The sequence below is a fragment of the Diadema setosum genome, chromosome 6, assembly GCF_964275005.1.
Source record: "Diadema setosum chromosome 6, eeDiaSeto1, whole genome shotgun sequence".
Lineage (NCBI taxonomy): Eukaryota > Metazoa > Echinodermata > Echinoidea > Diadematoida > Diadematidae > Diadema > Diadema setosum.
Genome location: NC_092690.1, coordinates 20750641 through 20822729, shown reverse-complemented (window position 1 = coordinate 20822729; position 72089 = coordinate 20750641). Strand labels below are relative to the sequence as shown.

The following is a 72089-nucleotide window of genomic DNA, read 5'->3' as shown; positions in this document are numbered from 1 at the left end:
AAACCTTCCAACTGAAGAGGATGAAAGGTAGACCCTTTTAAGGATCCAATGTGTATAGCTTCAGATTTTGATAGATTTATTTTACATCCAGAGAATATTGCAAATTTGTGTAACAACTCAAACAGATTTTGAAAAGACTCTGCATCACCATTCAAAAATACTGTTGTATCATCTGCATACATACTCAACTTTTTTCTCATAATTCCCAATGGGTATACCTTTAATATGATCACTGCTACGAATAGCAATACCCAGAACTTCTATGGCTAAAATGAAAAGTAGTGGGGATATTGGACAACCTTGGAAAATACCTCTAGACAAAGAAATTTGATCAGTGAAAAAACCATTATTCGTCACAAAACTACTTCTCTCATTATAAAAAGTTTTGATCCACTGAGTGAAGTTGTTTCCAAGGTTAAATTTCTTAATAATTTCAAATAAAGGATTATGTTCAACCCTATCAAATGCTTTTTCAAAATCTAGAAGCAAAATCGTTCCTGGTATCTTCAATATGTCCGTATATTCAATCATGTCCACAATGGTCCGAATATTAGCACTTATATTTCTCCCTGGCATAAAGCCTTGTTGATCTTCCTTAATTATGGTATGTAAACTCAATCTTAATCTATTTGCAAAAAGCTTTGCTATTATTTTATAATCTACATTCAGTAATGATATGGGTCTGTAATTTTTTACTAAATAAGGATCCTTATCTTTCTTTGGTAGCAACGTTATGACACCATGTCTCAGAGACTGCGGTAACAAAGAGTTTACAAATGAGAAGTTATACAATTACAGGCTTTCAAGCAGGATAATGTAAAAAAGTAGGAATAAAGTAGGAACAAAATCTCTAAAAAAAGTAGGAAAAAGTAGGACATAAGAGGAAAAAAGTAGGGCATTAAAGAAGAAAAGTAGGAATAAATCAGGACATGTGCAGGCTTTTTGGAGTAGTTTTCGTCAATACTCACAAGAACTCTTGATGTTACATGTAAATCTTAATTTGTACTCACAACCCTGCTGCCTCAGCCTCACTTTCGCTCCTGGGAGAGCCTGAAAAATACAACAAAGGCAGACGTTTGTTAGAACAATGTCAGGTAACAAGCACAAATGCATGTTCAACCGTACAGTCAATATGAATCTTGATCACTTATTACAATACTTACATAGAAAAGACATAATTTTGTGATTGACATGAACACCTACCATATATGTGATCCTGCATCGCAACACAAACAAAAAGTTGCCAAACATGGATTTTTGATTAAGAGCAGATTCTGAAAGAGCAAACTTAAAGATGAAAAATGATGTATAACTCGATTCAAATTGACTCTCCTAACCTATCCTAAAATTGGAATGAAAGCACACACTCCGGAAAATGTGAACTGAGAAAAGGGGCTCCTGAAGTATAGCGTTTATTCAAGCGCTCAATCTTTATCAAGCCGTACTAGCTGTGCAATGAATGGAACAAATAACAGAATGTTAACCACTGGAGATACAACAATGAAGAGATTATCAGATTAAGCTGCACATGCTTTATTAACACATTCTGTAGGTGATCAATGCCAACTTTCAAAGCAGAAGCATCGTCCTTTCTAAAGTTATTGGAGTTGAAAGTTAAAAGTATGGACAGGGTTTTTAAGAAATGAAAAGATGACTATGAGAAACACCTAATCACACTATTCTACCAAAAAGTGCATGTTCCAGAAAAAAAAAAAAACTGCTAAAAAACACAATTTTCTTTTTCATTTTATGATCCCAAACTTTAGTATAATATATCAGAAGACTTGCTCTTTCAGAAAGTATGAAAAACTCAAGATTGGCTGGATTGGCCCATATCATCTATTTTCAGTCCTAATACAAAATCAGTGCATGCAACTTTTTGTTGGTTTTGTGATGGACGGTCACATATCATCCCACAAAATATGACATAAACATTCCATGATGTATAAGTTATACACTTATGCCAAAGGTATGTTATACACTTCCATAATTAAAAGATGGCATCTTTTATCTACATTCATTTGAATGTTTTGAAGTTGTGAAGATATGTGTTTCATTCCAAAATGTAAAAATGATTGGAAATAAGGATATTTGACAAAAGCAATAAAAAAAAAGATGACACTTTTATCTACATTCATTTGAAGTTGTGGAGATATGTTTCATTTAAAAGTGTGAAGAAGACTGGATATAAGGATGTTTGACAAAGCTTTTCAAGTGATGCTCACAACAACTCAGTATGCTTTCAAGTTCCAGCTGAATGACCATGAGATAAGAAATATACTTACTTTCCAAGAGACTTTCAATTTCAAATACATGTAAACACTTAACATGTGTTCAAACATTTCAAAATAACAGGATAATTTAAACTACTTATATATAGCGCTCAGTATTAGTCTCTGAGAGCATGTGTTATCATATTACATTTCTAGCAAGATATGCATGAAGAATGGGTTGTCTCATGACAGTGAGGCCTTATGAAGTGAAATTATATCTTTCCAAGAGACTTTCAATTTCAAATACCAAGCACTTAACATGTGTTCAAACATTTCAAAATAACAGGATAATTTAACTACTTATATGTGGCACTCAGTATTAGTTTCTGAGAGCATGTGTTATCATATTACATTTCTAGCAAGACATGCATGAAGAATGGGTTGTCTCATGACAGTGAGGCCTTACGAAGTGAAATTATATCTACCAATGCATTGATATCTTTATTTTGCAAATCCTGGCCCACTACAAATCTACACAATCAGATACTGTGAGTTTATGGCACAGTGTCCACAACTGAATTTCCAGTGATATAGATTATCTTCATAATCATATGATATAGATGGAAACACAAGGCAAGCTCAATTTAAAACACTTAAACCAATAGAACACAAAACATCCTAAGAGAGAGAGAAAAAAAAAGTAAATACTTTACATTTCAGCATCAGGGAAATGTAGTATTCTTGCATGTAGAGTAACATAACACTGTAATATAACCAAATGACTCCACTTAACAAGATGTGAGGAGCATACATGTACATCTGCTTTTTGTTTCTCACTATCTGTAGTCTTACCGACTTTATAGGTAGCAAAAAATGACTCTATTTTTTGATAATTTTCTGTAGATAACAAATAAGTTTTCATTTCTTTGGTGTTCTGTTGATGCTAGATTCCATCAATTCTTGAATCAACTTACATTTGTTAATTTAGAAAGAGGTGTAGAAAATAATCATTCTGTACTTTCCAATGACTTACTACTGTTTGCAATGATTTGCCACATTTACTGGAGATAGTTGATAGTTCTTTACATTCAACTTTTTTTTTCAGCTCATCATGACCCTTTTTGTTGAATACACATACAGCTCTTTGACCTTTTCAAGAAGATTCTCCATTTTGCAATTATTCCAGGCACTTTTAAGTTCATTCAATATTCTTGAAATCAAACTTCTTCATATATTTTGAGAATATTACATCCTTCCGCCTTTGAAATTTTACATGGTTGAGATTCTGCTTTTCATTCTCCAGATATTTTGTTGGCTCAGTATTTCAGCATGTTAATCTTATAAACTACTCTTTGCAAGATCTGGAGAATAAATAAACAGTGACTGTCATTATCATTTTAGTCCTTGCTAGCTTCTCTGATATCTGTGGTTGTTTGAGAGCAAATACACTCTAGAAAATCTGTATATTTACCATGCAGTTCCCATCCCCCCCCCCTTAAATACAGTGTATTTGTGCCCTTTCAAATTTGATACTCTCCACTGTTCTGTTGGTTTTCACCTTCAACTTACAGTTTTGTATGTTGACACAATTGGCATACACATCCATCCATTCACTTTTTCTTCTTTAAGAAGTTTCCCTGTCTCACATTTTACCAAGGCTCTTTCAGATGGTTCAATATTTTGGATATGTCACTTCAAATGACTCATCACACTTTGACCACTTTCATTACGAGATTTCTGTTCTACAATTTTCTCACATCTTGTTCAAACTAGCTGGGTAATAAAAAGATGTTCAGCCTTAACTAAAATTTGCAAGATCTGTGGAATAAAAAGAAATCATGGCTTCTAATTTTTCTGCAAGTTGTTTCCTCCAAACTTAACAAACTGTTCTTGGCGGTTCAACTCAAAACATCCACACACTTGCTCTTATTTGTGGAATATGCATTCATTATCTTTCCTGAATGTTAGGTTTTTTTTCTCAGGTATGCTTTAGATGGCTTTTCTCTCTACATATTCCTGATAGTTTGTATGTGTCGTCCGGAAGTGAACTTCAACGTCTCATGGTTTAAACTTCAATCAATCTTTAAACGTTACTGAATTATTATTTTTGTGTTTGTTTTCTGTGAAGTTCCTCCATTTCCTACTTTCTTTTAAGTTCTTCGAGGTAATGTATGTCTTACCTATGATGCAATTCAACCTCTTAAACAATACTTGTAAGATGTATACAAGCCATCAACTTTTAAGATTGTCCATAAAGAGGTTTCTACTCTATTAGTCTTTATCTTTCACGATGGCTAAGTAATTAATGTTGTTCTCACTCCTTGTTAACAATTTGTGGGATCTGTTAATTAAACATTTCTTTTTTGTTCGTCTGATTTTTCAGCAACTAACTTTCCTCAGCTGTTTACCTTCAGATGAATTAAGGTTTCTAGTAGTCATATCTACCATCTTCCCATGATTCAAATAGATATCACAAGTCATATGTCTCATGTTAAAGGTCCAGTTTACCTTTGGGAGCAGTGCTTTTGATTTAGCCTCAGTAATATGCAATTTTCATGCAAATGGGTCCCTACCAATCCATGCTTTCTTGGGAATAACTCATCCTCACATCAACCAGACCTAGTTTCTGTGGTGAAACACTTACTTTTATAATAAGTTTTTCATACTGCAATCACTGTTAATTATTATCAAAACATATATTATTGAAGGATTTTAGGCAAAGGGGATCTGAAGGTGTCATTTCATGTTTTGACATGACCTTTACGATTTAGGTAGTAAACCATATTTTAGCAAAGGAAATTTCTGGTTTCTGAGGATTTGCATTCCAGCACATGCATTAGACATGATATGCTTGAACTCTACATCCATTGAAACTGGCTGTAGGCAGCATTTTTTCCTCAGTTGTATTCTTTGGAAGTCACATGTCAAATTCTACTTTTAAGTATATGGCAAGCTTACCTGGTAATTTTGAGTGATGATGAGAGCTGGTTGAGCACTGCTCCAAGTCCTAGTCTGCAATATCAGTGGGATCAATCACATCTGCACAGGAGCAAAAGCTGAGGCTGGCAGCAGTCTTGTGGTTGATTGGTCTGTGTTATCCCTCTTTCATGCTGAAGAGGCTCTCCCCACCAGTAAGAATCTGCAACTAGAGTCTACTCATCATTTCTGAATATAAACTATTCAAGTACCGGGTAGCCTTGCACATTTTTTTTTTTTTTTTTGGCGGGATTTTTCACCAAAAAAGTAGGAAAAAGTAGGAAAAAGTAGGATTTTGAGCAAAAAAGTAGGAAAAGTAGGGACAGCAGTAAAAAAGTAGGAAAAAGTAGGAAAAGTAGGGCCACTTGAAAGCCTATCTAACAATAAATCAATGATATCGTTAAAGAAGACAATATAAAATTCGACCGGAAGCCCATCCAGTCCTGGAGTTTTATTGGAACTCATTGCTTTCACTATAGCCCAAATTTCTGATTTTGTCACTGGGGCATTTAATTTTGTTTTTTCTGTCTCTGCTATCTGGGGAATATCTATATTGTTCAAAAATTCTGACATCTTTTCAAACGAGTTCTGATCATTTTCAGAAGTGTAGAGGTGAGAATAAAAATTTTGTAATTCTAACAGTACCTCATCTTTTTCCCCTATTATTTCATCATTCTGCAACCTTAGTTGACGAATAACTTTCTTTTCACCAACCCTTTTCTCCAAATTACAAAAGTATTTTGTGCTACGTTCTCCTTCCTCTACCCACTTCACTCTTGATCTCACTATCAGACCTGCTGTTTCTTTATCTTCCATTTCCTTGATAACACTTTCATAATTCACCAATTCTTTGGTTAATTCTACTAACTGATCTTGAGCTCCATCCCCATAAGTGATAATAGTATCTGAAATTCTCTTTTTCACATATTCAATTTTATCTTTTACTTCCTTCTTAATTTTATATTTTTCTCGTTTTTTCTCGCACTGTATTCTATACAATATCCTCTTATTGTACATTTAAAGGCATCCCAGATAATATTTGGATTACAATCCGAATCTTTATGATTTTCTTTAAATTCTTTTATTTTTTCCTTTATAAACAAACCACAATCTGAGTCATGTTTAAGAAGCATAGTAATACATTTCCAATATCCCTTACCACGAATAGACTCATTACACAGTAATTGCACGGAAACCACTGAATGGTCTGACCCTACACCAGAAACAATATCACTATTCTTAGCATTGTTAATCAAATCTGTAGAAATTAGTATATAATCCAAACGTGAGGAAGCAACAGGGTTTGACTGGTATCGGGTAAAAATCCTCTCGTTTGGGTGATCTTTCCGCCATATATCTACCAAATTAAAGTCTTCCATGAAGAGTCTACATGCTCTGTGAGACTGAGTATTAGAGTGGTGTGGTTTAGAACCATAATAAGCAAATGGGCCTAATACCAGATTCAGGTCTCCTGCTACTACCAGGTGGGAAGATCCTATCTCTTCTAGCTTACCATGTAAGTCCCCCCAAAATTCAGGACAGTCCTTATTTGGCCCATAGATATTAACTAAAACTAAAATAAAACTATCTATCACAACCTCTAAAACAAGAAATCTCCCCTCTGGGTCCTCACAAGAAGATTTATATGTACTTTTTTAGAGGGTTTAACTAATATTCCTACTCCCCTACTATTGGAGGCGTAACTCGCAAACCATGCATTACCTCCCCATTGTGTAGACCAAATATTTTCATCTCTTTTATGAGAATGAGTCTCTTGTAGAAATATAATATCATCACCTCTCTTATGAAAATGATTAAATAAACTTTTCCTTTTAAAAAAATCGTGGATTCCTCTACAATTAAAAGAACTGATTTTCAATGACGACATGAGACAATCCATAATAATTCAAAGGTATGCGATAGTCTGGCTTCTTCTCTTGACACATACCAACCAAAGTACCAAAATTTGAAATGAAGAAAAATTAATGGCTGGATGCAAGATTGAACAATAAATAACGAAAACATGACAAAAAAAAAAATACTACAATCAGTCATAAACAGCGACTGATGTTCAAGTAAACACCTGGGGTATCTCTGCAAAAATATTAAGTACAAATATGTAAGCCCAAATTTCCAAAAAAAGAAAAAAAAAAGGAAATTCAGTGAAAAAGAAAATCAATATCAAGATGAACATTCTGCGGTAAATATGAAATAAGTTCTAACAACAATCATGTATTAATTACAAACACAGCATCGTACAAAGCATAAGCCCTCATACACACACATACAACATATACACATCATGGCAGGACACAGGCACGTTCCAAACAAAAAAGTGGAAGATCTACATGTATCTCAACTGTAATATGATCAACTGAATTACATATTTGGCGTTGCTTTGAAGCATGCAGGAAAAAAAGGTAAAGTCTGAAATATGCACAAAATTTTTTTATAAAACAAAAACTACATGGGACACAGCCATACCCCTCCCCTCAAGAGAACATTCCTGCCACACAGTAATGCATATCCAGTATGGGTAGATTGGAGAGGAGGTGACCAAAAAGAGGTCTACTCCCACTCACCAACAATCATAAAAGTACAGCAGTCAAATGTCCTTAGTAACTCCAGTAATCTTATCGCGGATACGGATGGTGGCTGGATAGATCATAAAAGCAATCTTTCCTTCTTTCTTGAGATTGATCAATTGAGGTAGCTTCTCCTTTCTCATTGCCTTTACTCTGCGACTGAAGTCGTCGGAGACGAACATTCTTGTCTGGTGATCACTCTGTCTCTAATACTCTTGAAGAACTCGATCAGGGACTTGCGCGCTTTTTCCTTGGCCAGGTAAGTGCTGAATCCAACGTGAATGGGGCGCGGGCGGGGATTTTGCTCTCTGGACAACTTGCCACTTCTGTGTGCTCTTTGTACTGCATCTCTGACATCCGGACAGCCAGCCTCGTTAAGCATTTCTACATTCACTCCTTTCTTTGAAAAACTGATCAGTGAATTTAATATAAAACAAAATTGTGGGAGATTATAACATTGATTCGACTTAAAAAAAAAATATAAGTCCATCAATACTGGAGTTTGTAAATGTAACTGTTTCTTCGGATTTCACCCCTTGATAGATAGACCAACTCGCGTCAGTGCTACGTCAGCCATATTTCATATATCATTACATCCAGATGAGAAACATAACAGTGAGAAGCCAAAAATATTTAGGAAAATTACTAAAGAAAACCTCGCTACCCTTTGCGCTGACCTAGCAAACACCGATTGGTCAAGAGTGTATGAACAAAATGACCCCAAGGGGGCGTATGATGTGTTTTGCGAAATATTCATTATTCTGTATGATACGCACTTACCTAAGAGAGAAATCAAGAATAAGAAAAACCAAGAAATCAGAAAACCGTGGGTTACAAGTGAACTTTTAAAACTTATCAAAAAGAAAAATAAGTATTATAGGAAATATAAATTATTAACTCTCCCCTTGAATCAAATTATGAAAGGTATAAGAAAATACGTAATAAAGTTACTTTTTGCTTACGCAGAGCAAAGAAGGGCTTTTATTTGAAAAAGTTTTATTTAATCAAAAAATAATTCAAAAGAGACATGGAAATTCATTAGTACAATTTTACGGAAAGAACAGATTATCACCGATAAAAAAACAAAACAAAGTACAAACTTTTACGCACAACTGAACTGATATTCATGATACCGCTGATATTGCCGAACACCTAAATGAATATTTCGTTAATATTGAATCAAACATATCAGCTGATAATATGACTGATACGCATAATAAAGATTTTTACATTTATATGAATAAACCTGTTTCTAATACTTTGTTTTTTAAAGCAGCCACAGTAGATGAAATTTTAGATATTGGAAAGGCATTAAAGTCTGGAAGAAGCAGTGGTTTTGACGATATTGATGCAACTGTGGTTAAATGTGTTTTACCTTATATTGTAGAACCTTTTTTTTTTGCATGTATGTGTTTTTTCGTTAAGTACTGGTATCGTACCATCTAAAATGACAGTATCAAAAGTTATTATAGTTTTTAAAAAAGATGATCCTAGAATAATCAGAAATTACCGTCCGATATCTATTTTGCCTTGTTTTTCAAAAATATTAGAAAAAATAGTTTTTACTCGTTTTTATGATTTCCTGCTTCAATATGACTTATTGATCATACGATAGTCATGAGTATGGATTCCGGCAAAATCTGTCTACAGATATGGCAATTATAATACAAGGCAGAATAATTCAAAAAATTAATGATGGTAAAGAAGTTTTGGCAATATTCATGGATTTTTCTAAAGCATTTGATTGTCTTTCTCATGAAATTTTATACTTCAAAAATTGCAATATTATGGTGTTCGTGGTGTGTGTTTTAAATGGTTTAGATCTTATTAATATGTGGACGGAAACAATTTACTATTTATGACTCTTTTCATTCGTCTTTTAGAAATATTAATACGGGTGTGCCTCAGGGATCTATTCTTGGACCTTTATTGTTTTTGATTTTGATTATAAACGACATTGTCAATTCTTGCCATGAATCTCATTTTATTCTATATGCCGATGACACCTCACTTCTTGCCTCTCATAATGATATCAATGTTTTGATTGAACTTTTAAACAAATATCTTCTTTTAAGTACATAATTGGTTTAAGTTCAATATGCTCACTTTGAATATAAGTAAAACGCAATGTGTATTTTTTAAACGCGGAGGTGTGCTGTATAATACTGATGATATGATTTTGAAAATTGGTGATACACATTTGAAATTTTATGAATCTGTAATTTTTTTAGGTGTTGTATTAAATATTAAGTTGAGTTGGAATGATCATATTGATTTTGTTTGTACAAAAATTTCTCGTTTTATTGGAATTTTGAATCGACTGAAATATGATTTGCCAAGTTACATTTTGTTCGCTCTTTAATGCTTATATTTTATCTGTTTTCTCTTACTGCAATTCTATTTGGGAAACACGTACATTCTTGCCAAACTCCAAGACTTTTTATACTACAAAAGAAAGCAATTCGAATTTGTACAAAATCAGATTATAGAGCATCAACATCTAAATATTTTAAATCATTACACACTTTTAAATTGCAAGATTTGAATAAAATGCAAATATGTTCTTTTATGCAACGTTTTCAAGCTAAAACTTTCTCACCTTATTTACAAAATATGTTTTGCAGGCAGGCTCTTCTGTATATATATATATATATATATATATATATATATATATATATATATGTATATATGTATTATGTATACATATATATGTATATATATATCCCTAGTTGGCACCTTAGGGAGACATATTGGGGGGAAGTGTCTTCATTAGGGAGACAACTGGTCATTAAGGAGACAATTTTCGTGTCTCCATTGCGTAAACTGCCATTGAACATGTAATAATAAATTTGCATATAAAACAAATGGAAATGTCTCCCAAATGACCCATCTAGGAGTATATATATATATATATATATATATATATATATATAATGTATGCATGTGTACATCATCATAACATGGGTGCATGAATATTATAATATGTATAAGAAATGATGACTATAGATAGAGAGAGGTAGAGTTGTACACCAGAGACACAACATATATAATACTGTGCGACATAGTTTCGTTATATCACGTGGGAATAGCATGAAGATTTTGTCAGCAATAATTTTCGCACATATTTTATTTCTGTGATGTGTACAGGGATAAGTGGCAAAACACCATCCCCTCCTTATCTGTACCCGGGTTTTATGTAAAATGAGACTAAAATGAGACTGTATTCACGGAAAAGATGGAATGTTTGTAAAGGATTGAATTTTTGATGTTGTATTGGTTAACTGATAGGTATTGTTATATACTCAGTTATTATATGATGTGGATAGAAGGAATTATATAATTATATATGTATGTGCATGTGTGTATATGATATTTATGTGTATGTATGCATGCATATGTATATGGATGTATATGTGTATATATATATATGTATGTATATGTAACGATCTCAATATGAATATATATAAATATGAATTATGAATAGATTAATAGACAGATTGATAGAGGTGTACACAGAAAAATTATACTGTGCGACATAATTTTGTTATAATTTTCATGTGGCAAGAGCATGAAGATTGTTTCAGTATGGTATATAAAATAATGTATACAAATTGTATATTTCTGTGTTAAATACCTAGGAACAGTGGCAACACACTATCCACACTCTCTATCCACTCCTTATCTGTACCCGGGTTCCATGCCTGCTATTTTGATTGTTGGTAACTCAGCTATAGGGGTTAATGACCACGAGAATGTTCATTGTATCGTAATTGTTAACAATCCTTTGTCTGCACTGACACGACTGACACACTTGTAACACTGAACCTAATTCTTTATACTACTCCACTCCTGCCTGACATGCACCACCGCACACAAACCTTCCCCCACATCACATGATCACTCACATCCCGCCACAAGACATCCATGCAACTGAAACGTCTGCTTAGCAGGTAATTATTTTATTTAGTTTATTTATGATATATGTTTGATAATTTTTATTGTATGATATGTTTGTATGCCACATATACTCACTATATACTTATTTACAGTTACACATTGTTGAATGTGTTGCAAAGTGCCAAAAAATATTGCCAAGTATGCCATGTAACTATCAACTCATGCTCAACTTATATTTGATATAATTGTGTTTATGACTCCAGATTTGTTATTCTCAAAAACATATAATTCGTTTCACAAACAGATATTAAAGCTGAGGAAGACCACGGTCGAAAGCTTCACAACTCTGCCGGTTTCATGCGACATCTTCTGTTATCTACATTGTCTCAACTATAATTTCATTTAAGATGACAGAGGCGTACGGTAGGAATATCAGCATCATCACACTATATATATATGTATATATATATATATATATATATATATATATATATATATAATGATTTTTACTGATAACAAACCTCTGGAAATGTCATGTTATGAATCTCCAAAATTGTGTCTCGGAATGTTGGTGATATTCCCTCTGAGGAATATTTCATTTCAGTGTTGTCATGGGAACTATAGGTTTTCCCGGCCAATTTCGTACTTTTTTCAGTCCAATTCCTAATTGGTGTATTCAATTTAGCACAATTTAGCCTAGACGGCATGTTCGGTATTTCAATTTTATAATCTTTTCATTCAAATTCATTTTGGAGCATTCAAATTACCTATTACATCATTCGAATCAGCACTTTTTCAGTTCAAATTCGTAAGACAAGCACCATTTCGCAAATCGTTCATTCAATTTAGCACGATATAGTCACGTGATCACGTATACGCTGCGCTCGTTCATTCGAATTCATTCTTGGGCATCCAATTTCGCATTTACTGCAGTCAATTTAGCAGACACATTTATGCTTTTATTCTGATATCACCTTTGCAACAGTACTTTCAAAATATGTGTATGTGTTAATAATGTTCGATAGCATTATTTCATTCACAGATACATTGATCTTAAGTTTGTTTTGTCAATAATTGGGAGAAAGAGGTTTCAATTTACATCGTGATTATTTCTTTCATCTGCATGTTTCATTATTTTCACTTGGTGGGTGCTAGATTACGTTAATTATCATTAGGAATAAATAAAAGTTCTTGGATTAGCTCTAGCCATCGATTTGTCAAGGTTATTACCCTCATATGCTTTTATGATTCTTTCCCTGTCTTCTTAAGAGATACGCCAGTACTAACTCGTGCTGCGATGACTGGACATAAGAGTGAAGTGAATCTATGGTATAACTGGTGCAAGCATGGCATGTATAGTTCTAATATCATGTATGAAAGAACAACAAACAGAACAACAAACTTGAGTTATTTAGGGTCAAAGAAACCTTAACTACATACTTAGCAGTGTGTGGATGAAACAAAAATTCACATTTAAATACATATAAATCACGGTTCTCGCCTTTTCAAAATAGAAATAACATTACGCCAATTTGAATGAACATATTTGGAATTTGACTGCCCATACGCGAAATTGAATGACTTAAATACCATTTTCGCCAGTGCTGGCGAATTTGAATGACTGAAGAGCACGTGCCAATTTGAATGCCCGTTTTACGAATTCGAAAGGCACGTGTGCGAATTTCATTGACCGAAATGCTAAATTGAACGAACAAGTTGCAATTTTGAATGACAGAATGTGCAGTGACTAGGATTTTTGCTAAATTGAATGAACCTTTTATCAAATGGACTGACAAAAGTACGAAATTGGCCGGGAAAACTTATATTATCATGTTTTCGTTGTTGTTGTTTTTTGTGCTTGTGTTTGTGATGTAATGTATTTTTGTAAGGCAGCTCACCACAAGCTTTGCTTTTTTGAGGTTCTGCCTTCCTGTACAATAATTTCATGCATGTGATTTCCTACATGAAAAAAAGATGGAAAATAAATGTTATACAAACTTGAACTTGATTAGCTGAGTAAAGTTTCACCTCCAATTACTCCACTACTAATGTCGTATTCCTATCTGATTTTACCCCATTTACATTACGGTTTGTCGGCATATGGCAAAGCTCATCAAAATCTGTTAGATAGGTTAGATGTTAGATGTGTTATTTTTTAGTCTTGTATAACATCTCACACAGATCCTTCGTCTTTTTGAAAACTACCTCTGTGTTATTTTTTAGTCTTGTATAACATTTCACACAGATCCTTTGTCTTTTTGAAATTAAACTAATTGCTAAAAATGAAAGATTCATATTACGGTATATTTTAAATTCGGTAAGTTCATGTTTGATTTACCTGCTTTATATGACAATATGTTTCATAAGAATTTGTCCATTCATAAATAACCAACGAAACGATCTCAAGAATATCATTCACTTTTGTTGATGTCCATATCAACACAAAATACGTTCATAAAAACGGGCCAAGATTCCAGAATGCAAATACTGATCATATCAAAAATGCCCCATCATTAGCTGTATTTAGAAGGAAATTGAAGTGGATATTTTTGCAATTATATATATAAATCAAATGAAGGGGTGTAATTGTATGGATTAGTGTAATCAGTATTTATTGTCACTGAGCAATGGCTTACTGATGTGCCTTCATGACAATGATGTTCAGTGCATTCAAATGTCTCTATACCATTGTCTTTTCTCTCTCCCTCTCTTCTTAATTTCTCCTTTCCGTCTCGATTTTGTTGCATTAGTTGTGTTCTTGTTCGAACTTCCGTGTGTCTAAGTTCCTGTACTTGTCTTGCATCTTGCTTGTTTGTGCTGTAAGTCCCATCTCTGCTTTTTTGTTTCATTTAGTGTATCAGGCGTATCGATAAATACAAAATCATTTATGTGTTAGTGTTAAAGTATAATGTACTTTTTTTGATTACTTATGCTGAAATTTTCTACTTTCATGTATACTGTGTGTATATATATGTTGTTGATTACATGTATGTTGGGATGGAGAAAATAAAAGATAGAGAAACTGAACTGAACCACATTTTACTTTCACTTTTCGTTCCCTTATTGTATTACAGAGTAAATTGTACAGACAGTATGAACAAAATTAATGCAACATTCGATTGAAGAATGCAAATAAGAATTCACCAGCATAATTTATAAAACTTAATATTGTACTTTCCCCAACCAGTACATGATACAGCAGACGTATCAAGGAAAATGTATAATGTGGCCAATGTGGTGGAACTCAGACATTAATTTGTGTGAGTGTGTTTGTGTGTGTGTGTGTGTGTGTGTGTGTGGCGGGGGGGGGGGGAGGGTGTGTCGTTTTCTTTTCTTATTTGTTTTTCGAGGGTGGAAGGGTTGTGGTCATTTTTTGGACTTTCATTTTGGAACGATTTCATTCTTGAACAAGATTCTTGCCTTGACAATATCTTGACTTTACATAACTGTAACCACAGGAAAGGGTAAATATGTGACCGTAAACAGACAGGTGGCCATTAAGAACTGCGTTTACTATTATGCGTTCCTTCACTGAGTAGATTCCGCTGCCAGCAGTTCCCTACATGTGCCACTTTCTTAGTCACTTTACAAGCTATAATTATTGTCCTGCTGTGGCTAATCGTCCGTATAGCATGTATGGGCTTAAAGCCCTGGTCACAACTCGCTGTGCGTGCTTTCAGTCCGTACGTTTTTGGCGGAGGCCACGGCATTCACGTTTGTTTGTTTTTTTTCTGAAAACTTGGGGAGGGAGTCGAAGTGTGACTAGAGCAGGGAGGAAGTGCGCCAACGCACGACAGTCGCACGGTTGCGCGGGGTTTAGGTACGTAGCCCGCACGCTACGTCTGGTCGTGAGGGGTTACGTGCATCGTACGTTGTGCACGTGGTAAGTGAGTTGTACGTGCTTACAACGTACAATCTCCGTGCGATTGCCACGTTATCTTGCGGCGGCTGTAATTACACAATAATGCTGCTCACGTACGGCATCCCTACTCTCTAGCATGTTATAAGTGCGTGCAGGTGCGATTATTTTTTTTTTTTATTTCGTCAGATGTTGGAGGTAGGCCTATAGGACCACCTTCCGAGGTTCTTCTGATGTATAATCATACGTCTCCTCCATACGTGTACATGTCAGATTAAGCTTCTGTGTGCCATATTTATTTCATATCCATACGGTTGTATATGTGCAATGTGTGTATATTTGACTCACTGACAGAGAAAGGGTTAATCAGGTATAAACATATTTACATAGTGTATACAATGACATTGTATAACATACTTTTGGTTGAAATAGAATAACACATTGGCACTGGATATGAGCTGAGAATAGACGTTTGTTTTTTCAGATGCATAAATGATTTGCTGTTTATGAAGTCTGCCATATTTACACGCAGTTTCAGAGGTGACCAGTGATTTATTTCAGCCATCCAGGCATATTTTGAGCTAGATTAACAGCATATTGCTGGAACGATGAATGTAGACCTATGGTTTTGCAGTTTTCTCTGAGTCTGATGGTGTCACGTTTGCATCTATATAAGGTAATACTCTCATCATAGTAACACATTTCTTCCTTGCTTAATTTGAAAATATACACATTCTCAATTTCAGCTTAACTGAGAATTGTACTGACTTTATCACTGTTCTACAAAAAGAATGATAACAAAGCATTTTAACCAAGCTTGTGCAACTCTTGAATGTAAACATTTTTCAGAACTCAAAAAACCTGGTCACTTCATGCACTGACCACTCAGAGCTCAAGATTTCGAAATACTTTGCTTGTACAGGCAGTCTTTTACTGTCTCTTATGTTCTGCAAAAATATAATGTATATATATATATATATATATATATTTTTTTTTTTTTTAATAACCATGATCATTACTCATCGTCTGCCAGGTAGAAAGGTCATATAGCATGGCATTTTGGTATGTGACACAATTCGATAGAGTTTTGAAAGCTCTTTTATATGATATAACAATCATTTTTCTGTGTATGCGATTTTTTCGAGTCCACTACCCGGTAGGTGAAGTAGAACTGATAAATACCTAATTGCCAACATCTTGGAGATGAAATGATGACACTCGTTCGTCGGTTCGGTTTGTGTACATTGGCAGAAAGTGCGCACAACTTGCGTTTAAAGTGCGGAGCAAGTGCTTATTCGGTACGATCTGCGTGCTCTATTGAAGAGTTGACTCATGAAGTGCCGAATAAGTACGGACTACGCACATATCACGTGCTCAACACGCACGTGCTACGTACGCCGTCCGTCCAGCAAGTGACGGTGAGAAAATTTTAAAAGACGCACTTATGCCCCAGTCACACAGTGCTTTACGATGGGTTACGTCGGCCGCGGATTGATACGGATGAGTGGACGCAGGGGGACGCAGCGTGGACGCAGGCATCCGCAGGGTGGTATGTAGACGTAACTGTCCGTAACTAATCCGTAAAGAAACGGAAAATGACGGCGCCAAGCCTGCGAAATTTTGAAATGTTCAAAATTTCGCAGAGGGACTCCACGGATGCAGACTTACGCAAGTAACCGTAACTATCCGTAGCTTGGACGCAGACTATCCGCAAAAAAAAATACCTCCCGTCCATTTGCGTTCATTTGCGTCCGCCGTATACGTATCCGAAAATAGCCGCAAGTTAACGTATTACAACACTTACGACCTTTACGACATTTACGGACAGTTACGGGTGCTGCGGACAATTGCGTCCCTTGGCGTTTTCCATTTTCCTCTCCCATGGGAATGGAGACTCATGGTAACCTACTAGTACACCACCCGTGTTGCAAAGCTGCAGCGCGTTGTATCTGGAGGAATACTGCAACTCATTCGAGCGGTGGAGTGGCAGAACAGTTGCATGGTCAAGTTATGAAATTTCTTCCATAAATGGTCATTTTAGGTGGCACCCATATACAGATGACACTGTTGACCCTTGGTGCTGAACTTATTTTTCTTGCACTCTCTGAATGTATGTTATTCGAAAAAGATCAATATTTTGGGTAGGGAATGGGGTTACAGCATATTATTTACTTTTCGGGCTGGGGAGGATGTGGGGCAGCGATAAACTAAATTTAGAACGACTGTATTTCTATAAAGTCTTAAAGGGGATGGCTAGTAACTGCATTTGCATGCCTGTATAGTGTCGGAGCGATAGTTAACGATCGCCCAGTCACTGTACATGCATGCTAACCTGGAAACATTGAACTGCACACTACTTGAATATGAGGCCATTCTGAAGCAAATAATTTTCACACAACAAGAGATATATAATGTACTCTTAAATGAATCCCACAAGGATCGGAACACTCATCCCCCAGCATTCCCACTGATTCCCACTGATCAGGTACTAGCCATCCCCTTTAACCACTTTACACTCCAGGGAATGTGTATTACATTTTTTATTTTATATTTTTGAAATGGAGGGGTGTTCTAAAGTCCAGATGTTTATTTTTTTTTTTTATATCTGGAAACTTATCAAGCATTACGGTAACTTAATGATATCAGTCTCCTTAACACAACGCAGTTAGTCATGACTATCGATGCAAATTACAGCTAAAGCAAAGTTTGTCTATTCCATGACTGTGATTTATTTGTTCTTACCGCTTTATTGTTTAACTTATCGATCTATATTATATTTCATTTGTGGTATAATTATGCTATGTGTCCTGGATATTTCGTATTCATATTTGAGTTGCACAAAATCAATTCAAACTTCGAGTTCAAAATTTCATTTTCCTCTATTGCTGTAAAACAAATTAAAGGAATGCGAAAAGTCTTCACAAATATTGTACGTGACATAACTTCAGCTTTCCCTAGTGTACAATATAAGACAGTCCAATATGTGGTAACCTTGTTTTCATAATACAGTATCTGAGCAGGGATCGTCAGAGAAAACCACATTGTCCATAATTATTCATAACAATCTGTAACTATGCGTAACTCTCCGCAAGTGTTCAGAAGTATTCGGAAGTTCACACAAGTCGAAAAAAAAAACAAATAAGGTGTCAATTCGTAAGATTATCCGCAAGTGGACGCAGGAGACCGCATTGGATCGTATCTGTCCGTATCGCCTGCATTTTCCGTATTTTTTTTATACAAAAATCTTGTGACGGTAAGGGTTCCGCGAGAGTCCGCAGGAAAAATGACTTTTTTGGACGTAACTCCGGACGCATTATGTGACTGGGGCCTTGGTCAGTGCGTTGTACGCACGTATACTGTAGAGGGCACGTACGCTGCCCGTACTTAGGGTGAATCCGTAGCCCGAACGCAGCGAAAGTTCCTCGTGTCCTAAAAGTGCTACGGCGTGTCTGCGTGCTCCAAAATCTGTAAGGCCGTGTCACACCTTTCCGGGCAAGCTACACGGGCTTGTTGCGAGGAGGGTTTTCCAGCACGGAGGAGAATTTTCCGCGTGCGTACAAGAATGTTTGCGAGTTTCGCACTTGTGTCTTACCTGCTAGACTCGTGCTACTTACATTCTACTTGCGTGTATTCCGTGTGACCTGCGTGAGAGCCTTGAAACCGATCCGTTTTCTGTTACGAGCGACGTACGGGTACTGAGTACCTACGTTGAAGTTGCCTGTGAGGTGCTGCCGGTAAGCGTCTCCTACTGGTGTTATGCGTGTACCTCTGCGAGCGAATCCCCACGACTTACTCGGAACAAGTTTTGACCATGCTCAAGGCATTGTCATACTGTATTTGGGGAAGTTTCGCGGCTTGACTTGCGGGGAAACAACTTTGCTACCCGGAGCTCTCCGCAATTGGTCCGCACCTGACAGTACTTTGCGCATATCTCGCCCGTAGTTGCCCGGAGGTGTCCACGCAAGTCCCATTTAACAGCAGCCAAGTTTTGAGCATGACCAAAACTTTTTTCCGAGTGAGTCGCGGGAATGCCCGGAGAGGTCCACGCACAACACCAGTAGGAGGTCCGTAGCGGCAGCACCTCGCAGGCAACTCCCACACAGGTACCTCGCAGTCCCCGTATGCAGCCAAGATAATGACATTCTGTGGGATTTCTGCCATTCCTTCAGAGGAATTCCTTCACTGAGTTGTCAGCACCCACGCGACTGGTACACAGGTCACACAGTATACCCGCAAGTAGAATTTAAGTAGAACGCGTCCAGCAAGTAAAGCCGTGATCACAACTCGCCGTACTTGCAAGTGCGTGCTGTCTACTTGCAAAAACGTGGGCAAAATGTGGGGATCCGTACGTAGTAAGTACCGCCTCAGTGCGGATTTTGGAGCACGCAGACACGCCGTAGCACTTTTAGGACACGAGGAACTTTCGCTGCGTTCGGGCTACGGATTCACCCTAAAGTGCGGGCAACGTACGTGCCCTCTACAGCGAACGTGCGTACAACGCACTGACTCCGTGCATCTTTTAAAATTTTCCCACCGTCACGTGCTCGACAGACGGCGCACGTAGCACGTACGTGATGAGCACGTAATAAGTGCGCAGCCCGTGCTTATTCGACACTTCCCTGCGTTCAACTGTTCAATAGAGCACGTTGACCGTACCGAACTTGCCGAATAAGCAACTGCTCCGCACGTAAAACGCAATTTGTGAGCAGTGATTTCTGCAATGTACACGAGCCGATCCGACGGACGAGTATCATCATTTCGTCTCCATGATGTCCTGATGTTGGCAATTATATATTCATAGTGTTCTATTTCACCTACCGGGCAGAAATGCCCTGTAAGGATTATGGGATTGAAAAAAATCGCATACACAGAAAAATGATTGTTATATCACTAGAAAGGGCTTTCAAATCTCTTTCGAATTGTGTCACAAACCAAAATGTCATGCTATGGGACCCTTCTGCCTGGTAGGCGATGAGTAATGACCATGGTTATTAAATATATATATATATATATATATATATATATATATACTTGAAGAAGCAAAGCATATAGAAATCTTGATGTCTGAGTGGTCAGTACATGAAGTGACCAGGTTTTTGGAGTTTTGAAAAATTGTTACATTTAAGAGCTGCACAAGCGTGGTTAAAAGGCATTGACCATCATTGTGTATGCAGAACAGTGATAAAGTCAGTACCATTGTCTGAATTTGAGAATGTGGATATTTTGAAATTAAGCAAGGAAGACATTTCTATGACAGCATTACCTTATATAGGGCCTTAATTGCAAACGTGACACCTTCAGACTCAGATAAAACTGCAAAACCATAGGCCTACATTCATTGTTCTAGTAATATGCTGATAAATCTAGCTAAAAAATGCCTCCATGGCTGAAATGCCACCACCTCTGAAACTGGGTAGAAAGATGGCAGACTTCATAACAGCAAATCATATGCATCTCACCTCCAGTGCCAATGTGTTAGGATGTTTCAACCAAAATAATGTTATACGATGTTATTGTATACCTGATATTGACAGTAGCCTATTAGCCTACATCAGGTATATAATGCCGTTTTATACGTGATGTAACCTATGTCCTATACCTGATATAGCCTATTATTACCTATACGAGGTAGTTTTGCGAGGCAATTAAAGTTGATATTTTGCAGGGAGTTCAGCAGGCGACATTAGAGCGTATCACGAGCATCCGGGGTTTTACATACAGTGGACTCCTGTTATAACGAAATCCTCGGGACCGGCAGTTGTTGTTTTTTTTCTGTTACATCGGAATTTTGTTATAACTGAACAAATAAACAATAGAAATACATAGAGTTGATGACATTGCAGCCCAAATTTTTACTTCGTTATAACCAGAATTTTGTTATACCCGTGTTCGTTATAATTATAGGAGTGCACTGTAAAACAGGGAGGTGGGAAGAGAAGGTGTGGAATCTCTCTTCCCACCTCCCTGCTTTACATGTAAACATTCCGATCGACCACGAAGAGAAAACATTCAAGGAGGTCGATTACACGCACCGCAGAAGAACGCCGATAAATCAACTCATACAAGGTCGACAACTTCCAAGAGCACTACGCGTCATTCAATGATTAGTCCATTTGTGCTCAATAACTGCACAGTAACCATCAGTTTATTACAACTCTCCAAATTGAAACAAAAGCAAAAATAAAGTGTAAAAGCGTTCAGATGTTTGAAGTTCGCCTGTTACAACTAATGCATATTTGAAGTTGGAGTTGAATGATATACATTGATGAACAATTTTTCAATTATTCGACATGTTGGCGATGATCTACATGTAGTCAAATGTGGCTTAATCTATAATTTATCATAGTGCATAGCCGTATTCACATATTTTCCTAATTTACCTAGGGGATAGGTAATAATTATGATATTGACTGGCCTTGAGGGAGATACCAGATAAATATTGCCCTCGTCTTCGACTTGGGCAATATTCTTTCAGTTTGGGCAATATTTTCTGGTATCTCTCTAGAGGCCAGTCAATATTATATAATTAACCCTTTCTCTGTCAGGGAGTCAAATATGCACACATTTCACATATTTCATTTAGTTCATTTATTTCAATCTCATTTTCTTTCAACAAAATATAAAAACCTATAGACATGAAATGAATATGACACACAGAAGGTTAAACTGCCATTTACACGTATGGAGAAGATGTATGATTATACATCTGAAGAACCTCGGAAGGTGGTCCTATAATTAGGCCTACCCCTAGCATCTGACGGGGGAAAAATCATCGCACTTGCACGCACTTACAGCATGCGACAGAGTACCGCATGTGAGTAGCACGTGTAATTACAGCCTCCGCAAGAGAACCTGGCAATCGCACGCAGATTGTAAGTTGTAAGCCCGTACAACTCACTTACCACGTGCACAACGTACAATGCACGTAACCCTTCATGGCCAGGCGTGGCGTGCGGGCCACGTACTTACACCCTGCGCAACCGTGCGAGTGTCGTGCGTTGGCGTACTTCCTCCCTGCGCTAGTCACTTCCTCCCCACGTTTTTAGAAAAAACGTGAATGCCGTGGCCTCCGCCAAGAACGTACGGACTAAAAGCACGCACGGCGAGTTGTGACCAGGGCTTTAGCCACATGCACTGACTCGCCCAAATCCTTGTGCGTCCTCAGAAATTTCCGGTATCCTCGAAAATCCCCACACACAACAAGCCCGCGTAGCATGCCCGGAAAGGTGTGACAGGGCCTAAACATGGTTTGCGGGTAAAAAGATTTGCGTGCGCACCTCCGGGCGGCCACGGGTGAGATACGTGCTAGGTACTCACATGTGCGGCTCATCTACGGGGACCTTCGGGTAGTCAAAATTGTTCTAGCAAGTCGCACGCAAGGCTTTCCCGGAAAGGTGTGACAAGGCCTGTACTGAGGCGGTACTTACTACGTACGGATCCCGAAATTTTGCCCACGTTTTTGCAGGTAGACAGCTCGCACTTGCAAGTACGGCGAGTTGTGACCACGGCTTTAACCGTTGACATATAATTGATCTAGGGTGTTTCTTTTTTTTTTTTTTTTTTTTTTTTTTTTTGGTCTAATCACTCTCCGCCATACTTTCTGCTTCCTTTTTTCCAACTTCTTTTTTCTTTCTTTTTTGTTTCCTCTGTTTTTATTTTCCCGCACTCTTTGTTGTCGTAAGCTCCTAACCCCCTCTTTCCCCTGCCATCCCCTTTGAGGTACCTATATAGTACAATCATAATCTTTTTGGTGGGTACCTCCATCTTTTGTTTTTTTAGAATGTAGAAAGATGCTTGTATCATTACCTCTTCTTGTACTGGCTACAGACATTTAATGTTGTTATTCTTTAATGCCATATTCCTTTGTACAGTCTGTTGAAAATAGAATTGAAAGTGAAGTTTGAATTGAATTCAATATACATACATTGTGATCGCTTCTCTTGACCTCAAATAACACCCCCACCCCCCGTCAGAGGATTTGTCTACGCCACTGACTAACATGATAAATTATTATTTCGTTTCCTTGAACTTCCTTGTCCAATCCACTCCTTTCATGAGAGATGTTCATGTGCATATTTGCACGTAGTCCTACAGCAATCGGAAATATATCCCATGAAGGGAAAGCTGTGTCAAAGTCCAAGGTGCTCATGGTATTCAAAGGGTAATATCGAAACTGTCAATACCTTCAATACATAGATCTGACAGACGTATGATGATAATGGGACTCTTTAACTTTCCGTGCCGTTATTGTCTTACACATTGAAATATACATCCAGCAGCCTTAACAAACTGTCATCCGATTCAAGAAAACAAATTAAAACTGCATTTATTGCATACTGCCCCAGCATATAATACTATACAGGTTATACATTGTGTAACAAATATACCAAGGAAGCTTGTTATATCATAGATATATAACCAATGTAGTGGAAATATATATATATATATATATATATATATATATATATATAAACATAACAGAGGAATGCAGGGAATGCATTGATAGCCAATCTTGATTTAATGAATAATCCGAATTTTCGAGGATCCTTCCTCTTCTTCAGGAATGACAGTGCGAATATTCGCAATGATTATTATTATTATTATTATTATTATCATTATTATTACTATTATTAAAGAATATTATGAATTTAAAGAATGCTATGAACATTAATTTTGATGATACTGTCTTGAAATGAACATTCAATTTAAAGAATGCTATGAACATTAATTTTGATGATACTGTCTTGAAATGAACTGTCTTGAAATGAACATTTATTTTGATGATACTGTCTTAGAAAGTGTTTCATATACAAAATTTCTTGGAATCACAATAGATAATAAACTTTCTTGGAAATTTCATATAGATTATGTTTGTAAAATTATTTAACGTAATATAGGCGTAATTAACAGGTTCAAATTGTTTCTTCCCCAACATTCTTTATTTATACTGTATTCGTCTTTGATATTACCTTATTTAAATTACGGAATTTTGGCATGGGGAAACACGCATCAAACATTATTAGATAGGGTTTTATTGTTACAAAAGAAGGCACTTCGAATCATTTGTAATGCCGCTCCTTGCTCTCATACAGCTTCTTTGTTTTCTGAAAATAAGATTCTGAAAATTAAAGATTTGTTTTTATTTCATTTAGGACAATTTATGTTTAGTTATAATAACAACTGTCTTCCGTTTATATTTGATTCTATGTTTCTTCGTAACCTGACATACCATAGTTACCCAACAAGACAGTCTAATGAATTTCACTTGCCCCTGCTTAGAACTGCGTTAGCTCAGCAGACATTCATTTATACAGGCCCAAGATTCTGGAACTCCCTTAGTCCAGACATAAAAAATGCTCCTTCTTTGTTTTCATTCAAAAAAAGATTGAAATCAGTCCTCCTTAAGTCTTATAATGTAACAGAAAGAAATTAATTTTGTTTGTTTATCTTTTTCAGTAAGTAGGTTTTGTAAGCACCAGGATGCTATTGATTTTTCATAGGCTTGTTATAGGTCGCGTCTTTCGCGGAATTCCACATCGCATCCCCTGTTTTTTCTTACTCCAAACTTGTACATTATTACACGTGCCTTCACAGAGCAGATGATATGTTCTGCTATCAGCAATTCCATACAATTGTATATATCATTTTCTCGTCGCTTTCAACGCTCTACACTTTTAATATGGCTAATAGTCTCTGTTGGTTTGATCTTGAATGTATCGATTGATCTAGGCTTTTTGTTTTTAGTTGTCTCGTCTCTTTATTTGTATTTCTGCTTCTTCCCTTTCCCCTTTTCCACTTTTTTTTTTTTTCATCCCGCACATATGTAGTTAAGTTTTTACTTTTTTTTTTCCCCTCCTGTGAGGTGCCCACGTTGTACAAGCATAGTCTTTTGAGTGGGTACCTCCACTTTTTTTCGCAGAATGTATGTCTGTATGAAAGATACCTAACTTTGTAATGATTATTGACAAATGTTATTCTTTGCTATGTATCATTCCTTATCAAACGCATATCGAATCTAAATTTTTTGTACATTCTGTTGAAAGAAGTGAAAATAAAACCTTTGAATTTGAATTAAAGAATGCTATGAATACACCTAACAATTCATCTAATATTTTTGAAGTTCGGTGGGGCAATGCCTCCAGCAACACTCCCGCTGGCATGGCTGAAATTTTTAATGACTTCTTTTCTTCAATTGGAAAAAATCTTTCTCAAAATATTCCTCTTTCTAGTAAATCTTTTAGTGATTTTTTAGATACACCTAACTCAAAAACTATATTTTTTGACCCAACATATAAAGAAGAAATATTAAAGATTGTTGCCAATTTGAAAGAAGGTAAAAGTCCTGGCCACGACGGAATTGACAACTATTTGATAAAAAACATATTCCTCAAATAGTGGATTCCTTAGTACATATTATCAACTCATCGCTTGCAACTGGCCATGTGCCAAATAGCATGAAAATTAAGAAAGTAATTCCTATTTATAAGAAAGGGGAGAAGGATGATGTCAATAATTATAGACCCATATCTTTATTATCTTCTATTTCTAAGATTCTTGAAAGAATAGTCTACATCAGGACAGTACGTTTTCTTAAAACCTGCGACATATTCTCAAACTTTCAATTCGGATTCAGGGAAAATCACAGCACAACACACGCACTACTTGCCCTCATCGACAAAGTCACACACGCACTCGACACACTTTTACACACAATAGGTATCTTCTTGGACTTCTCCAAGGCCTTTGACACGATTAACCACGGAATACTTCTCGCCAAACTGTCTCGTTATGGAATACGTGGAAAGGCCTTGGAGTGGTTCACGAGTTACCTATCAGAAAGATCCCAATTTGTACATGTCAACGGCTTTGACTCTCAAAGTAAAACAATTGCATGTGGTGTTCCACAAGGGAGTTTATTAGGCCCATTGTTATTCATTATTTATATTAATGATTTTCATAGATCCTCGGAGAAACTATCATTCATATTATTCGCGGATGACTCTAATCTTTTTTTTCCCACCCTGACCCAAATATTTTAATAAGAACAGTCAATGAAGAATTGATAAAGGTCATACAATGGATATACGCAAACAAATTGTCATTAAATATTCAAAAAACAAAAGTTATGCTTTTTAGTAATTCTAGATAGCCTCCCAGGCAATATAACATTTGATACTACTCCCTTAGAAGAAGTTTCTTCTTTTAAATTTCTTGGTGTCTGCGTTGATAACAAGCTTTCATGGAGGAATCATATTGATAACATATGTAAAATTATTTCACGTAACATTGGCGTAATGAATAGATTAAAATATTATCTTCCTTCATCTGCATTATTAACTCTTTATTCTAGTTTGATACTCCCTTATTTAAACTACGGGATTCTTGCTTGGGGTAATACATATCAGATGTTACTTGATAAACTTATTTTATTGCAAAAGAAAGCGCTTAGAATTGTTTTTAATTTACATACCCGAGAACATACAGATGCTTTGTTTTCTGACCATAGAATATTAAAAGTAAATGATTTGTATGTGTTTCAACTTGGTCAGTTTATGTTTAATTACAACAGTAACTTTTTACCTAAAATATTCCACGATTTATTTCATCGAAACAGTCATGTTCATAACTATCCCACGCGACGATCCGACGAATTCCATCTTCCGTTAATGAGAACCGCACATGCCCAAAATACTGTTACGAATGTAAACTGCTGTGCTCTCTTCGCTTTCAGAACTGCTGCCTTAGCGAAATTGCTGCGCTCTCCTCTCTCTTGCAACTCGTCCTTGCCTTGCTTATGTTACGTAACTTTCCTCCTGCCCTTGCTTCTGTCCTCGCTTCATCCTTCACCGACTTACGGCCTTGCTCCGTCCTCGCTCTATTTGCTTCGACCTTGCGTCTCTGTCCTTTCTTCCGGTGGCCTTGCTTTCGACCTTGCGTCTCTATCCTTTCTTCCGCCCTCGCTCCGCCCTTGCATATCTCCTTACATTGCAACGTCTGCACTTCTGTCTGTCCTTCCTGTCCTAGCGAGCTCGGAAATGAAACACGTGTTTCGCGGCCTTGAAGTGTTTATTGTGGCTTCACTCTCAGCCTTCTGGCATGGTCTGGCAGCGTGCGACTCAGGGTCGTTGCTGTAATGTGCGACCCTGAGTTACGTAAGACCAGGGACGAGTGGATTTAGCCGCCGACCTTATCAAGGTCAACCCACCGTTATAAATACCGCTGGTATCACTAAATCGGGATGATTAGAAGAGAGCAGAGCAGACAGACTATGTGTCCGCGAGTCTAGAGTATAAACTGCGATTTGGGATTCACTTCTGTTTTGAATTGTAACATTGCGAGATGAGATTCTGGTTTGTGACACTGCGAGATTGGACTTCGACAATAAACTTGCTGTCATGTCATGCCCGGAAGATATCGTGTCCGTTTTACTTCATACTGCCTGTTTAGCTTTCAACTGAATGTCTACTAAACTGAATGCTGTGTATGTGTGTGCCAAACTTTGCAGTACATGTAGACATTTAACTAATAACGAACGTTCAGGGTTAATTATCTGCATTCACGCCGGCCAGATGCAGAGGAATTATCCCCCGACTTTCGTTACACTGGTGGCAGCGGTGGGATGCTGACTTTAACACGTGCCTGGACCAACAAGGGATTTATTGTTTCTCTGAAAATTAATGGAAGCGCAAACCACATGGAAAAACAAAGGCTTATGACTTTTGTATCTGACAAGTTCTCGGAGGATTAAATCGAAATCAATTTCTGCGCATGATAATTCACCACTCAAGGACAATGAAGATCATAACTTTTCTCGCAGTAGTAGCCCTAGTCTACTTACTAGTGCCAACTGATGCCAAAAGAAGTATGGAATTACCGGCGAAAGGACTAATGGTCAACGAAAGTGTTTTCTTGAACATTGTGAGCGGAGACAAGGAAATGGGCAGAATTGAATCCGCATCATCGGGATACAAAGGTAACAAGGCCCGACGCATCTTCAAGGATTTCATGATACGGTGCGGAAACCTCTATCGTGGAGATGACACGGGAGGCAAGACTGCGACAAATTTGATGACGACAACTTCTTAGCTGAGCCATTACGGGTCTGGCTTGCCGAGTACGACCAGCGCTGGCAGGGACGTAAATGGATCACAGTTTTTCATCGCGATCCTGTTGAGACATCTTGGCTGAACGGGAATTACACCGTTGAATAGACAGACCCGACACATATCACCATAACAACCGAGAGACATCAACCATATTCCACCACGTGAGCGAAAAAACAAGAACAACACCGGAATCAAACACCATGAAAAACTGAGAATCGCAAAAAAAAAAAAAAAAAGTGTTGCATATTGGATTTGCAATTTCGTGCGAGTTCAACCGACTTATATAAAGTTTTTTTTTTCTCTCCTTTTACAATCAGTCATTTGCCGTTATTTTTTTTTTTTGATTATTGCACTCTCAATTTTGTGTTGTAGTGTTACAATTTGGAAATACATGCATCTCCAATAATTGCTGGAGGCATGTGGGAAATTTCACTGCTGGTTATACAACTGCCTGCATTGCGTTATGTTTCGATGTTCTGTAGAAATTTCGTGGAAATTGATGCGCATGAGGTTCAGAAAAAAAAAATAGAAATATATAGTCTATGTAGTATAGTGTGATGAAATGTTGTGAAGTTGGCACGATGAAGACATATTGAAAACCCTGGCCAGGTTTGTCAATTAGATGATGATGATGATAAAAGGTGCCTTAATATGAAGAATTAAAGGAATAATTCGATTATGCGCATTGTTGTTCTGATATGGCTGTTGTCATTGGTGATTTGCCCTGCGACTCCGAAAAAGTTGCCTTAGCTGATATTTTTTCAGGCCGCAATGATCCAACTTGAAACAGCATAGAATGAATGACGCAACAGTTTATCGAAATATAACGAGAGCAATGTACGCAATTTAGTTAACTGAAGTATAATTGTTTCATACAAAATTTGGAAGACGTACGCCGCAGTTTTAGTTGAAAATGTTTTTCGTTCTCTAACGAACGTTGTGGGTATAGAGAGGCTATATTGCCCTGCGCCTCAGATAAAAGGCGCCTTTGCTGGACATGAATTCCAGGCCGCAATTGGTCCCCGGTCCTATGACATTTGTTGGATGACAGCTAGAATAATTTCGTTATGGCAAGAAAAAAAAAGTTTTATATTTTTGAATTTGTGACAAAATTTTGACGGTATTACATGACTGGTGTGTGACGAAAAATACATGTTATGAAGATATTAACATGTCAAAACCGAAGGTTCCATTAGTGGTTTACGGTCATCCCTATATAGTAATCCATGTAGTTCCGGAGTGCTCTTGCTCATTTAGATGAGAGGGTAGATGCTGGCAATGATGATAATCGCGTCTGCCCCCAGCATCTCCAGAACAATCTACGGGACGGAATCAACACTCTCGCCACCGTGCTTGGTTCCCAGCGCGCGAAGGTTCAGCGGGCAACCTCCATACTGCAGGAGCTGCTGACGACGCCGTCATCCTCCAGCTCATCATCCTAAACCGACACAATTACGTGAAGGATCTGTGCTTTTTACCGATGGATGTAACTTGGATATAACTACTTATTGCTGTGCCTTTCTCTCCAATGGGAAATATTCTACATGTTTGTTTGTTTTTTTGTTTTTTTTTTTGTTTTTTTTTTTTCGTGTGTGTTCTTTTGTTACACCGGAATTTGTTGCCGGAAACTTATGTGCGGATCATCTCTCTTCGCAATCCGGAATTTCCTTGGAATGTTTATAGTAGTGCTATAAGATTGCCCTATAGCCCATTTTTTTTTTGGCATTTTTTTTTTCAGGCTCTTTTGTTTTGTACGGCCGCACCTTTCGATCCATGAAATTCCAGGATTTTCTGCATGGATATACAGCATTGCGTTATATCATTCGAACGATATGAGGACACTTTACATTGCAACCAAAAATGCCAACGATACATTCTCCTTTTGGACAATGAACTTTTGTGTGACCAGAAGGGACATTGACAATTTCTCATGTGATTTAATGTGGATATGCTATCTTGTCTCATTCTCTTCATTTTTTTTTTTTTTTGTGGATATGTTTGTGTCCCCAAACTCATATGTTTTGCGTGTATTCAATATCTGTCATATGCTTTCATGAAGTATGTGGTATTGCCTCTTGATGCGGATCGTTGGCATTCATTGTGTTGCTTCGTCGAATTGACAGCGGCTCTCGACTGTATCTTGAACTGAAGTGGTAGCATGATAGCTCTTCCAGTGGCTTTCGAATACTACTTGTGCGTGTTTTAACTAATAATATCAAGTGGGTTTTTTTTTCTCTCTCTCTCTTTCAAGAGGGAAAGGGCGCAAACATCCGGACAAAATTTCTCAGGTTTCTCATTGGTAGGACTTAAGTCAGTCCCATATGTTTTCGTTTAATTATGTTGTTGTTGACTATTTACTGTTAATGGAATGTGTTTCTTTTTGCTTGTGTCCGTACTACTACTTTACGCTAGGAGGTTAACCTCCATCTCGAAATCTCAGGGTGTAGGCTAGTATACTATATAATAGTCAGATAATATTTTTTTTTTGTCTTGTACATACATATTATATGATGAAAATTTAGTCCCTTATTCAGTTGTAACTAGATAGAAGAAAAAAAAGGGGGGAAGCAATGGTTTTTCAATACTAAGGTAGAGTCATGTCAAATTTCTGTGTGATGTGAGACAGGAGAGTTACAGCGCGGTCTGTAGCTCCATGCTGTAATCGGTAGAAGTTATTTTTTTTTTCTTCGTTGTTGTCAGGAATATATAGGTTGTTCTACATCATCCTCTTTGTTTCCTTCCGTTTTCCGTTTCCTCCTCTAGTATCTTTCTCTACCTGTCTCCACTGTCTCTCTATACCTTTCATATGCTGTGTTATGTACAGTTATAATGAAGTCTCATTTTTTTGTTTTGTTTTGAAATGAATCCTGCAGTGTTTCCTCTGCGAAATTTGTTTTTTTTTTCACTACATATCTTCATTTGTAAAAATTTCTCTCATATCTCTGTTGCTTTTCGTTTTTATTCCGTCGTACGATTCGTTGTACGCGACATTTCGTTTTTATTTTGTGATCTTCTGCTTTGATCTGCCTAAGAACTTTACTTTGTTGTGCATATGTTACTTGGAGTATATGTCAGTCTTGATCATTTTCAATCTTTTGTTTTCTCAGAAGTTCCCTCACCTTCCTCTTCTCTCTTTTAAACTTTTCGCCTTTCGACTTCACCTTTCTACTTCCAGCTTTCAGTTACACTCTGATGAACGTTTCATATTCGAACACGTTATTGTTGTGTTTTTATACTTATGCTTGATAACATGTTGTGATGCTCCATTCTCATCGCTGGGGACAGCGATATTTTTCGAGGAGGGGGAATAGTGTTACGAATGTAAACTGCTGTGCTCTCTTCGCTTTCAGAACTGCTGCCTTAGCGAAATTGCTGCGCTCTCCTCTCTCTTGCAACTCGTCCTTGCCTTGCTTATGTTACGAAACTTTCCTCCTGTCCTTGCTTCTGTCCTCGCTTCATCCTTCACCGACTTACGGCCTTGCTCCGTCCTCGCTCTATTTGCTTCGACCTTGCGTCTCTGTCCTTTCTTCCGGTGGCCTTGCTTTCGACCTTGCGTCTCTATCCTTTCTTCCGCCCTCGCTCCGCCCTTGCATATCTCCTTACATTGCAACGTCTGCACTTCTGTCTGTCCTTCCTGTCCTAGCGAGCTCGGAAATGAAACACGTGTTTCGCGGCCTTGAAGTGTTTATTGTGGCTTCACTCTCAGCCTTCTGGCATGGTCTGGCAGCGTGCGACTCAGGGTCGTTGCTGTAATGTGCGACCCTGAGTTACGTAAGACCAGGGACGAGTGGATTTAGCCGCCGACCTTATCAAGGTCAACCCACCGTTATAAATACCGCTGGTATCACTAAATCGGGATGATTAGAAGAGAGCAGAGCAGACAGACTATGTGTCCGCGAGTCTAGAGTATAAACTGCGATTTGGGATTCACTTCTGTTTTGAATTGTAACATTGCGAGATGAGATTCTGGTTTGTGACACTGCGAGATTGGACTTCGACAATAAACTTGCTGTCATGTCATGCCCGGAAGATATCGTGTCCGTTTTACTTCATACTGCCTGTTTAGCTTTCAACTGAATGTCTACTAAACTGAATGCTGTGTATGTGTGTGCCAAACTTTGCAGTACATGTAGACACTTAACTAATAACGAACGTTCAGGGTTAATTATCTGCATTCACGCCGGCCAGATGCAGAGGAATTATCCCCCAACTTTCGTTACAATACATTTTCTTTATACCGGACCCAGACTTTGGAATAATTTAGATAATAGTTTAAAAGAGTCCCCCAAATTTGTCACATTTAAATATAAACTCAGAAAACATTTACTTTCTACTTATAATCTTAGATAATTTAAATTGCTAGAATTTATGTTTGAGCTTTCACCTGTCCTGATGTCGCAGCACTTGGCGTGTTCTGTGTGCAGACGTCTCTTCTTTCTTCTCTCCTTTTCCTTTCCTGTCTATTGTTCTTCGTAGACTTGTATTGTGTACCGTCTTCTCTCCTCTCGGTACTGTCTCGCGTCCTACAGTGTATATGCGTGTGGGTAATTGAATGTGTGTACGAATGTATTGTCCTTGTCATATTTTCCCGGTACACGTGGTTCAGTGAACAGTGTCCGGGCACTATAGCATTGGTATTCTATATTTTTTTCCCGACCTGTGTATCTCAAAATAACTACATGTATATTGTTATAGAATAGTATATCATTTACTCATTATTTATCTAGCGATCCACGTCCGACAAGCTTTGCTTTTTAGTGGATCACTATTTTCCATAATCGAATTTATTTTCCGCTCGCCCACGTAGTATTTGTACAGTGTTCCTCTTTATTATTGTTCATTATATGTTGTTCTATAATAATTTGTCTCGTATATTACATGAATCTTTTGCAAGCGTTTGAACAATATCATTTAATGACATGTATACATTGTACTATGTTTTTGATTTTCGTTGATTGGAAATAAACTATGATTGATTGATTGATTGATTGATTGATTGATTGATTGATTATTATTATTATTATTATTATTATTATTCATTGTGATATTCGCACACGTCATTCCTGAAGAAGAGGAAGGATCCTCGAAAATTCGGATTATTCATTAAATCAAGATTGGCTATTAATGCATTTCCTGCATTCCTCTGTTGTGACTTTATTATTGCTATATAATATAATTATTTTTTTTTGGGGGGGGGCAGGGGTGTTCAGATGTACTTTTCTTTTGTTCTCGCAGTTGGATTCAATTTTTGGATTTTTCACTTTGAAACGTTTTCATGCAATGAAACTATCTCTTCTTTTTTTCTCTCTTTCTCTTCTTCATCTTCTTCTGTTTTTTTTTTCTTGTGTTTACGTCATCATCCATTTTCATTTCTAACCATTAATGGAAACTCATTGCTCAACAACATTCTTGCTTATATTCACGATATTTAAGTTTATTTTGATTTTACAAAACTGTATACAACAAACCACTTGGGAAAGGGTAAATAAGTGACCATTATAGACAGATATCCGTTAAGAATGACTGTAGTGTGGGAGACACAGCCACTTGATGGAGCTTCTGCTTGCGCATGCGCTCTCGAGCCAAGGCTCGGCACTCGTTCTGTGCAAAAATTGACTTCTGCCTGCAAGCTCACATCTGGTTTTAATGCATATACTTCAGTTGTAAGGTGCTCTGAACTGTTTGCTGTACATGGACATGAGTAAGGCTTTTAAATAAATGTAATGTTTATTTACATTACTGGTGTGGCTGTGTCTCCCTCTGACGTAAGTTTCTCCTAAGGCGATATGAATATACGGCAAATTTGACCTCAAAACTCATGTGGACGTCACATGGATATTTACAACGAATGCTTAAGGTCGTAAGTCGTAAATAATTGACTGAGCTCATAAATGTGCAATTGTAAGATAAACATTTGCCTTGCGAGGAGGTGTTTAGGTCTACACCCCCCGAAGTCATTGGTAGATGGCCTTAAAAGATATAGGGGCGCCAAATACAATTCTACATGGTTTTCAAGAAAACTTATTATTACCATTATCATAATTAGTATTACCACTACTATAATCAACATCATCACTATTGTCAACTTCTAAAAACACGTGGGGCTGAATGAAAAAAAAAAAAAAATTGAATCCATGCATGGAAATCGAGACACTGATCCGTTCACTCAAAATTGTCTGCAAGAAAGATACAAAGGTCAAGCGGTTGTTTTTTTAATCCCAAATGCTGAAGGTAGGACCAATTATACCAGTGCATCTTCCCCATGCATAACACAGAAATGCAATACAGAATGCATGATTTCATCTATACAGTCACACGAACACTGTTGTACTGGCGTGGAAGCTCAAGGCGACTGCAAATTTGCAGAAGACATTTAACGATGATAATCGCACTGTTTCATTCATTTTCATTGGTTTAGACTGCATGTCTAAAGCTCGGTGATAAAATCCTTTGGATGGTGTTTTTTTTTTTTTTTTGTTGGAAAACAACTATTATCAAGTCCGCTGAGTCTTACATGATTTAAAAGGCACTCGGACAATACATGCTTAACAATTACGATGTTTTTACAGCTTCATAGAATACATGCGGTATTAGGGGTACATTATAGCGCTGAAAAATAGAAAAGAAACTATAAGCAACTTGTACATTACTGTATATCATGCTCAAAAGATTCAGTATTGTATCAATGTCAAGCTTCATAACAGAGTGGATGTTTGAAATATTATTCTAGTGGAAAGAGTTTGATGACCAGACATAAATTATATGCTGGATATTGAAACGAATGCGACTCTCGAATGCGCTTAATAGATACATGTACAAGAAATGAACAGATATCCAAATATGTCATTATTCTATAGCTGATAATTTGTGTTGGTTGCTGTTTGTTTGTTTTCATTACATGAAGCGAGAAGAAAAAAAAAACACAACTAGCGCTCCTCTTTGCGAATGCGTCCATACACCGATCTCACTAGCTCAAGACTTTTGCCGTCACTCGCCTGCTTTACGATGAAGCTTCTATCCGAGTCATCGGCGATCTGCGCAGCGGGCCGACTCTCGAAGCCGTCTAAAGTACTGCTGCTCTTCTTGAAAGCGGAAACGGCCAGGCGCCCTCGCGGCGTTGCTATGCCACAGTATTGCTTCGGCGACAACACGCGACTTGTCTCACCTTTGTTTGCGTCGCGGAGGACGACTTTCACTACCTGTGAGGTGGCATTGTATATGTGAGAGTTGTGTTGAGGTAACACTTGGTTGACGAGGGAGCCTGCCATGCCTCCGAGGCCTGATTTGTCCAGAAATGGTTTCATTTTTTATCTCTTCCTATTAAACCAGGGAAAAAGAAAATTAAATGAAAAAGTGATACATACGTATTCTGATAATACAGTAACGGCGCTGATAACTATTAAAATTACACTAATATTTCGAACGATCTCGCTACTGAACTTTTGGACATGTTCAAAACTTGGCGGCGACCATGGCGATGGTGGCGACCCTCCTCGCTTCTGAAAAAGCTCAAGATAAGATGGAGAAGATTTAAAGCGATCAAGCCACGATCCGCCGCGCTATGTGGATTTTTGATGATCGTAGCGGAATCGCCGTCTACCTAGTCCATGGGACAAGACCCGAAAAAAAAAGGGTTATTGGTACCAACTGAGGTGGCAAAACCGAGATTATGCTTATCAAGCTATGATAGCATTTCCAAATGAATAGCTTAGTCATAATAAATTATTTTTTAACCAATCTTTTTAGAGCATCATATGCTGAATAATATGTGCCAAATTTCAGAGGAATTGGTTTAAAAACCTTGAAATTATCAAAGGTCACACTCTGCCTGTCTTTGGTCAAAGAGCGTCAAAAATATTTGGTCTTGGTCGGGTTAATGACTGAAATCTATGACTAAGCTACTACTCTGGAAATGCTATCATATGGCAAAAATAATACTTAGATATATGCCATTTCAAAATGCACAACTAGAACTTGCCACCTCAGGTGGTACCATAATAACCCATTTTTCGGGTCTTGGCCCGTGGACTATATGTGACAGTTGTTTCCGTGTCTGTGTGTGGTTCTTTTGTTTTGTTTTGTTTTGTTTTGTTTTGTTTTTTTGCCTGCATAATTAACAACAATATTATTCTGGTAAGCACTGCTAAAAAGAAAAAAAAAAACAATGTACCGTTATCATATATCATCTAAAGTTCTAATAAAAGGGATTATCTATACTGTTTTTATACTACCCTGTCAACAAATACATCAGTTTTAAACCAAAATCACTCTGTTCATTTACAATATTATTCATTATAATGTATTGTAGTGTACCGGTACATTGTTTTTGCATTATCTTTTAATGTTGGATGGAAATAAAGCGACATTGGCGTGGTATCAGCGTTTTCACCGTAGCGTTTTTACCGGAAAATGATGAATAATTGAGAAATACGGCAAAATTCCGGAGGAATTGCTTTTTTTGTTGTTGTTGTTGTTTTTAGAGAAAGGGATATACACTGTATCATAAGCTCTGGACATTCCCTTCGCAGTCTTGAGTAAAGACTAAGCGCACCGCGTGACAGCTGTGGACATCATAACTCTTTGGATATTCCCTTCGCTGCCTTGAATAAAGACTAAGCGCACCGCGTTTACAACAGGACACCTGTGGACATACTATAAGACAGTGCTCTTCTTTGTATAGCGGTTAGTTTCGTTTCAAGATTCAAGATTCAAGATTCAACTTTATTTTCACTTCCATCAAATAAACAAAGAAAGAAACAAAGAAACAAAGATTCAGAAGCACAGGGATATAAAAACGAGACCAAATTGGTTAAAAATTCATTAATTATGACTAAGCTACTCATTTGGAAATGCTTGATAAGAATATCTATGCCCGACAAACAAAATGACACCAAAAAGGTTTTGCCACCTCTGGTGGTACCAATATCTGGCCTGGCCCATGGACTAACTGGTCTGGTGAGATGGAGGTATTAGTGCACGGTCAATCACCTATGAATTAAACAAGTCGTGCTCAGCGCAGTACCAGTTTGTTTGGTTCGGGTGTTTCTTCGGTCATAATAGTTTACTTTTTCACCGGTATTTACCCATGAAATAAGGTAAATGAGAAACAATTAATAGAGCCATTTTATAAATCAAATAACACTGAATAATGCACAGGTTACAGTTCGGGATGTTATCGGGGATGCAGGTCATTCTCGGGTATTCACAATGTTGTGCATGTTACACCATTTCAATAAATACCCTTGAATGCGCTATATAACGTGTCATTTGAAAAGCCTGGAAAACCGAATAACTTACTTGATGGAACTACACGAAGTAGGGCCCTATGTCATTCAAGGATCACGACTGCACGGTTTTACCCAACCGACGTCTCGGAGCGGCTATGGTATAATGCGTACGTGCGAAGCCCAAACAGTCAGTCCGCAGCGTCGTATGCTAATGAGCAAATCCACCGAATTTATTCCACGCGCAGGAATTCTGCGCATGCAGTCAGTCCGCAGCGTCGTATGCTAATGAGCAAATCCACCGAATTTATTCCACGCGCAGGAATTCTGCGCATGTGTCTGGCGACGAGGCTTTTCGTCGACGCAAAATGTATATCCCCAACATCGCTCGTTGTTACGTTGCCATGAACCTGTTTCCGGAGCCGTGACCGGGTAAGTCTTGCAGTCCAATAAAAGACGATTAATTCCATACTTTTTTTAGCCGAATTTGACACTTTTTGAGGGAGATACAATGGATATAAGAAGCTGCTTGCGATAGAATCTGATTTTGACATGCACTGATACATTGCTGGATCCTGACCCATCTACAACTCCTATGGTTATTTTAATCAGTTATTTGAATAGATGAGATTCTAGCGGAAATTTTGATACCAGCCTCATTTTGGCTCAAAAATAAACGAAGTGATCAAAATTGCACCCAAAGTCGAAGCAAATTTCCGAAAATATTGGTTTTGCAATGCCATCTGTATGCATGTAGGGTCACGTGACCTTCACGTTAACGAGAATTCCGGACTCGATTTTGTCTCTGCAGTGGCAAGTTTTGATCGCACACGCACTGGCCGTAGTCCCGTATGTACAATTAGATGTCCTGTTCTGTAAAATAGTCGTCCACGGTATCGTATCACAGCTAGCGCTACTACTGGTTAGAACTAAAAGTACAGAGATCGATATAGATCATGACAGAGTACGATCTACTAGTACTAATTTCCCTTGTTGTATTTGGCATAAACCCTGCACTATTTTATTATCATTATTATCATTATTTTTAATAGAACCAACAGTTAAGTTCTACATTCTATAGTTTGATGAATTCAAAATACATTATGATGGTATGGGAATATGTACAATCATAATAATGTACCACCTCATACTAGTCATACTATCACAGTCGTAGCATTAGCATTTTGACAATTTGAATACAATGGGGTGATGTACCAATGTTTTTGTGACAAATGAAATATTATTTACTTCTGGTTCCACTGTGTTTTAATAGACTTGACAAATGCATGTTTCGTATACTACGTTCATGCCAAATGTCATTTTATTTTCATCTCAATTGTTGCTATTTCACTTTTTTCTTTTGCCTCTTTGTAAAATTTCTATAATGATCTTTGAACAATAGAAAGACAATGCTCTCCTTTATAAATGCCATTGGAATTGAACTGTATAAATTCCAGTTGTATACATTTTTGCAAGTTCATTTTTGTAGTTCAACCACGACGAGCATTCCGCTCACCACACCGCGGCAACAGCCTACGCCTGTCCCTGCCTAGTCTAGCGTGCGACGTATTTTTAGCCTGGATCAGTCCTTGATTGGCAGTCTATAGAGGGCGCGACGATGTGGAAGTCAAGTTGACTAAAAATACGTCTAATAATAATAATAATAATTCACAACATTTATATAGCGCGTTATTACATAAAATGTCTCTAAGCGCTATGCGAAAAAGAAAACAATAGAAAGGGAAGAAGAGGAAAGAAAAGAGAGAAAGAAGAAGAAGGCACAGTTTCAGACACGGTATAAGACATGAGACACAGTCATAATACTACTCAATAAACAAATACGTTTTTAACATGGATTTAAATTTGTCTACTGAGTCTGTTTGTTTCAAGCATTCAGGTAAACTGTTCCAGAGTTGAGGTGATGCTGACTGAAAAGCTCTAGAACCATAAGATTGTGTATTGACAGGAGGAGGTATTAAAAGTGATTTGTTGTTAGACCGCAAGTTCCGGGAGGGTAGGTATTCAGTTATCAACTGTTGAAGATAAACCGGTGCAATATTTCGCAAACATTTAAAAGTTAACAAAAGAATCTTGAAGTTTATTCGTTCGCGGATTCTTAACATATGCAGTTCTCTCAGCAGTGGGGTAACCGACTCACGTGAACGACGTTTAGCAATAAGCCTGGCAACTGAATTTTGAACTCTCTGCAGTTTGTTGATTTGCGCATCAGGCAGACCATACAAGAGACTGTTGCAAAAGTCAATGCGAGACATAACCAGTGCCTGAGCGAGTCTCTGGGTTGTCTTTTTCGTCAGAAATTGGCGGATGCTGCCAATTTTGTGTAGGGCAAATGAGGCTGATCTGCACACATTGTTCACATGAGTCTTCAAAGACAGATTGTGATCAAATATGACACCCAAGTTCCTTGCATCTGTGCAGCATTGTATAGTAGTATCATCTAAAGAAATCATACTCATTGGGCTTGAAATCCTGTGCCTGCTTGTGAAATGTACACATTCTGTTTTGCTTTGATTTAGCTTTAAACCATTCTGTATTGACCAACTCTTAATATCCGAGACACATGCACTGAGTCTTTGTATAGCAGTAGACTGATGCTGCTTCTTGAAGACAAGGTAAATTTGAGTATCGTCTGCATAGGTCATACACCTTATGTCATGGTGATTGATGACATCCTCTAATGGAGATGAGAAGAGTGTAAAGGCCAGTGGGCCAATCACAGACCCTTGGGGAACTCCGAAGTTAGAGGAGGTTACTTGTGACTCAGAACCACCAACGACGACAGACTGGGTTCTATTAGTAAGGTAGTGTTACGGATTTTTGATGATAATATTACAAATGACTACGTCCTGTGTGTCAGACTATAGCCTGCTATCATGGTTATGTAACGCTTTGGAATGTAACGGTCTTGGCCTCGCTTTCCCTTCCCCCATCTGCTATTCTATTTACTCTGTCTGCGACAAGTCTTTCTCCCTTCCAAGTCCCTTTGATTCTCCCGACTGTTATCTTCTCCTTCGGGACCACAGTGTCCTCGCTCCACTGACCTGACTTGGCCATGTCCTCAACTTGCCCTCAGCGAATTAGGTCAAGGACTAAGTTCTTAGGTCCAGCCTTGTTGCCAATTAACTGTACTCTCTTGAGGCTTGGTCGCGTGCCGCCCAGGCCAGGCCCAGGGACGTATGAATGGTATAAATACTGGCTCCTCGCAGATATTAGGGAGTGTATCGAGTAGAGAGAGTCGGATTGAGATTGCGATTGCGGGTTCGGACTAAACACTTATCACCATAACACTGCGAGTCGGGCTGGACAGTCAGCCAAGAGATTCTGTTCTGAACTGTGTAACACTCCGAGTTGGGATGAGACAATAAACTTGCTGTCAGGTCCGGAAGTCATTGTGTCCCCTTTACTTTCTACTAGCTGTCCGACTGAACTGCGTGCTGAGTGTGTGGAGCGATGCGTTACAATACATTTCTCATTAACTGATAACGAAGGTTCCCTGAATTCTCATCATCAGAGAAGCAAGGGATATTTACCCAACTTTCGTTACACTGGTGGCAGCGGTGGGATGCCAACTTGAACACGCCATCGAGACTTCTGCCTTTTTCTTCATCGAAAATGCCACACAATAACAGATCGACAGAAATGCCAACGGCCAGAGATGCAAATGGAGGAGAAGGCAAAGGCTTGTGAATTTTGTGAATGATTAATTCTTGGAGGATTTAATCGCAATCATTTTTGCTGGGCATGATAATTCTCTACCCAAGGACAATGAGGGTCCTAACTTTTCTTGCATTAGTAGCTCTAGTCTACTTACTGGTGCCAGCTGATGCTGAACAGAGTATTGAATCACTGGCAACTCTAGGACCAATAATCACCGAAAAGGTTTTCGTCAACATTGTGAGCGGAGACAATGAAATGATCAGCAATAGATTCAAATCGGGATTCAAAGGTATCAAGTCCCAACGCACCTTCAAGGACTTTGTGATCCAGCGCGGTAATTTTCCTCGAGGAGATGACTCCGAAGGCAAGACAATTTGCGACGACAGGTTTGGTGACAACTTCAAGCTGGCCCACTACGGACCCGGTTTGCTGAGTATCGCCAACGCTGACTGGGACATGAATGGATCGCAGTTCTTCGACACGACAGCTGAGACATTTTGGCTGAAGGGAAACTACATCTTTGGATAAATAGACCCGGAACATATCACCATGGAAACTGAGAGACATCGACCATATACCACTACATGAGTGGGAAAATCGACACCAGGAATGACTAAGAATAAACCCTTTAAAAAAAAATCGGGCACAACGGATCTGTGATATTTTATGTGCTCAATCGACCTCAAGTATATGCTGTTTTCCCTCTGTCAGTGTCAGTCAGTTATTGTCATAATAAACTTAATGTTGCAACTGATTGACAAATTGCCCTACATCGACAGAATTTGAAAAACTTAATGTTTAATTCATCATTATGTCGTAGTGTTGTTACTGGAAAAAAAAAAAGAAAAACCCACTTCTAGTAAACATTCGTGGAACACATTGCATGCCACAAATTATAAGAACTGTCCGCATTTCGTTATGTTTCGATATTCTGCAGAAATTGTATGGAAGAGGTTGCGCATAATAGGTTATAGTTATGTAGGTAGTAGTAGAACAGATGATGAGAAATGGTGAAGTTCTCAAGTGGATGATGATGGGAGTATGGTTCCCATTGTAAACTTAGCGGAATAATTCGGTGATGCGCATTGTTGTTCTTATAAACGTGTTGTTATTGGTAATTTGCGCTGCGACTCTGAAACAGTTGCCATGGCTGATATATTTTCAGGCACAAAGATCCAATTATTGTTACGACATGCATATAATGAATGAAGTGGCAATTTATCGAGACATAACGAGAGCAGTGTGCGTAGTTTGGTTAAGTGGCTATGATTATTTTAGGTTGATCACACACATTTTTGGAAAATAAGCATTAATCGATCATGGTTTTGCATCATTGGAAAACTTTGCCCGTCTTCTGACGAATGTTGTGGGTATAGGGAGGTCATCTGCCCTGCGTCTCTGAAACAGACGCCTTTGCTGGATTTGACTTCCAGGTCGCAGTTGGTTCCGATCCCATGAAATTTGTTTGAAAATAGCTACAGTAAGATGACGTGCTAAGTTTTTTTTTTCAGTTGTTTTATGTTCTTCGGGTTTTGATCAAATATTGACGGCATTGTTAAATGACTGGCTTATGAGGAAAGCACATGAAAGGACGAAGATAATAACTCAAAACCAAAGGTTTCATTGGTGGTATATGGTCATGCCTTAGCATTATACTTCTTCTCTCACTCTTTTGTACATTTTCTGCGCTAAGATAATGTTGCTGCAGCTGATTCAATGTAGTGCATATGTTCTGGGTTTGAAAGTCGACAGCTGTTATACTTTTGCTAGCGCAGTTTGATTGTTACACTTTGTTATTGCTTTCAAGGATTTAACAATATTCCCCCTTTTTTTTGATGATTTGTCCGAATTTTGGCGTTTCCTCTAAAATCACCTTTACCTCTCACCCCTCCCCAGCTGTTTCTTCTCGTCCTCTTTCTTCCTCTACGTTTCTCTGACACCTGTTACGTAAGGCCCGATCTTGCAGTCTAATCTCTTTCTGAAGGCCGACTGGCCTTCTGCTCAACGTTCTCTCGCGGTCAGTTCACTTACGACTGTTTGGACGGGTCAGTAGCAAGCTCCCCCAGGGACAAAGAGTAGGAAAGTGCTGTCGTCAAGAGTTTGCAAAGTAGGCCTATGCCTTTATTCAGCAAAAATTATTACTTGTTTCTTTGTTCACAAATGTGTCTTCCGCACTATTTTGTGTATTCGTGTTGGATTATTTTATGTTATGCTTGCTCTGTAGTTGAACTGTACGTTATGTGTTATTGTAGTTTCGTATCCTACGAGTGTTCCTATTCAACGCACTCCCTCTGTGAAAATTTAGGCAAGTGACGTATTTCTTTCGCTATTGTTGATTTTACATATTGCATTTCTCGTTAACACTGATTTGTTTTTTGTGTGATTGTTTAAGTGGGCTACACCCAATTACTTGCCACTGCTCTAAAAGTGTGTTTATTTTAATTAACCTGGTACTTGTAAATATTCTGTATATGCGTTTATCCGGACTGCTGTATTTTGTACAACAGCATTGCTTACACGGTATTTTAATGACATTACTTTGAACCTGATTCATTACTCTCTGGTATACGTCCATTTAAAGTCCTTGACACTCAATCCAATGGTCTCTACTAAGTTGTACATGTTTAGTGAATCTTCTGTTTGTTTGTTTTTTTAAACTTCCTCGTCACTGAGGACAGTGACTTTTTCTACGGAGGGAGGTAGTGTTACGGATTTTTGATGATAATATTACAAATGACTACGTCCTGTGTGTCAGACTATAGCCTGCTATCATGGTTATGTAACGCTTTGGAATGTAACGGTCTTGGCCTCGCTTTCCCTTCCCCCATCTGCTATTCTATTTACTCTGTCTGCGACAAGTCTTTCTCCCTTCCAAGTCCCTTTGATTCTCCCGACTGTTATCTTCTCCTTCGGGACCACAGTGTCCTCGCTCCACTGACCTGACTTGGCCATGTCCTCAACTTGCCCTCAGCGAATTAGGTCAAGGACTAAGTTCTTAGGTCCAGCCTTGTTGCCAATTAACTGTACTCTCTTGAGGCTTGGTCGCGTGCCGCCCAGGCCAGGCCCAGGGACGTATGAATGGTATAAATACTGGCTCCTCGCAGATATTAGGGAGTGTATCGAGTAGAGAGAGTCGGATTGAGATTGCGATTGCGGGTTCGGACTAAACACTTATCACCATAACACTGCGAGTCGGGCTGGACAGTCAGCCAAGAGATTCTGTTCTGAACTGTGTAACACTCCGAGTTGGGATGAGACAATAAACTTGCTGTCAGGTCCGGAAGTCATTGTGTCCCCTTTACTTTCTACTAGCTGTCCGACTGAACTGCGTGCTGAGTGTGTGGAGCGATGCGTTACAATACATTTCTCATTAACTGATAACGAAGGTTCCCTGAATTCTCATCATCAGAGAAGCAAGGGATATTTACCCAACTTTCGTTACAGTAGGAACGGAACCATTCTAGGGCAGTGTCACGAAGTCCAAATCTATCGTGCAAACGGCTAAGCAGGGCATCATGACTCACGGTGTCGAAGGCAGCCGAATAATCCAATAGCAGCAGAATTGCTTCTTCACCTTTGTCTAGAGAGAGAAGAATATCGTTTGTGACTTTTAGCAGAGCAGTTTCACAACTATGGTGTGGCCGGTAGCCTGACTGCATCTCAGAGTAAAGATTGTGCTCAGACAGGTGATCTTGAAATTGAGACAACACGAGTCTCTCAGTAATCTTTCCGAGGAACTGAAGATTAGAGACCGGTCTATAGCTCTTAAGTTCATCCGGACTAAGTTTAGATGACTTCAGGATCGGAGTTATATGAGCATGCTTCAGAGAATCAGGGAAATGACCATCCTTGAGGGAAGCATTAACAATGGATGTAATAACCGGAGTTAATTCATTGACACAGTTCTTTATCAGCCAAGTAGGAATTGGATCAAGTCGACTGGAGGTTGGTCGAGACTCTCTAATAACTTTCTGAACTTGGCTCTGCAGTATCGGTGAAAAAGCATGAAAACAGTGCCGAGTGCTTTGAAAACTGATGTGAGATAGATTATCCGAGGGTAATTTCTGAAATGACTTGACGAGGACATCGATCTTGTCGGTGAAGAAATCAGAAAACCGATCGGCAAGAGATTCGTTTGGGTCGTTATCAGATGGGAGGACCTTTTTGGCACTGGCTGAAGTCAGGCGATCAACCCTCTGGAAGAGTTGATGAATGTCACAGTCGTCAAGCTGCTCGGAGTAGAACTCTCGCTTTGCCTTGGCAAGTTGCTTGCTGTAGAAATGACATTCATTCTTAAGGATCTGGCGATTGATTTCAGTTTGGGAATGACGATATCTTCTCTCCAGTTGTCTTACCCTCTGCTTAATATGGCGAAGACCATCACTGAACCAAGGGGAATGCGGTCTTGCAGTTATACGTCTAGTGATCAGAGGGGCATGCTTCTCTAGAAGAGCTTGAAGTACCCTGTTGTACTGGAGAACAAGCTGATCAAGATCTGTGGCAGGTGACTCATAAAGTTCAGACTCAAGAATATCTGCCCGGAAAGCCTGGATGTCAATATGCCTAAGCTTTCGAAAACTAATATCAATTTTCGATGGATCCGGCTTCTTGATGTTAACATAACAACTGACAGATGAGTGGTCAGATGGAAGAAACTGCGATGAATGAACTTGGGAAATGACATCATCAGAGGCTCTGGTAAGAATTAAGTCCAACGTATGGCCTTTTTGATGGGTAGGAAAGTCAACGTGCTGTGTAAAATTGGCTGATGATATCAAGTCCAGAAACAGAAGAGCTTCTCGATCTTTATCATCATTGACGTGAAAATTAAAATCACCACAGATTACAAGATGGTTGGATTCAGATGCCAGTTGTTCAAGAAATACTGCAAATTCATCTAAAAAGATGGATGAAGTTGATCTTCGGTTCTTTGTTCTCTGTGGCCTGTAAACTACAACCAGACGAAGAGGCTTTTGACATTTGGCAGAGATCAAAACATTGATGTATTCGAAAGATTGAAGTGTACCCACATTTTTTCCGAGGACAGTGTAGCTTCGATGAAGGCATATGCCGACACCACCACCTGATCTCTCCTTTCGGGGTGAGTGAATAAACTGATGAGAAGGGAGGTCAGTGGAAAAATCAGACAGGGCTCGATCATCACGTGCGTCTCCTGTGAGCCATGTCTCAGTGAGTGCCAAGATATCCACATGTTGCGAGATTACCATGTCTGACACCATATTCATCTTGTTACTAAGAGATCTGGCATTCCAGAGAACCATCTGACAACGTCCGTAGCCTGGTGGTGGGACCTTAGGATCCTGGGAAAGCTTGTTGGTAGTTTCAGCATGCTTCCGTTTGTGTCTGCCCCCTTTACAGCCTCTATGGGTAGGGCGTCTTCTTGAGATCCCTAGTGTTTTAATGGTATCCCAAGTACCCAGGTCAAGGCGTTGGATGCAATGTAGGTCAAAGAGTTCAGATCGGCTGTATGATACTTTTCGATCCAGACTCTGTATCCTGGGTACAATGGCCTGTGCAGAAAATGCTGGAGAAAGCCCATGATCCTTAGTGTTTTCACCAGGGCCCGGATTGGGATGTACATCACCAGCTTTTGTCAACTCAGTGCGAAATGTGCTGGTGGAGTTGCTGTAGTATAGAATCCTTTTCCCTGCATAGTGATGGCGGTGATGGTCATGGCTTCTATTCACTGTCCTGCCATGAATAGGTGAAGAAGCACAGTCCGCATTCAGGTTGATGGACAAACACAAAAGAACCAGTGAAAGGAGGCTCATGGTGCAAGGCATTGCTGTCTTGAGTGTACAGTTGAGTGAACAACAATGTGCTGCACAGAAGTAATGGCTCCAGATCCCTGCAGTGCTGTGACCAATACAGAATGTCAATCAGCATCGACTTCCCTTCACTAGCACCTGTACCGCCATCTGTAAGACTGGCGTCTCGTAATTACGGATTGCAAAGAATGCACTATGTTTCCCTAGGCCTTTGGCTTTGCAGGAATCCTTTTGTGTCGCTCCTTTCACAGGAAATGTACCACGGACGGGTTTTCTTATGACAGTGTGATCACCCACGAAATGTCTGTTTAATGCAGATGGCGCTTGTCAATAGAGATTGTTTTCTTGACGGTAGATTTAATTGATGTTTAGCAAATATCTTAGTAAATTTAATATGAAAATATAAAGTATTTCAAGGTAAAAAAAAAACATACCAATTGAAAAAATGCATAAATCACACTTTCAAAACCGACAATGACAGTGAATATCTCGAACACTTTACAACAAAAGTGAGAGGTTTGCATTCGACAGTAATTTTCGTGTAGTGTCCATGTGCAGAAACCTCATGAATTTTCAAATGCATGTAGTGGCATTGACTGCTATCATTCTCTTAGTTGAAGTAAGAGAAGATGTTATGCACCTCAAAATGAATGGGAAAGAATGACAAAATACTTTAAAAATGTGGAAGAGACAGGGAAATTCTATTTTCCCTGAAAGAAAATATGTATTTTACCTAAGAGAGTAGACTAGAATTCCTTTGGGTTCTAAAATGTGCTTTGATTGACAATGGTGCTCAGCCAATGAAACTTCGATGTTGAAGACTGGCAACTGTCATGCCACGCCCGGTTCCACGCCTCTATTCGGAGGTTTCTTACTAGACGTATTTTTAGTCAACTTGACTTCCACATCGTCGCGCCCTCTATAGACTGCCAATCAAGGACTGATTCAGACTAAAAATACGTCGCACGCTAGACTAGTCCCTGCCAGGAGCACAGCGAACACACCGAGCGTCCCTCTCACCACACCGCGGCAGCAGCCTACACAACCGCAGCAGACGACACTGCGGCAGTCAACACCACTCCAGCAGCCAACACGAACGACACGCACTGGCGGTAAGCACGTACACTGGCCAGCCCATTACGTTCAATACATGTATTTTGATACCTGATATTTTCAGCCTCTACTTGGTTTACCTTTTCGTATCGATCGCTTGTTTTTAGTCTTCACTCCATTGACTTCTCCACTAGCGATCTGGAAGGGGGCTAAATGTAGCGGTTTCCAATATCTCGGTATTTTTACTGTCTGGCTGCTGTCAATTATGCTGTCTGACAACCCAGCATTCTGTCAACATCCACGCGAGCTTTCTTTGTGCGCCGACACACGACAGGTGCGCACTACATTCTTCGCTTTTGTCATCGTGCCGAGGTACGCGTATTTCACATTCCAACAGTAGTCGCATTTTCATAAACACACCCCTTGTTTTGCTGTCACGGAAACAAGCTACCAATTAGTGACGAGCTACGCATCTCCATCAGCCAATTACCACTCTCAAAGCTCCTGTCCGTGACATGTTTTCTCCGACCACGCTGTTTCATTTTCCACGCTTCCTCACTTCACGATTAGCTTTCGTCCCGAGAGCACGTCCTAATCGTTGGAGTCACTCACGTCCGCATATCACCTTTACTTACGGATTATTCTCAATACGGAATATCACTCCTTCCCGGATTTTATACTTCGCGACTTTCGCTACATTTTATACCGCGATTCGCCCTTTCTTCACAATCTACACTCCAACCTGGGGATTTTTACATCGCTACATTCAACGCGATCAGCGCTTCGTTACATCGCTTCATTCAACGCGATCTACCTGCGCTCTATCACATTGCACTGCATCGGTCCTGCTAGCGTACTGTTCGTGGTGTGCAGGCTCTACCAGGGACCTCGCAGTTTCATCTATCCAGCGCCCTTACTGGCAGCGGTGGACTCTACCCTCGCTTGTGCTAGCCGCGGCACCCGGAGGATACTCCACGCTGCTGCTGGATATTTTGTACATATTTCTATGGGACACTGTCGTCTTCGGACACCCTAAGTGCATTCGGAGTTAACAGTTAGTCCATATTATTTCATATTATTTCGGGAAGTGCAATACCCATTTCAAGGACACTGTTCACCTCTACTGGTGCCCTGGTGCTTTCTACACTACTCTCTAAAGTGTCATACGGTCGTCTACCCTTCCTGTTGGTGGTACCCCCAGTCCTGTCGTCCTGTTCGCCATTCGGTCAGTTGTTAGGTATTACATCATAGGCCCGTACCATAATACCTACAGTTTCATTCCTGACAAATATTTAGAATAATTATAATTGTTGTGTAATTGAATTGTACTGTAGTCCTTCTCAAAGTATATATAAATTTATTTTTTGAACTCTGAATTAACCTTTCAGCACCAACCCCTTGCGTGTGCCACAAAAGCAGCTTCTTGCCAAAGGTGTATGAAGACACCAACCAAACACCATCTCCTGCCCCAAGCCAACAATGCCCCACCAAGCCAGCCACTGCGGGGACACCAACCCAGTCAGCTCCTGCTCTACGCCAAGAGTGCTCAAGAGACAGAACATCCAAGCGTGTGACCCTCCCGCAGGAAGTGGTAAATTGGATACAGGATTGCATCTGTAAATTATAATTTTTGCTCTTTTCAACTTGAACTCAAGTTCCTCAAACAGGGTTTAATAAATTGAAATTTTAGTTGGTACAGTTGTAAATTTTTGTTAATGATTATTGAGCAATAGAAAAAGTGTAATGTTCTTATTTAAGATGCCACTGAACGTTAAGTCATGAAATTTAATTGTACACATTTTAAGGGTAGTCAAATGAATTATGGGCAGTAGCTTGAATGACTGTAATCCTTCTCTGGCTGTCATGTAATTGTAGTTCTTCTTGAAGAATATTTTTTAAACTCTGATTTGCCTTTCAGCACCAACCCCTTACCAGATATGTGCCACAAAAGCAGCTTCTTGCCAAAGGTGTATGAAGACACCAACCAAACACCATCTCCCCTGCCCCAAGCCAACAATGCCCCACCAAGCCAGCCACTGCATGGATACCAACCCAGTCAGCTCTTGCTCAACGCCAAGAGTGCTCAAGAGATGGAACATGCCGGAAATGCTCCATTAAAATTTACAGCTTGTTTGTATGACCCTCCCGCAGGAACTGGTAAATTGAATGCTGTACAGGATTGCATCTGTAAATTATTATTCTAGTTAAACCCATTTTGTTTGGTCAGTATAACACTCAAGGTGTATCCCCAAGTCAGTAGAATGCTCATGAAGATCAACTGCTGCCCCCTCATTCTGCTCGTAGGTTTCACAGGTTGTAATCATGCTGGGTGAGAACTGTCTGGGCAAATGCCCCAGACATGTCCCACTATTCATGTATCCAGACATCACTCAATATGGCTGCTTTTCAGTTATTCAGGAAAAAGATTCTACTTTTGCTGACTTTTTTGGGATTTACAAGAGACATTGAACAAAGAAGAAATAATGTTGCATATTTAACAAGACAATGTTGATGTAAGAAAAATAAGTGTGTGAATAAGCAGTGCAAATGTAAAAAACAGGGGCAAAATTGTGGTCCTGGTTGTACATGCAGGAATTTTACAAATTTAGATAACCATGTAATTATGGAAAGTGAAGGTAGTGATAGTGACAATGTAAAATCTAGACACTGCAGATTTGTCTGAAAATGGTACAAATGTATAGCCTTGCTTGCATTGTGATCAAAGTTGCACAAACCAAGCATATGTGCATTTATACCTGTTTACAGAAACTTCTTTTTATTTCTTTTGTTTCAACAAAAAATTAAGGGGGGGGGGTGTGCGCCAGTTGCGGTCTTCCCTGGATCCGCCACTGTGAAGATGTGTCAGTCAGTTTTGATAAGTTATTTTGTCTAATGCAGTGTGTGTTAAGAATGTGTGTGAATAATGAACATGTATTCATCTAAGAGCAATCCTACCTCTGCATACTACTAGTATACTGATTCTTTGTTTTAGCTTTCTCGTTTAAAGCCTGTATTGTAGTTTATACATTTATGAATTATGTTATTTGCCCTAGGTTTGTGTGGCAAACTAAAGTTTTGATGGGCAGAATGTGACCAAATACCTACCCTCATCAAATTTGAAGTTCCACATACTGTAACAGTGGATATTTTCGCGCTTGGCCGGGTAAGAAGAGTTTCGCATGATTTTAATTCCACAGAATCAAGACATCCCACACAGGAATATATGGCAAGCAAAAATATTCACATACTTTTATTTTCGCGCTAGTTTTTTGGTTGCGCAATATGCACGAAAATTTCAACAACGCGAAAATTTCCACTTTTACAGTAATCATTCTCTTACAAAGCTTTTATGTATGTGAAAAGGAAAGTACAAATACAGGTGTATCACTGAAAGTAGCTGTGTATGACAAAGGAGGTACTAAGCCTCCTTGGTATGGTATTATATTGTATGTATAATAGATACCAGGCATGCAGCCAACATTTTTAAAGACACGTATAAGATTGGGAGAGAACTGGAATAACGAAATGTTGGACATCAGATACCTCAGTCTATGAAAATGTGAGTTATATACTGCTGAGTTATTACACTGAGAAATACGCGTGTTGTCACAATTCTTCCTATGACTACCACTTATGTATGATACACTTACATGCGTTGATGATCTGATTGGTTAAGCATGTACAAATTCATGTGGTTGCTATCATTATTACATCATAATAATACAAATTGATCTTGACTGCAAGTCAGCATGCTCATAAGAAACGCACAATGCCTCTACTCAGATACCACACTCGGGCATTGCCATAAGCATTCCCCATGACTACCACTTTAAAGGAGATATTCATTTTGTTTATTTTCATAATTGTTATTGTGAACCCTGAGGAAGACATCGATTCATGTATTCTTCGAAAATTCAGCCTGAATAAATAGCGCTGTTGGACTGAAATGCATTACTACTCTGCTTCGCCATCTTTCATAATACTGTATAATAGTCCGTCGCTGGGGTGACAAGACCTTGTATCTGCAATTTTGGTGAAAATGACTTTTTTGGATTAATGGTCAAATAATGGGTTAAGTGATATCCTGTCCAAATCCCAACTGTCTTACTCCAAAAATGAAGCCACCACGGCATGTCAAAGGAAAGGCTATCCCATTCGCTACAGTGCTTTGGCCGCCATGTTTTTTGGCTCTCCTGAACCTTTGACATTTTGTAGATACGTGGTCTTGTCGCCCCAGCGACAATATATATATATATATATATATATATATATATATAGCATATATATATGCTGTTCTTGCCAAATACATGTAGTACTAGTGGTACATGTGCCTTAAAAGATGTAAACAACCAACCTTGCCAACAGAAATGTTTTTTTTTTTTTTGCATCACATCCTGTTTAACAAAGAGCAATAATGTTTACAATATTTTGTTAGTTTGTTATGAACTTTAGGGTAATCCGTATGATAATGAAAAGTTTTTTCCTGTCATCCTATACTGCCAAGTAGTTGAAAAGATAATGCAGAATAACTGAAGAGCGTTGTGGAAACTGGGTAGAGGAGAGAAAGAAAGAGAGAGAGATGTCCAGTTTAAGGAGGGGAAAACAAGCAAGAGTGTGAAAGTCGTGTCTTGTGGAATTTGAATGTGGATTTCAAATCAGTGTAAATTAATGAATGCTACACTGATGATTACTTTTTTCTGTTTTGATAAAAAGGCTCGAGTACACATACATGTACATCAATCTGTACAATCCATAGTAGATTTTCAGCTTTTCTTCTCTTGTCTTGCTAGCAGCTTGCTTCCATCCACCAGACAAAAGATGAAATGTAAAAAAAAATAATAATAATAATAATAATAATAATAATGAAATATGAAAGATATATACATTGTATTTAAATATCTAAGAACATAACAGATCCGCAAGGAAGCCAGCTTGCTTTGACTATCGTCATTCTCTGAGTCCCATCAGTGATTAGTTACCACAGCCTATGTACCGTCTTGTCATCTGGACACTACAATGACCAATGCACCCATTCACACAAGTGTCCAGAGAAATACAAGTACACCTATGCTGGACTAGTATTACCACTGGCTGCTGGCACTACTGGTATGGTATTACAAGTGTACTAGTACTACTAATGTACTAGTAGTCCACTACTACTATAGCTACTACAGTGTACTAGTACTACTATTAGTGCTACTACTACTACTATAGCTACTTACTACAGTGTACTACTACTAGTTCATAACAATCATAGGCACGTATAGATCTACACGTGATACTTCTTACGGAAATACCTGCTTCTGTGGTTCACCGCAGCGAGTGTTCGGTGCAGTTACCGTTTTTGCTGCAATCGCAACACTGCAAAACGAATACTTGGGACTACACTGACGGGTTCGTGTTTGCACTCTGTATATATTCACATTCTTCTGTCGATTCCTTCATTTATTTTGATCGATTGGACTCATCAAAAGACGAGATACATACTGAAATGTGATAATAAGTGTTCAATCAACTTCAAAATGGTTTGATGTTAGTCTATAAACAGTTAGTTTTACGTCGGGCCCGGCAAAAGCAGAAGCCGTAAGTGGAGATTCACTATGACGTCATTCATGGCAGCCTCTGCAGACGGTAATCGACCAATCATAGCACAAGGAAATCGGATTGTCTTCATTAGGGCTAGTTGACAGTGTAGTTGCTCTAGATTTTGCTGGATCCTGACCCATCTACACGAAATGACCCATAAAGAGTTACATTTTTCGATTGATTGATACATTTCCCCCCATTTCGTGATGTTTTTTTATTAACTCATTGTCTAGAAAAGTGAAATTTACCGGATGACTTTGAATTGAATTATTTTTTTTTTCAACACGATTTTTGATGTGAAATTATAAAATGTTATCGCAGTCTTTTCTACTTGATATTATGATTTCTGAAAAATTCAGAATTTCGCTGATCATCTGCAAAAAAACCTGGTTTGATATCATGCACATGAAGTGAAATATCGCAGATTGAAAACCAGTCCTCGAACACGGCACGAGAGACCATTTCAAGGTCACACCGCTGCGCAGCTGTAGAATGATTTAGACACATTTTCGCGACGCTGCCGGCTGGCTGCAAAGTGCACCAAAATGCACCATTGTGTATGATCACACGCCACCCCTCCCCCAAGTTTGCCTCCGTATTTGAATGTCACACACACATCTACACACTAGATCACACAAATTGAAAATGAGATGCATGTAATATCAAAGAGAATAAAAAAACAAATTTGAATGCCTATATTTCTCGGAAGAGAATGGCTTATCAAAGTTATCAAAAATTAACGCGCAGTAGACTTTGCTACCACAAAAATAGATTAAACAGAAACAAACATTATGAAATGCAGGGCTCTCCCACAATATTGTACGCTATTTTATAGCTTCTGAGGGTATGGCAGTTGATCTTTGCCTTCCAAATGAGCATTGAGTGATTCCATGTTGTATTACTGTGTCACTACTGCGTTATACAATGGTATTATTCGACACCTTTTGTAATGTTACCTTGTATTGATTACTTAGGAACGATATGACATAGTATTCTATTTTTCAAATATCACGAAATCGATGTACAGACTAAAAGAAACATTTTGTGATCTATTAGTTCATTCCTTTAGATTAATTTAAGTATTTTTACTTGGTCAAGATATACACGTACATTTCAGTTCTCCGTAATAATTCCACACCTTTGACTTTGGGGACATACAGATTTACAAGCTAGCTTTTACGTAAGCCCCATCATATTTCTGTTATTTCCTTGCGGCACCTTTATATCATGATTATGACCATTAACATAAATGTATTTAGTATATTCTTTTTTCCCCTCAATCGAAAAACATGGATTTATACATTTTCTTCTCTTACTTGTTGTATAACTGTAACTTATTTTTTAAATTTCTTTGAGAAAAGTGGAAATATTAAATCAATTGAATGCGATCTGAATTGATTTCAATGTTCGCCATATTTCTCTTCCGATAACAGGTTATAGAGATATTACATAGGAAGTGAAGCAAAATTATCAAAGATTGCAGAAAACAAGTACACAAAAGTAAAAAAAAAAAAAAATCATATGGCACCAATAACTAGAAGACGGAGCTAACTAGCTCCAGTCACAGAACACACACCAAAAAAAAAAAAAAAAAAAAAAAAAAAGGTTCACTGGTATGTCCAGTGTGACTGCAATGTTCTTATCCCATAAATTGTCTTTCCTCTTCTTTGTGTCTCTTCCTCTCTTTTATGTCTTCCTGTCTGTCCTCTATCACTTTCTCTTCTAACCACCCGTGGAACCACGTGATATGCAATATCAACTTGTGTTCCTATCTATACGCCTTGACAGGTAATCATTAGGTTTGCTCATACAAACCCGCACATATAGACCAACCACGCCGAGGAAACGGGAAAATATGACCGTTATGGACAGAATAGTGTCCACTTTGGAATCGGGCATTTATTATATAGTTATGACAGTTGCAATCCAGAGTTGAGTGCAACACAAAATATTATGTGCCATAGATGTCGAACGAGTGGTTTCCGCACAAGATCTTAGGTGGTATAGTAATTCTATAACGAATAGGAATATTTAATTGCAACGCAACGATAACGTCCTGCCTTTTTAAGTATTTCAATGAGTTAACGTGTTCTAGTTTCACCTCCACGTGTCATGTTTACCAAAGCATTGATACATGAATTAGAATGAAACAAACAAAACTTATGAAAATGAAAGTTTAATAAAAAGTGGAACATACTTATGGAATTATCCCATTCACGGAAAAAACCCACATGAGTAGCCTATCGCATTAATTATCAATCTTTCACAGTGATTTTGCACTGCTTTGTTTCAAGATGGATATTTAGACTCAAGGAAACCATCGATACATATACAGCGAAAAACTGTTTTCCTTTATATCAGGGTGCATTTTGCTATTTCCGAAAATGTCACATCGTCAACAAAGTTTGAAGCAGATTCTTATATTCCTTGCAGTTTTCAAAACATATTCAAGTTTCAAGTTTCAAGTTTATTTTCCACATCTCATAAAAAGAAAAATGAAATCAATGTGATTTCATGTGAGCATAACAAAAATGAACACAGAGAAAAAAACAATCAATAACAAAATAACGCACGTGTATAAAAATCAGAGTTTGTGACTCAGGATATGTGGCGAGTGTGGAGGGGAACAGCAATAGGCCATTGACCTTTCGAGGCCGAACCCCATAGACAAAAAATAAAAAAAGAGAGTCATTTAAAATAATGATGTCATAATTAACAGTTATCAATTAAAGCATTACAGAATAATTAACAACAAGCACATAAAACAATTACAAGTACTAAATGCACTTACAGAGGACAAATTAAGACACAAATTACAAAACAAACACAGTCTACAAAACGGGACATTATGTAGCACTAAGCCAGATAGGACTACACATCTATACAATAATTTGAAATAAGCTGTAACTTATATTTTCTTCTGAATGATGCAAGAGATGGACTTTGTTTTAAATCAATGTTTAAACTGTTCCACAATTTTGGACCTAAAAATCTTATACTACTTCTTGATATCTTATATCGGTAAAATGGAACGTACATATTGCACGAATTTCGGGTTTCATAAAAATTTATAGATCTATTAAATGCAAAGTAAGAGCTGAAAATTTGAGGTAAATAACCTTTAGAGTGTTTATACATAAAACTGGCTACTTAAATCAAATAAACATCATTTACTTTGAGCATATTCAACTTCTTAAAAAGAAAATCAGTAGATGTTAAAAAAGCTGAATTCGTTATAACACGGATTGCACGCTTTTGCAAAATATATACTCTATTCAATAAATACATTGCACATTTCCCCCATGCACAAATACAATATGAAATATGTGGTAATATCATAGTATTATATAAATTCACTAAAATGCGCAGTGGTAAAAAACTTTTCATCCTATTTAAAACACCAATAACTTTAGATATTTTACAAGATATATCATTGATGTGATATTTCCAACTCAAATGTTCATCAACTATGACACCTAAAAATTTAACATTCTGAGCCTCTGTTATTCTATTTTCATACAACATTATATTCAATGAACTAGTATCTATTTTGACATTGTTTGGTCTGAATACCATATAAACAGTTTTTTCATAATTTATTGTAAGTTTATTGACTACAAACCAATCACACACCTTCTTTAGTTCAGTATTCAACAATGCTGTCATATCATGTATATTTTTGCCAGATAAAAATAAATTGGTGTCATCTGCAAACATAATTGAGTTTAAAATATCACTCACAAAACACAGATCATTTACATATATCAAAAAAAGCAATGGTCCTAATACAGAAATATAATAATACATATATATATATAAATATAATAATACATAATATTTTGATAGCAATGTGTGAATGGCACTCCATAAGTAAATATACCAAGGATAACTTATTTCATTTTGCTTATTTCTGGCAAGACAGCCAATATCGTGAGGTTGAGTATGGGTGAGAAGCTGTCGTGAAATTATTATTTCCAGCATGTCTATTGATCAAAGGGAATTATGGGTGTGTTTAAAGTGTACCTTAAAGTAAATGTGCACATGTGTCTGATTGTTTGCCTGTGCACATTGGCATGGACAAATCTACACGAATGGTGAAATTGTAAATGGCAGGAATGATATGAATGAGCATGTGTACTGATTGTTCTGTGTGTGTGTGGGGGGGGGTGTATGATTGTGTGTCTGTGTGTTTGTCTTCGTGGGGGTGGTATCCATCCCTGCTCTCTTGCGGTATGAAATTGCAAGTACAATGTATATACATTTAGTTTAATTGCAGGGAAAGTGTTACCAAGAGTAAATCAATATATATATATAATATAATTATTATATGAAGAGTTTGTTCGTAAAAACCGATAAGTCCATTTTTGAAGATTTTGAAGTTTGGTGTCTGTCATAAAGTACAAAATAATACCTTTAAAATGATATATTGGTCACTACATAAAAGGTACATTTTTGAAGTTATGGTCAAAAGAAGCAAAAATTTTCGTATTATTCTCTTTATTTTTCTTGACCTTTAATCGCAAATATCTCCATTTGGCAAATATGGACTTATCGGTTTTTGCGAACAAACTCTTCATATATATATATATATATATATTTGCTCCTATACCATTATTTTCATTTTCATGGAAATTTCCTAGGGAAACGAGAATCTGTAATGCAAAAATTACACACACACACACACACACACACACACACACACACAATAAAAAAGGCAGGCACACACACATTACACACATGCATGTAGAAATAAAAATAAAACAAACATTATCATGTGTAAATAGGCAAGGGTTATTTTTTTTTGTCTTTATATTTTCTTTATTAATGAACACATTCATACACAAATGACCATAACTAATTTCAGGATGTAGTAAGAACATACAAGAAAAATGTGGAAAATGTGTGTTTATAATATGTATTTTTTGTTCAATAACCAGTTTGGTTGATAGAATAATGCATACTGGGTTGCAAATAAGAAGAATAGTATGTCGGTTTGTTGTTTTTCATCAATGTGTCATGATAACATCAATTCTCTACTTAAAATATTCAATCTTATGTCCTTCAGTAAAATCCCTGAAAACACAGATTTTGGAAGAACATATTTTATCCTTAGAATAATTATCAGATAAATTGTGTATATAATGCACTGTGCGTGAAAAGAGTCTCGAAATCTAGATCGTCCAACGTCCCATAGCTGCTTATATCAGAATTACATTTCTTTCTTTTTTTACCCGTCACAATGATTTTCACTTCTCTATTGCAATACGTACTTATTTTATACATTAATACTTTGCCAGATACGGCTTACCTTATTGAAGGTGAATAATGAAAGACTTTTATTCAACAAAAAACCCACTGATGGATGCATGCAGGTGGAAAGACCAGAATCTAATGGAGAAGCAGTCGACAGTTTGAAAGATTACGTCATTCCTGTTCTCATCAGGCAATGCTAGTGATCAACCTCTCTCTCTCTCTCTCTCTCTCTCTTTCTCAGTTTCATATCCTAACAGTGGCGTACCGTGGGTCAAGACATTGGGGGGGGGGGGCACCTCATGGCAGCAACATCAGAATTGCATAACGGTATAAATAAATGCGAGCGAGCGGAGCGAGCGAGCTTGAAAATTTTGACATTTTACAGTCCCAAAACTGCCGTTTGTAGCTATATAATACTATATTTGCTTTTGAAATTAAGGGCGTTGCACTGGGCGCAACTGCTGGCAGTTGCTGGCAGTAACATGAATGGCATAACGATTAAATGCGAGCGAGCGAAGTAAGCGAGCTTGAAAATTTTGTCATTTTACAGTCCCCAAACTGCCGTTTGTAGCTATATATTTTCGCTTTGGAAATTATTGGGAGGGGGCGCACCGGGCGCAACTGCTGGCAATTACTAGTACTGACAGCAACATCAGGAGAATTGCATAACGATTAAATGCGAGCGAAGCGAGCGAGTTTGAAAATTTTGACATTTTACAATCCCCAAAATGCCGTTTGTATAAGCTATATATTTTTGCTTTGGAAATTATGGGGAGGGGGCGCACCGGGCGAAACTGCTGGCAATTACTGACAGCAACATAAGGAGTTGGTATTGCATAACGATTAAATGCGAGCGAGCGAAGCGAGCGAGCTTGAAATTTTTGACATTTTACAGTCCCAAAAATGCCGTTTGTAGCTTTATTTTTTCGTTTGGGAAATTAAGGAGAAGGGGCGCATCGGTTGCAACTGCTGGCAATTACTGACAGCAACATCAGGAGAATTGCATAACGATTAAATGCGAGCGAGCGAAGCGAGCGAGCTTGAAATTTTTGACATTTTACAGTCCCAAAACTGCCGGTTGTAGCTTTATTTTTTCGCTTTGGAAATTAAGGAGAAGGGGCGCACCGGGCGCAACTACTGGCAATTGCTGGCAGTAACATCAGGAGAATGGCATAACGATTAAATGCGAGCGAGCTTGAAAATTTTGACATTTTACAGTCCCAAAACTGCCGTTTGTAGCTTTATTTTTTTCGCTTTGGAAATTCGGGGGGGGGGGGGGCGCACCGGGCGTAACTGCTGGCAATTACTGGCAGTAACATCAGGAGAATGGCATATAACGGTTGAATGCGAAGCGAGCGAAGCGAGCGAGCTTGAAAATGTTGACATTTTACAGTCCAAAACTGTCGTTTGTAGCTACATGCATTTTTCTTTTCGCTTTGGAGGGAGGGGGCGCCCGGTGCTCCCCCTGGATCCGCCACTGGTAGTCAACACAGAACTCTTAGAGTTCTGTGGTAGTCAAGGCCTCACGCTCCTAATTCAACTCGCGCATTGCCTACCGGGAAGGCAGTAGATGAGGTAATGTTATTTTTTACCAAAAAAATCAATAAAAATCAGTCAAGTGAAAAATTGCCACTTTTGGTAGTGTTTGACATTGCTTGAGGACAGGAGCTTCTGCAGGTCATGAAGAAGTTGAATGAATCAGGGTTTTTGTATTTTTAATGATTTTTTATTGATGTATGAGGTAATTTGCTATTTTTATCATTTTTGAGAGTGACTGGATGACTAGTCTCGTATTGAGGCTCTTAACTTTTTTTAGAGCTGGACAACATCCCAAAATATGTTGTTTGCTTGAAAGCAGATAAAATTTCCTTTCATCTGCTTCAATTTAAAAAAATTCTATGATTCGATTGATTTTTTATGATTCATGGAATATGCTGCATTTAACACAGGTTTATATGGGAGCCCGGAAAAGGAGCGTGAGGCCTCAAGGGTGTTGGCTTATGTTCATGATTGGGGGAGTATGACCAGCGAGGGGGCGTCGAAGTGACCAAGCGGGAGAAGGATGTCCAAAATCTGCACTTTATATAGAGCATTCCCTAATTTGTTTGCGTTTGTGAGTGTGTGTGTTTCATATAGATGGAAAAGTTAGGAAATAGCCAAGGTCAAGTCTTGTTATTGGCAATGCAAGGCATTTTAATATAGACTAGTATGTAAAGCAACACTGCAAAATCAATGATCAAGCTTTGATAGCAAATGCGCACAACCTATCAAACATCACATTGCGTAACATTGCAGCGACTCTTTTTGCCATTCCGATGTTCTGAGTACACTGCGCACATCCTGCTTATATTCAAAATGCCAACCAGGAATCACGCTGAATCACGATCTTTTGTCGTCTCCGGGCTTTTTGAACAATGTTTCACTATAATACCTCTTTAGTTATATGGTTAAAAGAAATCTTAGAAAAATATTTTTTTTCTTGATCATCCTTTCATGTCGATTTCAAAATCAGTTTACTAACCCTTGAATTACCATTTTGGTAGTTTTTTTTTCCTTTTTTTTTTCTTTTTTTTTTTACCAGCGGATTGGGGGGGGGGGGGGGGGGCACGTGCCCCCCATGCCCCCCCCCCCCCGTAGTTACGCCACTGTATCCTAACATAGGCTATATAATAGTTTGATGACCACATATGCTTGAAATTGTAACGAACGTGGTAGCATATAACTGAAATTCAGAGATATCTCTTAGAATTGCTCTACAGCGGACCTTTGTTTGTTTGTTTGTTTGTTTGTTTGTGTGTTTCTTGTTTGTTTGATTGATTGATTGATTGTTTGGTTGGTTGGTTGGTTTGTTGGTTGGTTGGTTGTTTTTATTACACGAAGAGAGGCAGAAAGAGCTAGTGCTCCTCTGTGTAAATGTGTCCATACACCGATCTCACCAGCACAAAACTTTCGCCGTCACTCCCCTGCTTAACGATGAAGCTTCTATCCGAGTTATCGGCGATCTGCGCGACGGGCTTACTCTCGAAGACGTCCGGGGTATCGCTTCTCTTCTTGAAAGCGGAAACGGCTACGCGTCCCCATGGCGTTGCTATGCAACAGTATTGCTTTGGCGGCAAGACTCGAGTTGTCTGAGCGTTGTTTTGGTCGCGGAGGACGACCCGCAGTGTGTGTGAGCTGGCATTGTATATATGAGTCTGGTGCTGTGGTAGCAATCTGCTGGCGAAGGAGCTGACCATGTTGACGATGTCTCCAAGACCGCTGGATCCACTGGGCTGTCCCGGCGTTGGTTGATTAACATGAATATCTAGACGCGTCGGAGCTGCTGTCGTCTGTTGCGAAGTGGGCCTCGCCGGTGTTGTCCCCTTTGGCCTAATCTCTTCATCGCCTGATCAGGGTAACAATTATAATGACAGAGATAAAAGTGAAGGTGATATGACAAATAGATTAGTTTTCATAATTTTCATGATAACCATAGATATCCCTACAATCTTCCCTACAATATTCATACAATCTCATTCATTATGAGTATATTATGTGTAATATCGACGATGATGATGATAAATGATGATGATAACGACAATAATGATAATGATATTAGGTATAAGTTTTCTTAGATTTTTCTACCCTCTGTAGAAATGAAATTTGTAAGACCGCAACTGCTGATCTACATTTTTTTATTTTTGTTTTAACAAACATATCGAGGGGAAAAGGGACTAGCGGAAATCGAGCCTATTATCTACTGCTTTCCCTCTGGTTCCCTCTTTCTGACATGTTACAAAAAAAAGAGAAAAAATGTAGATTTGCAGTGGCGGGCTTATAAAGTTCCTTTGTACAGAGGGCACAGAAACTGACGAAAACTCGTAACTCATATCTTTACCCCTCTGCTTAATAATCCCTTGCTATCACCGATAATGATGTAATTGATGATGACAATAAGATGTTCCTATGACAGTGATAGCTACAAATGCTTTTATGCTGGGCAAATCTGAGTGGACTATTTACATTTTCGCAGCTGGTCACCCAGTTGACGGAGGCCACTCTTCTTCAAGATGTCAGCGAGAGTTTCTCGAGTGTTTTCTTCCGTGGGGCGGTCACATTGCCAGCGCACGAGAATGTCTTTGATGGCATCTTTCATGTCAAGCTGATACTTAGTTTTTAATTGCTCCAACTGTGCATGGCTGATGCCCAGATTGGTGCCAAGCTGTTGGTAGAAAGAGGGCGCTATTCGTGTTGCAAGATTTTCAAGCTCGACCTCGTCGACTCTGCGCGGGTAAGTTGTTGCCATGCCTAAAAAAGAGGTCAGGAGTGAAAAGAATTGACTTGTTTCTGCTCTTTTGATGCTGCTGTCACGACAATCGTCATTGTTGTCATCGTAATAAGCTCTAGATGCTAGAAGAGTGAAATCATTCAGGGCTATTACCTAATGTAGCGATATTTTGTATACTGATATTATTTTGACATTCGGGTACTTTATTATCATATCAACGTTATTATCATTTTGTTATCATTTCAATTCAATAGAAGAATCACAATGTACTATGCCAGTGATGTGGTATACATTTCTATCAAAATATATACATGCACTTTATTAACATTTACACACGTGCACAAACACATACACACACAGGCAAGTTCAACACTTATACATCACTCATTTATACCCAGCAATACACCCTCATATTTCTTTTTTCAATTCTTATAGTTATTGTTGATTTGACACACATTTACTCACCTGCATTTACACTAACCACACCAAAATATTGTTGACTCGTATTCGTAAAATGTCATGTACCAGTATCTCGGACATTAATTTTATATTGATATCATAATTATTGTATATCAATCTCGAATGCCTATCATGTCTATGTATCTACATGTATGTAATACCTGTGTTCTGTATGTACGCATTCTATGTACTATAGGCCTGCATTAACTGATGTAATGTGTATGCATGCAAACGAAATAAATATTCAGAAATGGACAATAAAATGGTGTTGAATTGAATTGTGTCTTTATAGAACATGTCTTTATTGAATTATATATACGTGTACACATATATATTGATAATATATATGCATAATGTTTGATAAATGTATAAATTTTTATAAAAGTTGTCAGGTATTTTGCTTTAAGTGGCATAATTTCAATCATAACATAACTAATATTTGATGTTATGTTAGAAGTGAGGTTATGGATTTTTTTTTTTTTTTTTGGCTGTTTAATGATGAACTAATACCTTAAAATGGTTAGAAATGGTGCTTTGCCCAAATTGCAATCAAACGCTTCAAATAAATGATCATAATAATTATGTAGGCCTATATACATATATGTGTACTGATATATAACACATACAGTGTAGATTCGATCCAATTCTACCCCAGACAGATCCTCAAGTCATCTATATGCAGGTCACATCTATTAGTAACGTATTTCTACGTTATTGTGTAGTAGACTGTATCTCTCGTCGATATAATGTCTCATTATCTGATATGAAGGTCTGATATTTCATGACACTCTGTGCACAGGTGGACAGCTTGCATCAAGAGAAAAACAATATATAACTCACTGAAGTAGGATCACAATAAGTGATCTGCATAATGTCACACTTAGAACTGAAAAAACGTAATTTTTCGACAAATATTACATTTGTGTTTGTGTGTGTGTGTGCGTGTGTGTTTGTGTGTGTGCTTTAGAGTCACTTCTTCGTTGAGGTAATTTAGATTTAGAGGCAGATTGCTGCAAATACAAAGCTTTTATCATTTTTGGAATACCATGGGGATACATCATTTTGCAATGGATAATAACGACTTCTTTTTTTTTCTTTTTTTTTTTTACGAAGCAGCAATAAAATATTCCGGCATTTATTGAGTCAACGACACGAGAAGCTATCATTCGGGCACTTCGCGTGGCGTACGTGACATCCCTGGCAGGAAAAGATGGCGTCCCACTGTCCCGAAGTTGACACGCAAGTTAAAATTGGCAAAACGAATTTGAAATTTGAAATTTTCTAGTTAGACCCGAACTTGATCAAGAGCAAATCAACAGCTGAAGCAAGTATGTAGCTACCATTGTACGAGCTTCTGTTACTAGCGTGAGAAACTCCATTGTTGATTATACGATGGCTGTAAGCTTCCCTCGCAAATGTTCCGATGTTTGTACGGATCAGACCCGAATTTGAAAATGTCCTCTATCAACTTGCTTCCACACATGATCGCTGAACGAACATGTAGTCACTCCTACTTTTTTTCTTTCGCGGTCACAGATAATTCTATTTATCGTGTGTCCATCGTTACTTAAACTTGGGGAGAGTGTGGAGCCAGTGACGCCTATAAGTACTCGGTTATGCCTCACATTGCAAAGTATAATAGGAAATATGCGCTCGTCGCACGGGATGGACACATGTAAACATGAATTTAGATCAAATTGTATAACTTACTTGGTAAAATGACACGAAGTATGCCACTCGGGCATCACGACTTCACGATTCTACCAACAGACACAATGCACCAACTGTTCATAAAATGCTTACGTTCGAAGTCCAACATTTTGATCATGGTGGAAAGAGGGTGAGGGGATCACATGGTTACCCTATCTATGAGGTACAGTTTCGCTTCTGTGTTTGAATATCACACACACACACACTAAAGCACAAAGAATTTTGATAACGAGATGCATGTAATGACACACATGGACATTACAATACGCATAGCCATATAAATTTTCTTGGAAAAGAGTTATCAAATCCATTATGATAAAAATTAATATCAGTAGACTTTGGTTCCGCAAACACAGTTTAAAGGTCCTGTTTACCTTTGGGAGCAGCGATTTAAATTTTTTTTCAAGATATCACATTTGATGCATATGTATAGGTCTGTTGTATCACAAAACATCCTACCATATGAAATTTTCGCAATAAAGCCTAAAATATAAGGAGATATCAGTATATTTCTCAAACATTTTCATAATAACTATAATGAATGAATAATTATTCACATTTTGTGTTTTTAGCAATACTTAACATCAATTATACATAGATTCAAAGTTTTACAGTGGTTTCTATCCACAAATCACATTTTAGAACTATTTTAAAGCACTTATGCTGGGTTTTTGTTTCATCTGCAAATGATATATTTTTTATTACTGCCTCGTGAAATACATGGATCTTTGACGCTCGTCCACAAAACAACATGAAATCCACCTCAATGTCCATTCTCTTTTTCGGATCACAGCGCGAATTACAGTTAATAGTAAAGCAAAATTGTCACGCGTTGTAGAAAACAGGAGCACATAAGATACGTTCTCAGCAAAAATCAAAATGTTAGAGGTTATAGCCTTCGGTTAGAAAGCTTGTACAACACGTCAAGTGGAACTCGAGGATTATCTTACTTTATTTTAATGAAGGTGGTTGCTCTGTGTTTGTTTGTGCAGTTTGCTTCCTTGCGACCAAACTATCTCCCTTCTATTATGAAGGAGCACAATCACTTCAAAGTAATAGATCATCAAATTTTCGCTGCCACCATTGCTATTACTAGAGGAGAAGGCTACAACTTTTTGTGGCTTTTTTTTTTGTTCTTGTTGTTGCTCACTTTAAGCTTAGATAGTATGTCCCTTCCCCTCCCCCTCCGTTTTTCCCCATTATAGTGTAATTTGTTCGCACAGGCATAACATGGATTTTGGTCAGAAACTGTGTATGGAATAGACATGAGCTAATAGGCCCTGTCACACCTTTTCGGGTAAGCTACGCGAGTTTATTGCGAGTAGGGATGTTCCAGCACGCAGGATAATTTTCTTCGGGCGGACAAAGATGTTGGCGAGTTCCGTACTTGCGTCTTACCTACTAGACGCGTGCTATTTACTTGGTACTTGCGTGTAGATTCCGTGTGACCTGCGTGAAAGCTTCGAAACCGATCCGTTTTCAGACGAGCGACATACGATGACTGCGAAGTACCTGCATGGGAGTTGCCTGCGAGATGCTGCCGCTGAGGGCCTCCTTCTTGTGTTCTGCGAGTACCTCTGCCGACAAACCCCCACGACTCACTCGGAACAAGTTTTAAGCCTTGCGTGTGACTTCCGAAGAACAATAACTGTTTTTGCTGCTCGGAGGTCCCGGCAGATGACCCGCACATGACAGTACCGTACCTAGTACGTATCTCGCCCGCATTTGCCTGGAGGGGCGCACGCTAGTCCGATTTACCCGCAGCCAAGTTTTGAGCATGACCAAAACTTTTTTCCGGGTGAGTCGCCGGGATTGCCCGCAGATGTCCACGCAGAACACCCGTAGGAGGCCCGTAGCTGCCGCGAGTCACAAGCAGCTGACCCGCTTGAAGTACGTAAGTTGCCCGTGGATCTATACCTATGCGCCGGAAGCTCGTGTCATATGCGGCCTTTCTACGAGAAAAATACGGGTGTTTTACTGGCAAGGAACAGTGTCGAAACTGCCAATATCCGTGTAGCTGGTCAATGTTACGGGCGTGGAGGCAGTTATAAGAGCAAATTGCGTGCATGCTGAGGGTCAGTTACTGCCTTTCTGCTGGTTAGTTGAGAGTCAGCTGCGGCCAAGATAATGACATTACGTTCTACAGAGTTCTGCCATATCAAATAATTCTTTCAGTGGGATTCCTTCACCAAGTTGTCAGCCCTCACTCGCCACCATGCGCCTAGCTGACACACAGGTCACATGGAATGCACGTAGGTAGCACGGGTCCAGCATGTAGGACGCACGCCAGAAACTCGCCCAAATCCTTGTCCGCCCGCAAAAATTGTCCTGCGTGCTGGACAAATCCTCACACGTAACAAGCCCGCGTAGTTTGCCCGGAAAGGTGTGACAGGGCCTTAACTTGGCTGCGGGTATTTAGGACTTGCATGCGCAACTCCGGGTAACTACGGGCGAGATACGTACTAGGTTATGTGAGGGTCATCTGCGGGGACCACCGGGTAGCAAAAATTGTTCTTCGCAAGTCGCACCGACGCAAGGCTTGCCCGGAAAGATGTGACAGGGCCATGACTGTCTATTCTCCTCTCATCCGAAAGACGAAACCATGCAATGTAAATCATGCGAATACAGCAATAGCGCCCTCTTGAGGGGCTTTCATAACAATTCTTAGGAAACATCGCAATCATCTTTACGATTATTCGAGTCGATGAAGTAAAATAACAGAACAAGGATAGCTGTTTCATCGGAATCGAACAAAACAGAATGGAAAATGGACATTTAGCACGATTTTAGGGAACTCTTATGTAGGTCACAATCAGATGATGTTAAGAGCATAAAATGATGATATATTCAATTATTTTGCACACAATAATTTTGACCCCAAAAGGTTAAATAATTATACTCACTACTTATAGAGGGCGGACTATGACTATTTCTGTGACTGCTAATACAACCACCGTGTAATTATACTCGCATTACATAATAACCCCTTTGTCATGAAGATATTTCTCTCTTTGACATGAATATAAGAAAAAAATAATGATTATCGTTTGTAGAGAATTGTAAGGATTTTGCAAGGTGACGGTTGTAAGATAAAGGGTTATATCACTGTAACATACATTTACAATTGTGTGTTTTGTTTTGTTTTTTTAACCAATGTCTTTAGGGGCCCGCCCATTACAAACCAGCGAGGAGGTTATTAGACGCTCGCATTATAGCTTCTTCTTATCGAAGTATGTACTGGTACCACATAGACCTCATTGCTTTATAACAGCTGAAAACTAGTCAAACTGTAAATTTGTTAAACTGGGAACGTGTGCCGTCTGAATTTGCTTGTTTTGTTACTTTACTCATGTTGTTTAAGTTAGTTTGATCTGGCTTGAACATGAAGCGAGCATCAAGGTTCGCCATAATGGCGGCAATAGAACGCCTCATCATGTGCACGCGCGCCTTTTGTTTCTGGTGAATTTGAACTCAGCCCAACTCTGAAAATCTGCACCATTGATTTTTCCGTTACCATGACGGCATTAAAGTGTTAATGATGTCTTCAAGTGGATTTGTGTTCTGTTTTTATGCTGAGGTATAAGATGACACACATGACACACACAAAAAGAACGAATTAATGTAGGGACCTAAATGATAAAATGAACATTTCTTCTTTTTTTTTTTTTAAAGGCAGCTGAAGATGAATTGAGACTGCACGACGCAAATCTGTTGGCAATCACCGCATCATTAAGAGTCAAGCAAGTTACCAACTGCCTGATTATGCAAAGTTTGATACATGGTACGCATACACAAGACTCGCGAGAAAAGCTGAATCCTTACACTGAATTCATTATATTTTATCACTATTCTGCAAGTCGTTTGTTATTCATTCTTTCTCAAAGCAGGGGATATTAACCTGTCTGTGTTTGAAGTCCCAGTAGAATTGAAAAAAAAAAACCTTCCTTTTCTTTTCTCTTTGTTTCTTTAACAATCTATTATTGTCTGTTTTCATCACTCCTTATCCTAAATTGTCTATCCCTCCTCCTCCGGTGACCCCCTCCTCCTCCTCCTCCTCCTCCTTTTACTTTTTCCTCTCATGATCCTTCTTTTCCGTTTCCTGTGTACTTTTTGAGTTATTTTTCTTTTATCTCCAGCAATTCCTCTCTGTGCTATTCAGTTTCCTTTCTCGTTCATTTTCATTTCATATTTTTTTTAACTGCTTGAGGCTTCCAAAACAACTAGCCTAATCTTTCGTGATTCATTGAATCCAAAGGGGCTATTTACCGAGAACAGAGAAAGAGATCGACAGGTGTTAACAAGAACAAAAGTAACAAAACAATTATTGTTATAGGTGAGGTGCAAAGAATACAGGTACATCATTTAGTAGTACATCATTTAGGATTCAAAGCGGTATATCAAGACGGAAAATAACAAACCAATCAAACAAGCAGCTTCATCTTTCTTCACAGAGAAAGAGATCGAAGGGTGTTAATAAGATCAAAACTAACCAAACAATAAACATGTTATAGGTACATGAAATGCAGGTATATCATTTAGGATTTGTAGCGGTACCACGACGGGTGTTAAAGCTAACAAATCAATCAACCACCCTATCTATTTATTTTTCATAAATATGTACACATACGTACTTATTACAGTGGGTCAAGAAGGAGCACTGTTGTTCATGTTCGATGCTATTATAATGATGTACGAGCAAAAGCAAGATTCGAACCAAAATAAGCCCCCTTGATTACCAAACTCAGTAGACAGGGGGCCACAATATTCCCCCTCCTCCCTCCCAGTAGTGTTCCCGCGTCAACTGAAGAACATCCGGTTTGTTCCCAATTAAAAAGGATGGTATGATTTTGGTTGGTATGGGGGATTCCGATTTTAACTTTTTGCAAGAAAATGAGAAGCCACTTATATGACACATTAAAGAGCATATGATTCTAAGAGGATTTAAACGTTTATTTGATGAAAATTGGTTTTGAATTGCTTGAGATATCAACAACAACAAAAGTAAAACAAAATTAATGGTCCTAAATGAAAGGTGGGTCCCACCTTTTATTACGGTTTCTTTATTTCTGGATATCTCAGCCATTCCAATTTTCTCTTCCATATTTCATAAGAGATTTCTCATTACTCTATATCTCACCAAAAAAAAAAAAAAGGTGGAAACCTGAAACCCCACCTCAACCAAAAGTACCACCCCTTTAATCGACGGCATGGAAGGCAACACTACAGACAAGGGAAGAAGTTATACAATATACCATCGTCATATTTTGCGCATTTTACATGACGTAAGAAGTGATGCAAATGACGTCACAGTTATGACGGAGAGAAAGGAAAAGAGAGAGGGGAGAGGGAGAGACAGTCTGATATGTTTCGTTGCACTGCTATTTTTTTTAAGAGTACAGTTAACTAACAACATTGGAAGAGAATGTTTTTTTTCTTATAATCTCCCCTCCCTTTAAGTCTTCAATCTCATGTGTCTTATCAGAGCCTCGTTTCCGTAGCTTCATCATCTCTCGGGAAGTTCTTCACTGTGTGTGTGTGTGTGTGTGTGTGTGTGTGTGTGTGCGTGTGTATGTGTGTGTTTTAAATCCGTTTTCCAAATTCAATTAAAGAATCATTCGTTTCCATCCAACAAAAGACTGAAACAAAACACTACTACCTGTGTTACACAATTTTTTTTATTACTGTTTTATCACTTTGCTATAAATTCACAATGTAGCGTAGATCATAAAATAATATGTCATGATATGTGCCATTAAAGGGGATGGCTAGTAACTGATCAGTGGGAATCAGTGGTAGTGCTGGGGGATGATTGTTCCAACCTTGTTGGGATTCATTTACGAGTACATTATGTATCTATTGTTGTATGAAAATTATTTGCTTCAGAATGGTCTCATATTCAAGTAATGTGCAGTTTAATGTTTCCAGGTTAGCATGCCTGTACAGTGACGGGGCGATTAAACTGCACATTACTTGAATATGAGACCACTCTGAAACAAATAATTTTCACATAACAATAGACATAGGCCTATAATGTACTCTTACATGAATCCCACAAGGATTGGAACAATCATCCCCCATCATTCCCACTGATTAATTCCCACTGATCAGTTACTAGTTATCCCCTTTAAGTAAAATAACCAGCGGTTTGCTTGTAAAGAGAAGACTTTGCGGTAGAATAAAACAAAAGTGAATTACTTAGAATGTCGGGCCATCATGTCTATACGCCTTCATTTTCATGATGATCCATGAACTTTGCTACATTCATGCAGGGCTTGAATGTCATCCCGTAAGAGCAATCTCTTATATCGATAGTGAGCATCGTATATTTTTCACGATCATCTTGTTATCGCTATTGTCCAATACCCTCTCTCTCTCTCTCTCTCTCTCTCTATCTGAATAATTATATACAGTTATGTCTGTATGGAATTATGCAT

General features: G+C 38.4%; 2 pseudogenes; one reads left to right on the top strand and one right to left on the bottom strand.

The window, feature by feature from the left end:
- Positions 1-35659: 35659 nt before the first annotated feature.
- On the bottom strand, positions 35660-63504 carry LOC140229628 (uncharacterized; annotated as a pseudogene).
- Positions 49860-52319, top strand: LOC140230004 (uncharacterized; annotated as a pseudogene).
- Positions 63505-72089: the final 8585 nt, after the last annotated feature.